General features: G+C 39.7%; 2 protein-coding genes across 3 annotated transcripts; both read left to right on the plus strand.

Moving 5' to 3' along the window:
- Positions 1-10,297: 10,297 nt before the first annotated feature.
- On the plus strand, positions 10,298-15,520 carry RPL34 (ribosomal protein L34). 2 transcript variants are annotated; one of them, XM_006184639.3, is made up of 5 exons: positions 10,298-10,376; positions 12,221-12,294; positions 12,377-12,476; positions 12,800-12,903; positions 15,134-15,520. In XM_006184639.3, exons 2-5 carry the CDS (start codon positions 12,230-12,232, stop codon positions 15,216-15,218), a joined length of 354 nt encoding a protein of 117 aa, XP_006184701.1. In that variant the 5' UTR covers positions 10,298-10,376; positions 12,221-12,229; the 3' UTR covers positions 15,219-15,520. The 2 variants fall into 2 exon arrangements, with proteins under 2 accessions (XP_006184701.1, XP_014414693.1); XM_014559207.2 differs by having other exon boundaries at positions 10,366-10,506.
- A 15,886-nt stretch (positions 15,521-31,406) lies between these two features.
- On the plus strand, positions 31,407-42,289 carry OSTC (oligosaccharyltransferase complex non-catalytic subunit). The gene is made up of 4 exons (XM_006184641.2): positions 31,407-31,616; positions 35,653-35,746; positions 37,262-37,459; positions 41,693-42,289. Exons 1-4 carry the CDS (start codon positions 31,478-31,480, stop codon positions 41,709-41,711), a joined length of 450 nt encoding a protein of 149 aa, XP_006184703.1. The 5' UTR covers positions 31,407-31,477; the 3' UTR covers positions 41,712-42,289.
- The last annotated feature ends 29,800 nt before the right edge of the window (positions 42,290-72,089 follow it).

The raw sequence follows: 72,089 nt of genomic DNA on the forward strand, positions 1-72,089 counted from the left end.
TTGTCTATCTGCAGCCCCAGGCTCTGCACCTAGCACAAAGAAAACATTCAAATGCTTGTGAGTAAGCAGATATGTGGATAAATGAATAAGCGAAGTAGCAAAAATCAGAATTCGTGGGCTATTTTAAAGAATTCCAGAGATGCTACAAATTTGCAAGGGTAGGATGACCATGGAGGGAATAGTTCAGTTTCACTAGATATATTTGTTAGCTATGTACTCTATGCTCTGCACCTGCACTTGGGAAGGATAAGGCACAGTCCCTACCCTTACACAACTCACAATCCTGTATGTGCATAGGGAAAAATAGGTACATTAACGACAACAATGTAAGATTGAAGATAATCACATGGCAAGGAAGAGGTAAAACTAAAGTATGAGAGAAAGCATTTGAAGGAGAACACGTCTTATTGAATGGGAAAAGGTTAGAATAGCCAACATTGGGGATGTGACATTTGACATACATCTTGAGGCACTGGTAGACTTTCCACAGACAGGGGCATTTCAGGAAGAAGAAATAGCATAAACAAAAGCATGGAGCTGGGAAATGAAGGATAGGCCCAGGAGGGCAGACTGATCATGAGGAAGATCTTGAATGCCAGGCTAAGGAATCTGTGTTTAATTGTAGGTATTGGAAATCACTTACGGTTTCTGAATAAGAGAGTTATGTGCTTAAAAGCAATTTTTTAAAGAAAATGAGACTGTTAGAGTTTTGAAGGACTTTGCTGTTCAAAGACTGGTCAAGGACCAGCAGCATGAACTTCACCTGGGAGCCTATCAAAAAAGGAGACTCTCAGCCTCCGTCCCAGACTCACCGAATCTAAACCTGCAAAGCAGCCAGAACCCCCAAGTGATCTGGGTGCACATTAAACTTTGAGAAGCACTGATGTCAAATACAGTGGAAGAGGAAGATTTGACTTCAGACAGTCAGAGGACTAGGCCAAAGAGAGATGAACAAAGGTGAGAGTAGCAGACGCACCAAGGCTAATGTGGTTGCCCAGAAAGGGAGAAGCCACGAATGACGCAGAGCTTTTAGGCTGGGTAGTGATGGTCGATTTCTGCCTCACTCATTTTCCTAATATATTAATCCTCTGACCTTATTCACTAAAGTCATTGTTTCCCTTTAGTATGTTTTCCTTCTATTTGTTCTTTCTATTCATTAGCAGGCATTGCTTCTTTCTACTTGTGTTCATAGGCCATAAAACAAATGAGAAACTTCCCGAGCCTAGTTTTTAAGGAATGCAGGTTCCAACTACTGCTATACCACATGCTGAAGTGAAAAAAAAAAAAAATCACAAAGAGATCAGAAGGGAGAAAGAAGAAAAGTAAAAATATCTCCTTTTGTATTTCAGGGTTTTCTTCCCTTCTGTGTTTAATACGAATCAAACAGGTGTACGTTCAAAGCGCGCAAGTGTGTCTTCATCAGCTTTTAATCATCAGTTTCAAGAAAATTCAGATCTCTCAGAAAGAGGGAAAAATAAACAGCTGAGCAGTGTGACTCATTTACACTTCAAATATACTTTGAATTGGTTATTCCTCAATTAATCAAATAGCTGGTGTATCCCTAAAGTAGTATAAAGTGACACGCTGTGTGAAATCAATTTTTCCTTCCAAAATCGTTAAATCCAGTAGCCTGTGACTACATCCCTGCTAATTCTGGTACCAGTGCTTTCATCCTCCATTAACTCTGGCACGCCTAACAGGCTGTCAAGAATAATTTCCCAGGACGTAAATAATTCAGAAATTAAAAATTAATAAATAATAACAGGGAACTACTGGGAAATAGGCTGGGTCAATTAGTGCGCTCTGCATTCTGTTTCTTCGCAGCAGGGGGGGCAGCCGCATTCGTTACTTGAATCTTTCCTTCGATTCTGAGGTCTGATTTACAGCTCTTCATTACTGGATCCAGTCAGACACAATGACCTCCATCACTATCTCAGTTCCTAACTTCAAAGAAACGAGCGTTTTCTTGTCTGCTTTTTTTTCTCCTTGCAGCAGGCTCAGCTTGACATCCCTGGAATTTCTTCCACGCAGACTAATTAATAAGTCTTCGACTTATCATATTCACTTCTCTTCTTTGATGTGCTACCTTAGTCAATCATCCCATTTAATTAGAATTTCAATGATAACTTTACTTATCTTGTGGCAAGATGTAAATTAAAATAATGGGATTTTAATTCTCTTTCGTATGGGGTTATGACATTTTGGAAGAGAAAGTTTCAACACAAACATGATATTATGTACTTCCTATGTGGGGGTAGAGGAGCATTCCGCAATTATTTTCCTCTTGCTACAAAATAGTATTGCTGTTGAGCAAGCAATAATGGAAATGCACTGGATTTTTCTATAGCATCATCTCATCAAATCCTTCACAGAAAAAAAATTACCTTGATTAGCATAAATAATTGGAACAAGGTACAGGTCACATTGCCAGCAAAGGCAGAGGCTATGTTTTGAAGAAAAAAGTAACTCCAGAAAGTCAAGGCTTTGATATACTAACCCTTTTAACTCTTTTTGCCCTTGCCTGTCAACCCAGGCTAATTTCCATTTTAGTAAATTCTATACCAGTTTCTTTAGACTTCTTCCCCAAGATGCCACAGGAAATAAAAAGGTTCTCTCAAGAACATAACAAACATTAGCAGAGCATAGGATATGACACTGATGTGCAAAATTAGTTAATAAGGAGAGCAGAAGCAGTGTTTCATTTCTAGAAAACAGTACTAAGACCAAGATTTATTAAGCTTCCACTGTGTGCCAGCCTCAGTCATATGCTTTACATCTGTTAATTCTCCAGGCATACCTATAATATAGGATTATTATCCCCATCTTACACATAGGAAGACAGTCTCAGTGAGGTTAACCTGGCCTTTCTAAGGTCTCAAGGTAGCACGTGAGGACTGAAGAAATAGAGAATGCGTGAGAGAAATAGCATTTAAGTCTTTGAGAGTAACATTTAAACCCTCCCATGACCTGACTTCAAACTGTCTGCCTGCCAAACTCCTGTTCTCTCTCTTCTATTATATAAACTCATCCAAAATGCATCTCCAGGCATTGACCCAGTACCAGAGTATAGCATAATATATACCTTAATACATTGTTGATGGCTGCTTTAATGCTTACAGACATTGGCTGAAGTTCAGTCTTTGTAGTCATAGTGATCTCAATCATCATAAATACATTATTTTAAAATAGCAAATACAAACAGAAAGTCATATATATACACACAAGGTTTAGAATAAGAAAATAAGCTTTTCCCACATTTTCTTATACTGTTTTTTCCCAGGAATAAAATGATTAGCTTTTTGTTTGTGGCTTTTAAAAAAAGGTTACTAACAATAGGAATATCAATGGGAATTATTCCTTCCTTGATCTCTCAATCTCTCCCCTCCTCTACACTCAATACAATGTCCAGTAAGACAACAAACAGAGGTTACAGTGACCAACAGAAACTTATTTCATTAGTTAGACACGAAACCATTGCATTAATGCCATTTTGAAGCTAACCTTTCAGGGATTTAATACAGTTGTTCTTTAACAATAGAATTTGGTTCATTTGCTACTTAAGACATGATTATTTAAATTAAAGTTAATTGGTTTCCTTACTCTCCTTTAGGGCTTTAGGCTCAGAACATTTCTATTAGAAAAACCTAATTTGTCTCAAATTCCTATTTCTAAATTTTAGACTGGTTAAAATGCTCTGATATTTTAACTCTTTGTAGCAAAAATTTTATTTAAATTACAGCTCAAACTGGCAAAGCAATTAAAGATTCAGGTGACACAATTAGCAAAAGGGCTCAGGAGTAGTTCAGGAGACTCGAAGCGACTGTGTAAGATGAACAGTCGTCTTCTGCCAGGGCCTCTCAGAGGCTGAGAAAGGCTTGGGCCACTCCTGCTACTTTTCTTGAGGTTCTCAAGTGTCAATTTAAAAAGGAAGACACGCCAAAGCAAGATTACTATGACATATTTTAAGTGTTTACATTGGACCACTTAATGATTTTAATACACAAAATACAGTGTAATATAATTGAGCTACTCACAAATAATCACAGTACTAATAAAATTCATTAATTCATGGAGCCCTGCAGGCTGTGACACCAAGTTACAGAACAAAGCATACAAGTTCTATAGTGAAAGTCTTTCAATCTTCCTGTATATCAATGACTATAAAAATAATCTAATTTAAATAATATAATATAACCTAATATAAATAATCTAGAAATAATGTTAAATTCTTAACTTTAAGTTCTTCTGGAGTATGTGGTGCAAGTCCAAATGCTCTCACCATTCTTGATAAGCTCCAATCTCATCCATTCACTTAAAAATTTTCTTACTGTTTGGCAGGCATTGCTCTAGGAACTAAAAATATATCAGTCAACAAAAATTTTTTTAAAGGACAAAACTCCCTACCTTGTGGAGCATAGTTCTAATGGAGACAGACAACACATAATAAACACAATAAGCAAATATATAATATATAGAAAATGATAAGTGCGGGGGAAAAAAACAGGGTGGGAGGATCTATAAGGGCCAATAAAGAATAGAAATGTGCCATTTAAATAGGATAGTTAGGATAGTGAACTGAAAAGTTATCTTGAGCAAACAAGTAAAGGAAGTAAGAGTAAGCCGTGCTGATACCAGGGGAAGAGAATTCCAGGAAGAGGAATGGCCAGGGAAACAGGAACACCATGATGTCCTTGTGTGAATCAGAAAGGGTGCTGCTTCCCTCCTCCCCATATTATTGACTAAGTGAACTGATCTGAGGAGAAAACTTAAATTGTCATCTTAATAGATACTGAGAAGAAAAGGAGCAAATTCAACACCTATTCCTGATAGTAAAAAAAATTTTAAGAAATAATAATCAATGGCTATTTCTTTAACACACGACTTAGTGAAGAAACACTGGATGCTTTCCTGCTAAATTCAGGAAAAAGGCCATTACCTACACTACTATTTAATATTATGTTTGAAGCATCAGCCAATGGAATTGGACAAGAGGCTTAAGAATTAGAAAGAAAGAGGTAAAATACCTAGATAACTATCTGGAACCCCCCCCCCAAAATTAATAAAATTAAATACCAATAATAAGAAAATGAAGTAAGGCAGTAGAATATAAATTAATAAAAATCACAGCCTACAATAAAAAAAAAGTTAAATGGAGCAATGGAAAAGAGAATGCCATTTATATTAGCAAGAAAACAGATTAAATACCTAGAAATAATCTCAATAAAAATGCACAGGCCTATATGAATAAAAGTTTAAAAATAAAGATGAATAAATAGAAAGACATTCCATGTTCTTGGATAGGATGACTCAACATAATAAAGAGGTCAATTCTCCCCAAGTTAACACATAAATATAACATAATAAAAATGTCAACAAGTTTTTGTCTGGAGCTAAACAAGTTGAATCTAAAATCTGTATATGAGTAGTTATGTAAGACCTAAAATTACTCTTAATTTTTCACATAAAATATCCTGAAATCAATAAAAAGCAATCAACCACATGAGGCGAGAAGACAACAAAAACCAAGGGAAATATCAGACAATAAAAAGACATCCTTGGGGCATTCAGATAATGAAGTGATCAGTTACAAAACATTAAAATAATTCTCCTAAATATACTCAAGAACTCGAGGAATAAAAATCAAGATTGAAAATTTCTGCAGAGAATGAGAAGTATAAACAGAGAAATAAATGAAAAAATTAGACCTAAAAAATACAATAACTGAAATGAAAAACTCATTGGAGTGATACTGACAAGAGAATTAATGAACTGGAAGACAGTTCAAAAGAAAACAGAACAAAGCATGGAAAAACAAAATGATAGTAAATATTAAGAGTACAGGAAACTGTGGAAGCTTTAAAATATAATCCTAAAATCACTGACACTCTATTCATCAAGGGGTGAGGACATATGTCTTCGAATGTTGGGGGCTTGTGGCAGCTTTGACCAATGGTGGAAATGATGCTATGTAGCTTCCAAGGCTAGATCATAAATGGCCGTGCAGCTGCTACTAGTTCTCCTAGAATACTTGCTTTTTAGATGCTCCCTCTTGAGAGGCTCCCTCTCAGAACCCAGCTGCCATGTGTGAGAAGCCCAAGCCCCATGGAGAGGCTATGTATAAGTGCTCTTATTGACAGTCTCAGGCTAAGCCTAGCTTCAAGGTATCTCAACCTAGGAATTAACTAAAAAATTGTTTAGATGATTCCAGCCTCCAGCCATTCAAGTCCACCTCCACTCACCATGAAAGAAGGACAAACCATTCTCACTATGCCATGTAGAAATTCCTGACCCATGGAATCCATATGCATAATAAAATGGCGGTTATTTTATGCCACTAAGTTTGAGATGGCTTGTTACACAGCAACTGATAACCAGAAAAGAGATCTACAGATACAGTGATAAGAATACAGTGTGTAACTAGAGTCCCAAAAGGAGAGAAGAGAATGGGGCAGAAGCAATATTTGAATAGATAATGGCTGAGAATTTTCTAAAACTCATGAGAGATATCAATATATAGATATAAAAGATCCTACAAGCTCCACAAAAGAAATAAAGAGAAAAGCATGCCTAAGCACATCATAGTAAAACTACTGGAAACCAAAACTAATGGAAGCCCAACCTAAAGAGAAAATGTTACAAAAGGCAGCCAGAAAAAAAAAAAAAAAAAAAAAACAAAAACTTTCCTTTAAAGGAGTAAAAATAAGAATAATTTGACTTCTCAACAGATCATGGTAGCCAAAAAACAATAAAATGATATTTTCAAAGTACTGAAAAAAAAAAACCTGCCAATCTTGAATTCTATATTTAGCATAGCAGAAGTTAATTCTAATTTTGGCTTGGTTTGTGGTCACCTGATTAATAACCTTAGTTACATCTGCAAAATCCCTTTTGACATGTAATATAACATAATTACAAGAGAACCAACATGGGGCAGAAGTCATTGAAGGCCATCTTAGAACTCTTAGCCTTTGCATACCACATGTACTCCATGACCCATCAATTCCAGATCTAGGTGTATACCCAACTGAAATGTGTACATTATCTTCACCAAAACACAAGTACTACAATATTTACAGCAGCACCATTCATAACAGCCCAAACTTGGAAACTACTTGATGTCCCTCAACAGGAAAACAGTGGTATGTTTACTCAATGGAATTCCACATAGCAATAGGAAGAAAAAATAATATGCATGTATCTTACAAACATAATTTTGAGCAAAAGAAGTCAGATATAAATAATACTTCTCATTTATATAAAGAACTAAAATTGGCAAAACTTTATGGGGCAGAAGTCAGAATAGTGGTTACCTTTGGAAACAGGGAGAGAGAATGTAAGGGGCACAGAGAGGACATTTGGAGTGCTGATAATATTGTGTCTTCATCTAGGTGCATCCAGTTTGTGAAAAATTTATCAAACTGTAAGGGTATTATTTGTGTGAAGATTTTTAATTACTGCTTCAAACAAATCTTAGAAAGTCCAAAAGAATCTTTACACAAATTACTAGAAATAATAGAATTTATCAAGATGGCAGAAGGTAAAATTAATATACAACCAACAGGATTTCTATATACCAGCAACAAAAAACTGGACTATCTAGTTTAAAAGACACCATTCACAATAGAATTAGAAAATGTCAAGTACCTAAAAATTAATCTAACAAAAGGCAAATCTTTATAGACAAAGTATTAAATTTATTAAGGGCCATTAAAGAGGACTTAAATATACAGAGAGATATGCTATATTTATACTTACAAAAACTTCATTTTATAAAAATGTCAATTCTCTCATTGATCCATAGATTCAATACAAATCCAAACAAATTCAGATTAGCTGACTCTAAAATGTATCTGGAAAAGAAAAAGTCAAGAATTTTCCTTCTGAAAAAGAAGAAAAGGTAGTACATATTTGCCCTTCCAACAGTTAGGATTTACTAAATTTAGAGAGTAAAGAACTCACAGAGACAAGACCAGGGGAACAGAGAGTCAGAAACAGATCCACACATGTATGGAACACTGGTATATGACAGAGATAACATATTAGATTGGTGGGGGAAAGGGACTATTCAGTAAATAAAGTTGGGAAAAAATGAGGTTAACGTATGGAAAGGAAGAAAATTGTATCCCTAACTCAGTATACACAAAAGTCAACTCTAAATAAGTTGTAACAAGACTTTAAATCATTAGTAGAAAATCTAGGTGAATATCTTACAGATTTCTGAGTAGGAAAGGGTTTTAGAAACAAGACACAAAAAGCACAAACTCAAAAAAGATAAATTTGATATTAAAATTAATAACTTTTACAAAAAAATCCCTTAAATAAATAGGTGTTAAACCTCAAAGTTTCACAGCCCAAGACAGAAAAAAGTGAGATAGGTTAGTCTTATTTCAATTTTACAAAAGTTTATGAAATATCTAGTAAGTGTACACAGAAATTAATCAACAAAGAACTAAAAGAAAGATTAATAGAAACAAATGAGGTTTTTGGAAATGTTTAATAAGATTGCCACATCTCTGGCAAAACTGATCAAGAAAAAATGCAAATACAGATTGAAAGAGAAGTCACGTTATAGAACTGGGTTAAGTATAATAAGGGAAACTGATCGTGAGACCATTATTTTTATCTACTGGCGTGGAGGTGGGCACGGAAAGCTAGGTAGCACACACTAGGTACACTACAGTGTGCTAAGGGTTCCCATCTTCTGTTATACTCAACTGCCCAGCATTCTCCAGAAATAGAAAGAATATATATCCCAAGTAAATGCATTCATTTGTTCATTCATTAAGAAGCCACATTTAACTCTCTATCCAGCCTCCATCTTAATGCCTGGTACAGAGACAAAAGGGATTACAGAGGACAAAAAGTGAAGGACTGGGAAGGAGAGAAGTAACTATGACAAGGTCAGGGAGAAGTAGCTATGTGAGAGTAGGCAAAGGAGGGGATATAACCAGAGCCTCCCATCCCGTGTGACAACACAGATGGCAGTGCTGTGAGGCACGATGGGCAGGGTACCTGCCCTCAGTCACTTGCCTGCTTTCTCACCTCGGTAACTGAACTGGAAAACCTAGAAGGGAACCTGAGTTGGACACTGGGATACTTTATTCAAGTTGTCTCTTCTGGGTCAAGGATACTGGCTGGGTCACTGCATCACTGGACATTGCTCTCAGATTCAGGAAACAGCTTCACCCACGGTCAGGGAGCAGCGAGACCAAAGACTGGCTGATGTGGGTCTGCAAAAGTCCAGCTTCCCTGCCAATTTGGGACAACTAAGAGCCCGCCTAATTCCAGGGCTCCCTGTTGGAACAGCTGAGGTCTCAGTTGCAACCACATTGAGGGTCCCCAGGTCCTACGTTCCTCACGGGAGCATTTTTAAAGAGTACTCTCCCGTACCCCAGCATATAACTCTCTCTCAGTATGTTTCCAGGGAGCCTAATTTGAGATTAAAAATGTAACGACCCTTTTAAGCATTCTTCCTTAGAGCCTAGGTGAAGTGTTCTTTACTTTTTTGGAGGTCATGAACCCCCTTGACAATATAATGAAAGCTAAGAACTCTCTCCTCAGAAAAATACAAATAGGCATTAAGAAATGTAAACTTTTACATGCTATTTTAGTGGGTTTTATTCCTTCCTCCACATCTTTGAGATGCAGCTCAAACTCTACCACTCATGTGAAGTCTCGAGAAACTCTATATATAATCTTAAGATTAGCCACCATTTACTGAGCACTCACTCTCTACAAGGCACTGTGCTAAGTGCCTTAACTTTATGATACCTTTGATCACGACAAAACTCTGTAGAGTAGTTACTAATACCTTCTTACAGATTTAAGGGCTCGCCCAACGGAACACAGATAATAATTAGCAGATATAGGATTAAAATCCTGATCTTGTAAAGCTTGTACTTTGAATGAATGACAAGAAAAAGAAAGGGCGGTTAAAGGCAGCAACTCCTCGAAGGTCACCTAATGATAACTGTCAGAATTGGGATTTAAACCCAGGTCTAACCCCAGATCTGACGCTCTTTAGGTAAAATGTGTCATAGCGCCCATGGGAACGGAAAAAACCTTATTTTGTCGCACCTCTGCCCTATGCAGCTCCTTTGTCATTAGCGCTTGTTCCAAAAGATCTTTGTGTGGCGCTGTCCCCGACGGATGAGGCGCATCCCGGCCTGCGGAACCGCGGCACGTCGCTTTACGTACAACGTAGCGGTGCTATGAAATCCCGCCCACTAAGGGGAACTGCTTACCTTCCGTACAACATGGCGGCATTCTCTCCGCCTCGCCTCTTCCTATGACGTGACTTCCTATCATGCGCAGTCATATTTGGCCTTTGAACTCGCTGGCCCTTCCTTTTTCCTCTTCCGGGGACCGATCTAGAGGTATGGATGCTTTTTCTTTCTCCTGTCGCTACTGCCTTTAGAATCGGCCGCCATCCGAGGAGTTGCCGGAGCCGGGATCTCTCAGGGACAGTCGTTTGAGCTGGCGTGGGAGTAAGGGCTCAGGAGGAAGGTTGGTGGTGTGCAGTTCCCCGGCTTTTAGCTTCAGATACCCCTCGATCCCAGTCTCCACTCCGAGCAGTTAAGTGGCCTCAGTTCACCACCACTGACTTTGCCGCCTTCGCCTCCGGCGTTCGGAGACAAACGAGTTGTGTTCCGGCTGGTTGAGACAGCGAAATCACGGAACGTGCTCGTATCTTAGGCCCACGTTTTAACCCCGCCTCTGTAGCTGTTCTCTAGGATTTGGGAGGGCCAGTGAGTGGCATATTCGGATCATTTCAGAGTGTTTTCTTTTCCAAGACCAATAGCATGGAAGATAAAAAATGTTTTAATAGGGCAACATGGACCTCCTGTACAGTACAAGAAACTATGTTCAGTATCTTGTAATAACCTCTAATGGAAAGAACCTGAAAAAGTGTGTATGTGTATAGCTGAATCTCTTTGCTGTACACTTGAAACATTGTAAGTAAACTATACTTAAATTTTTAAAAAAAGTTTTAACAGGAAGTTTCCTGTCTTGGTTTTGGAGAGGCATACGGACTAGCAGCTGATTGGGTCACTCGCCCTGGCCTTCCGTGTTGGTTTTGGTTTCTGACAGTTACAGTATAATGATAGTAAGGAACTTGTAACAACAAATGCATTTTTTTTTTTAAATAACACGTTGTGATGAAATAGTTAAGAAGATTTGGGATAACAAATTAGGTTGGCTCAAGTCTTGCTTATGTTTTGAAGAGCGAAGTCGTTCATTTGCGTAGCTGTATAACCGATTTGCTAAAAAACATCATTCAGTAGTACTTCTAGTTGTTAAGTGTGGGCTGGGGGACCCAGTTAGCTGCCATAATCCAGAGACATTTGGTCCAATACCAAAATTAATAAGAATAGCACTTAACTTGACCAAGATACTATTAGGAGCAAAACATTGAACGCCGAGCAGCTACTATGTGGGCAGGCACTATGTTGGTCAGGATGCCTCTTGTCATTTAATCCTAATGACAGTTGTGTGAACTAGGTAAAAACTATATTTTAGAGATAAGGAAGCCAGCTCCTGGCGCTTTATAGTCCCAGTAAATGGCATGGCTAAGGATTCAACTTAAATTCTCTGGTGTGCTCTTCCTTTAAAACCAGCGTTTCTCAAACTTGCCTTTGGTAGCAATTTTCCGGACACCGCTCCAGATGGAATCAGTTTCAGTAGGAGAGAAACCTGTAATTGTAACCAAGTGCTCTGCATTTGGTTACCATTAGGAAAGCAAACATTGCCTCTTAGCATTCTTACCAGTTACCTTTAGATGTAAGTGTAGCCATCCCTGAGTATCCTGGGGGATTGTTCCAGGGCCCCTGAGGATATCAAAATCTGTAGATATTCAAGTTTCCTTATGTAAATCCTCCCGTGTACTTTAAATCATCTCTAGATTACCTGTAATAGTAATGCAGCATATATGGCTGTGTAGACGGTTGTGGGCACGTGGCAAATTGAAGTTTTGCTTTTTGGAACTTTATGAAATTTCTTTCCCCAAAATATTTTTGATGCACGGTTGGTTGAAACTGGGTGCAGAACCTGTGGATACAGAGGGCCAACTATAGTTTTAAAATACAGACTCCTTTTCATGAAATATCTTAATATAAGGATATTATATTTAAGAATGTACATGGATAATAAACTTTGTGATGCTGTTTTAAAATTTGAATTTTTTCTACAATGCAGTTTTATTTCATTTTTCTCTATTTAGGCATTCAGAATGGTCCAGCGTTTGACATACCGTCGTAGGCTGTCCTACAATACAGCCTCTAACAAAACTAGGCTGTAAGTATTTCCAAAATTTAATATACCTACAGTCATTTATTCTGCAAGGTGCTGAGCTATTGCCTATTCTCTCACTTCCTAGGTCCCGAACCCCTGGTAATAGAATTGTTTACCTTTATACCAAGAAAGTTGGGAAAGCACCAAAATCTGCATGTGGCGTGTGCCCAGGCCGACTTCGAGGAGTAAGTGAACCTTTTGCTGTGAATAACATAACAAGGGTTGAGCTTTTGAGCATTAATTCCTTGGTAAGGGGGAGAGGGATGGAGAGGTCACCACTAGGAGGGTTGAGAATGACTAAGCATCCATGATCCAAATCTGTGAAGGACATAGACTTTCTTTTAAAGCCTATATGACAAATTCAGTGAAATGCCTTTCAGATAAATCAGTTTATCATTTCCCTCTGTAACCTTGTTTAATGTTTACACTTAACACTTAGCAAAAATCTGGGACAATTTCTGTTTCTGTTAAAGCATCTCAAAACAATCTCAACATTTTTTTTATGCAGGTTCGCGCTGTGAGACCTAAAGTTCTCATGAGACTGTCTAAAACAAAAAAACATGTCAGCCGGGCTTATGGTGGTTCCATGTGTGCTAAATGTGTCCGTGACAGGTAAATAATAATGAAGTCAGGCTATCTTAAACAAGTGTATGTGTTGCATTGCATGCTAATTATTATTAGAAGACTGGTGAAGAAATAACAGAATTTGCATATTCTAGAATCCTTAACTAGGGATAATTGGTGCTGTACATGATAATAAATGATATTAGTTCAGATTAATTCGGTTGTGATTTGGAACATCTTTATGCTAGATGTAGAAACTAAAAGGACTTGGAGGGGCAGGTAAGGAACTCCTAGTGATTTGGTCTGTCAGGTTGATGGAAAGTCTAAGAACGGCGTAGCTATATATAGTTCCAGTGTGGCTGGAACAGCATTGTGGGAGATGGTACACAGGAAAGGTGGAAACGTCACAGATAATGAAGGACCTCATAAGCCAGGTTTTTAGCTTGATCTTTACAAATAGGGGAAATGATGGGTTTTGAGCAGGGCAGTGAAACCTTTGGTGTGCCAGAAACTAAAACTGCAGCAGGATGGATAGTGAAGTCGCCTTTCTACTAAAGATGAGTGGTTGGAAGAGTTTCTCTTCTTTGTGAAGGCTAAGGAAATGACATCTACATTAAGACCTGAAGGCTGGACGGGGTTAGAGGTGGGACTATTGGGAGAGGACGCGGTCTTGTGACTGTTAAAGGACTGGTAGTAGCATAGGTAGGAGTGGAAGCAGGGGGTTAATAATGGTGACCTTTGCTCAGCATTTTTATGATAACTGTCAGAAGTCCATCAGGGAGGTGTTTTCTATTCTCATTTTCTGTGGAGAAACCAAGGCTTGTTGCTTAAATTCATAAAGCTGTTAAGGGGCAGCATCAGGATTATTTCCAGATTTTGTTGAGACTCTTACTCTTAATTAACCGTACTGTCTACATTAAATTGACTCCAAAGACCTAAGTGGAAAGGTTTGAGAGGTGATTGGCCATTACAAGTGAAGAAATTGGTTTAGAGGAATAGTTTGCCTCCAGTTTAGTCAGCTTATTCTATCAAGTGGTCTGGCCAAGTCTACCAAATCTGACACCAAATGTTGCAAGTTCATTCTGCCTTTCAGGAGTTAATTTGTAAGGGGATGATTAGGCATGTTAACGTTAATACAAATACAAGCTAAATAAAACTTGCATAAGATAGGAAAACTGGTTGAAGTTAGAGGAGAAATAGCTTTCAAGTAGCTGAGAATCTGGAAATAGTATTTGAGGTGGAATCTGAATGATGGGTGAGTTTCGGACATGAGGTACAGAGGGCATTGCAGGCAGAGAAAGAACATAGTTTGATCTGGCACATTGAGAGTGTAAAATGAAGATTGAGAAGTGAAGTCTGAAAGGTATGTTGGAGATGAATGGATTGTGAGTTTTAAGCTACAGGAATTTGGCTTTTTACCAGTGTCTGGCTCCCAGACTTTGCTAAACATAACCACATGACCACATTTATTAAAAATACAATTCAGGCCCCAGCTTCTGGATATTTGGGTTTAGATCTATAGAATAGCATTGGCTGTTACATTGAGGGGAGTCTGCAGTCTTTGCTCTGAGTAAGAGTGAGCTGTATTTATGTAATGTGATTACATCCCAGACATTCGAAGGAGTCAGAAATCCCAGGGTTCTGAGGGTAGATTATTATAACCAGGGATACCAGTAGGGAGCATAGATGGGGTAGGTTTCTGTGGGAATTAAATGAGAGCTTTATCTCTAGAGGTAGCTTTGAGTTAGCAAGTGGTAATATGGACCTTCTGTTTCCAGGTCCTATGCGCAATAATAATAGTGATCAATAAAATGCATTTTGTCTCTAAATGGAGGTTCAAAGCACAGAAATTGCAAATCCTTCCAAATTTAATATTTTTAAAAACCTTGAGAAATAGGAAATTTCTAAGACACACTGCGAATCAAGTAATACCATTAGTCCTGGATCCTAATAATGAAGTGAGGTTAAATGAAAGCTATCATAAGGAGCAGTCTGCTGTGGGGGTGATTTTATAGCTTATCATGGCTCAGAAGAGGAGGGCAGGTACTACTGGCATAGAATTGAAGAATTACCCTGTTCTAAATTCCAGTGTAGGAAGGAGACCTTAGGCTGAAAGGGTCCATATTATTCCTGCTCTTAAGTTTTAAATCTGTATTTGTATGGGTTTCATTTACTTTTCTGGGTATCTTCACTGATTGCTTTACTCAGTTATGGTACTTTTCCTGCCTGTGTTAGTCAATTTTTAAAAGCTATATTCATTCAATATTTTCTTTTCTAGGATCAAGCGTGCTTTCCTTATTGAAGAGCAGAAAATCGTTGTGAAAGTATTGAAAGCACAAGCACAGAGTCAAAAAGCTAAATAAAAAAAGGAAGCTTTTTTGAGTAATAAAGTGAAAAGGCCTTGTTCTGTTAATTTCTGTTGGTGATTTGTTAGTGTGCAGGTTTGGTTTCTGTGGTAACTAGAGAGCCCCATGATTTTAGTTGATTACTTTTTCTGAAAGTAATTGGAGGTCAATGATGGCTAGAATTTTTTGATGGCAGCTCTAGACAGCAATAAAATAGGGACCTTAATATATTTTCTCTTAGAAACTATGTTGTATTGATCCTGGTGCCTCTTAATAAAAAGTATGTAAAGGGTTTTAATAAAAGCTCATTCTTAAAGTGCTTAGACTGTATCAAGCATCCCTCCAAGTATTCTACATAAGCTCTTCTGAACTGTCTTCTAAGACCATTTCATGAACTGCTGAGGACTTACCAGGTTTCTGCAAAATAAGTGGGTTAACTTAGCAATTTGAGAAAGCTAAAGCATTATAGTTACATACTTTTAAAAATTCATATGTTAGATGGTTTAACCTTTTATAAATTTGAAACGTTTTCACTTTTCAAATGAAAACTTTTCAACAACTATAGACAGTTTAGTAAGTATGGGAAAGAATAGAATCCCCTTTGACTTCAGTATACAAATAATCAGTTTTAACAGTTCGGTGTCTTTCCCCCGTTTCGTTTTCTAGATACAAGACATCATAAAATTGTTCATATACTATATGTGTAAATTTTCAACCCTTTCGCCCCCACTTAACAAATATGCTGTCCATAAGACTACGGATGTGAAATACACCTGAGTGGTGACCATTCCTTCACCTGTGTTTAGCCACTGTTTTTGATCACAGACCACACTTAAAGGTCCCTTTGCTAACGTCTCCTCTTCACCTTACACTGTCACACAGTTTGGTCCAGTTCCCTCCTCTCACCCCACCTCTTGCAGCACTGCGGATTTCATCTTGTGTGTACATAAGAGCATAGGTTGGTGTGAACATAGCAGCACCGTCCAAGTGACCAAAATGGATTCCTTACTGTTCTAGGTTTTGATTTTGTAAAAAAAAAAAAAAAAAGGCGATTTATTGAATCCAGTTCTCTGTGTGTGACTTAAAGTGTTCTTGACAGGTTCCTAAAAAGACATGTGAATATAGTCAGTGGTTTCTTTTTAAAGTCTCGTGTTTCTCCTTCCATTGAATTGCTTATAAATTCTATTAGAAGGATGGGGGAGGGGGGATTCTTTCACCCTTAAATGTAGAAAATCTCCATATGTTTTAAGTAAATCGAGTTTATTTTCAGCAGTGTAATAGCATACCTGCATTTTTTTTACCCTGATTTGGAGCTTGAGATCCCAGAATTTAGATGGGGCTATGTCTAGCTTATAACACCAACTAAGATCATACACAATTCTTGTGGAGTAAGATTGTGAAGCAGGGCTGAATATTATGCTTGTTCTCTTGAGTTAGATTACTGATTGCTAGTAAGAATTCTACAATTATTAGTACCAATAGAGCAAGTTGTGTGGAGTCAGCTCATCCCAGCTGTGAGAGTTAGTCATGTGCTTCTCTGTCCAGCTCTGTGTTTAGTGATGTCAGTTTGGTACCTTGATGTTGGCATGGTGGGAGTATTTACACCTGGGAAACCAAATGCTACAAAATCCTTTTTGCCCCCAGGAAACTTGATACTAAGTACTATTGGCAAGTCACTGGATATTATTTAAGTTACAATCTGTTATCACAACTTAGGTATGATGCTGTTGGCACCGGGAACTCTACATATATCTGGTACATATTTGGTAATGATTTGCACTTAAAGGTTTTTTTGAAATAAACTCTTATACTTTGTAAGTATTCTGGAATTTGATTTTATAAAATACAAAATGGAGCTTTTATTGAATCCATTATGTGAAGTTATGTGAATGTAGAGGAAAATAATTTAAAATCTTGCAAAGGTATAAGTTTCATCTCTAAACAATGAAAATTATATATGACAAACACTGTATTCTAAACCAAGAGTATTAAAGTTGACTATCTTCATGAATTTCTAAAGGATAAAATCCATAATAATTCTGAATCAAAAGATACTTTCTGCCTTGTTTCCTGTTCCCCTACCAAAAAAAAAAAAAAAAAAAAGATACTTCTGGTTTCCAAAATATTAGCATGTCAGTAATTTAGGGTAAGTCTTAAATGTTTTTGGTCAATTTGAAGGATTATGTAGATATTTTTGCCATACATTTTACATTACTATGTAACTTGCTTTAGATTTCATTCACCCAACAAGTATTTATTAGAAACTACTATGTTTCAGGAACTGCTGCTTGGTGAATAATACAATAATCAGAGCAGACTTCCCCAGCTATGGTACATTGGGGGACCCGTAAATTGAAGATGCAAGTTTTTAATTGCACCCATTAGGATAAGAATCGAAAAGGAAAAGTACACAGTGCTGTGAAACCATGTAAGAAAGGAACATCATGGGGAGTGAAGGGAGGCTTTTCTGAGGAAGTCACGTTGAAGCTTAGAACAAGGAGATGTTAGCTGGGTGACAAGTAAGGAGAACATTCCCGACATAAGAACCAACATGTATAAATGCCCTGAGTTGAGAAATAGCTTGTATACATGCTACTATATATAAAGTAGATAAACAAGGACCTACTATATAGCCCAGGGAACTATATTTAATATCTTGTAATAACCTATTATGGGACAAAATGTGAAAAAGAACTATGTAAGCTGTCACTTTGCTGTACACATGAATCGTAAATCAGCTATAAAGAAACAGCTTGTGTAGAAAAATAAAAAGCAATACATGCAACCCAATTCACTCTCAACCCTCAGAGCCCTGTAAATCTGATACGTGTGAGCAAGTTGAAATCACTGAGAAGAAGCATCCTTGCCAGCACACGGCTTCTAGTCCACCTGTATGGCCCCAGAGCCAAAAGATCTGTGCCACCTGTCCCTTCCTACGGGAGACCAGTGATACGGGAGACCAGTGAAAGAAAAGCTTTCCTAAATGATTTCAGTTAGGAGCAAAGACACTCCTCTGAATTAGAGGGTATTTAAATTATGCAATCCCCTAGATAATTTAGGCATCAACCTACTATTAAGGAGGAAATGGATCAAAATTACTGACTCAATTCCCCTGATACTCATTCAACCTCTATATTCCTTGGCCTATCCAAATAGCCTCAGGGATATGCCCTCTCTCTCTCAGGTTGGAAATAAGCTTACAGTTTGACATGCCTGTAGAACAAATGGTCTTGAAAGAAAATTCAAATGTTTATTGCATCTTAGTGTAACTTCTATAAAAGCTTTAAGCCATGTGGTCTCTGTTGAAACAACTCAGCTCTGCTGATAGAGTGTGGAAGCAGCCATAGACAATACAATACCTAAGTGAATTGTCATTGGCCGTGTTTCAATAGAGCTTTATATATAAAACTAATGTGGGGTCACATTTGGCCTGTAGGTAGTACGTTGTGGACCCTCCCTGCTCTAGAGGACTCTTGCTTCCAGCTATAGCTGCCAGCTGACAACTGCATAAGAAACCTCAAGTGAGACCAGCAGAAAATTGCCTTGTTGAGTCTAATCAACCCAAAGAACAGTGAGGGAAAAAAAAAAAAAAGTTTGTTTTATACACTAAATTTTGAGGTGGTTAGTTACATAGCAGTATACCACTAAAACAGTGGTACAGTGCAATGGTCTTTAATTTTTTTTTTTTTTTGCTTGCATATTCCTTAAAGAATTTTGAAAACCTCTGTAGACTCATGCACATTTTTAGATTACCACCCCAAACTTTTCATTATAAATTTAAGTCATTGCAAAGGATATAATTTCCAGCATAGTAAAGATATGAATAATTTTTTAAAAAGCTGTTCTATCGCTTTTTAAAAATATCAAGGAAACTCCAGTGCCCCTTGGGATGTCTTCAGGCAACCTTGGAGATTAAAGTATGAAGTACCATGATTTGAAGATCCCTGATACTGTAGGAACAGTATTACACTGGAAGCAAAGAGATTTGGACTACAGCACTTGTTCTGCCACTAACGACTTCTGTTATCTTAAGTCACTTACCTGCTCTGGAAGTTTGGTTTAGTGACTTTGAAAGTCTCCCATTCATGGATTCATTACTTCATTTCACTGTCCTGGTGATGAACTGGGCATCTACTAAGCTTCAGGCACTGGATGGGGCTCTGAGGGTGAGTATGATACCACCAGTGCCTTCCAGGAGCTCACAGTTTAGTTCAGCTACTCATGACTCTTGGTAGATTAGTTTAAACCAGTCTTTCAAGCTGAAATGGCACCTAGGGCATTTTGGAAATTTTGGGAGGCATTGATGCTACACTCTGTAATATATAGGGCATCCTGCTCAGCAAATCATCCTGAGTCCTAAATGACTTTCCAATACCCAACCAGATTTTCATATAGGTGGCAAATCTGTTTATTGTTATCTCAGCCTTGGTAACTCCATTTAAAAAGAATATTTTTTGCATGGTTTTAATAAATACTAAAATTTCCAGGAATGCACTATGTAAAACCAGGAAGATTATATTTTTCTTCTGAACATTATCTGGAGAAATTTAGCATTTTGGAAAAAAGAAAGAGCAAACCATAAAATTTTGAATTTCTGCAGGGTAATCTAGGATTCCCAATTTTTAGAAAAAACTACAAATGTATGGGTGAATGTGTTGATTTCTATTTTTTTAAAAAATCTTTGGTGCTAATGTTGTTTTCACAAAATCTGATTAACAGTAAATTAATTTGTCATTTAATACATAAATCTATCACATTCTGAAAAAAAGCACCATGATTTCTAAGCGCTTTGCTTTCTGAACAAGTTAGAGAACCACTATTCTGGGCAATCAGGAGACACCAAAGGCTTTAAGTACAGTGGCATTTATAAAGTTCTCTTTGATAGCATGAAGAATTGATATCAATTCATTCAACAAATAACTGCCCTGAGTGTATACCAGGCTCCATGCTGTCACAGCCTGGGGAGAATTTCTGGAGTCTCCCATCTCCCTTCCTTTGCTCCTCTTCCCACAAATGCAGGCATGTGTCTTGATGTGGGCAAAGCATAAACTCCATTACTGTCGTTATGTGGCCTTGAGAAGTTGCTTAAATTCTCTGAGTTTCTGTTTTATGAACCCCAGAAATGGGTGTACAAATACCTATCTTCCAAGGTTTATAAAGATTAAGTGTGCCTGGCACCTAGCAGGTACTTAACAAATGTTAATTCTGGGCCCCTCTCCATGTCTCTTTAAAACCTAATCTCAGAATACACCTGCCCTCAGTCGTTGTGTGAACCATGAGTCAGTGTCTTCCCTCTAGAACTATTTACATTTTAGTTTTAGAATTTCTAACGGTGGGTTGAAAGACTGAATTCCACTTAAAGAATTTTGAGCAAGGGAAGCTGGTAGTTCAACCTGCTGGGAGTCAGGATCGTGCACACTATTCATATAAACACAGAGCTAACAGGTCATGCCAAGGACATGGTCAGTGGTGAAGTGTGCACTGGGATTGCCACCTCTTTACAAATGGTCATCAGGGGCTCAAAGGAGGTTTGTCGTGTGAAACTTCCCTTTCTGTTTTAAAAATCTGAGCATTACCATATAGACAGAGATTCTCACACTCCAGATTCACTTAAGAATCTTCTGGGGAGATGTTTTAAATGCAGATTCTTGAGCCCCACCTAAGACTTTCTCAATCAGAATCTCTGAAAGTTGGGCCAAGAACAATGCATTTTAACAAGATCTCCTATCTGGTTCTCACAGAGATGGATCTTGGACGGTCCTTTCATAAGACCTGGAAGAAAGTACAGTTGACCCTGAACAACACAGGTTTGAACTGTGCAGGTCCACTTATTTGGAGATTTTTTTCAATAGTAAAAACTACAATACTACAGGAGCTGCAGTTGATTAAGTCTGTAGGTGCACAACCAAGGATACTGAGGGCTGACTGTAAGTTATGCTCAGATTTTCTTACTCCCATTTTTTCACTGTTGGCACCCCTACCCTCCTGCATTGTTCAAGGGTCAACTGTATGTACAACTGGGTATTAGACAGATAAGGGTTTAAATCTTAAGTCCACCACTAACCAATTAGGCGACTTTGAGCAAGTTTCTTACCCTCTCTAAGTCTTAATCATCTCACCTATAAATCGGAGACAATATAACTTAAGAGGTTCTTAGGATTCAATTAAATATCCCGAGTTATCCACACCACAGACTGCATGGCCTTTTCCCGCTTCAGGTACAAAAACTGCCTTCTCATATACTTATGGAGAAACAAGCCCAGTGCATCCATCCAGATGGTCATGATGGAGTCTTCTCACTTTAAATGATTAAAGACAATTGATAATGCTGGAAATAAACCAAAAAGCCAAATGATATCTTAACCTCTTCTATCATGTTTTACTCCCGTTTTTGTCTTTGTTTTTTTTTTCTCTTTGTGAGGAATTACATACATACACACTCCCTGCCTGAAAGTGCCGAGCTGTATTTGATTAGTTCTGGGCAGAAGCATGTTAGGGCATCTGAAAACCACAACTAGAGACATCTATTCTGATGGCCAAATGCTCTGGGTATTTCCTTTCAACCGAACTTGGTGGGGGGAAGTACTTTGATATAATGTACATATGGAAATATTTTACAACATTCTTAAAAAGTTAGGTATTTTATTCAGTATATATATAAAACATACTTTTCAATGTGTGCAAATATGGGTAAATCAATGTCTTAAAGAGTCCCTTGTCATTTCCAAGCTAGAATTGTTTTGTTTTGTTTTGTGAAAAGGCCAAATTGACAGCCCTGGAGACAGTGGTCTTTTCTCTGGGCTTCTGGCAGACAGCAGGAGCAGCTGCTGGTCAAACGTACCCCAGATACCTTACCTCTGGAAGGATCATTTCTGGAGGTGAGAAGGCACTTTGATTTCTTATTCACTCCAAAAAGTGTCGGCGTCGGGGATGGTGGTGTTTTGGTGAGCCAGTTACTCAAGCCTTTGGTTCTGGGGCCATTGCCACATTTCACATGTGCAACCAAATTACAATCTGCGTTCTGGTTCAGATTCTTTTGAAAAGATTAAAGCCTGTTGTTTTAAATGCCATTCCTAATCATGGGGTAACATATTCCTTGGAAAATGTTCTTCATCACAAGAATTTACTAATCATGGTTACTTTCAGAGAAAAGGAATAGAGAAGGGAAGGAGATGATAAGGGGGCGATGGCATTTGATTTTCATGTTTTTAGCCTTTGTACTGTTTGAATTTTATAACTGAACAGGTGACCTTATCTTTTAATCAATAAAATAAATGAAGTAATTAAAAAATAGGAATCCTCTGTATGATGATGCTGTAGGCCACTTTTGTTATTTGTTCTTAAAAAATTTCTGTATTAAGAAACAAAATCTAATAAGTTTACTTTAGAAAGTTTAACTAGAAATTCTTCTCTTTTTTAAGATTTAATAATGAAAACTTGCCAGACAAGTACACATCTCTCTCTCTCTCTCTCTTTTTTTTTTTTTTTGCTTTTATAAGTCTATATTACTTGCAAAGCAACTAGATATAAAAGAAAATATCCTGGGTTTGATATTTTATTCATCTGAAAATATTGCTTTCCCAAGATTCTTCTTTCATCATTAAAAGAGTAAACCATTTGCATTTTAAAGATAGGCTTGCCAGCATGAGAAGCAGCCTTTTCCGTTTGTGTAATGTTTCATTGCACTTATTTGATCATAGCATTGAGGCAAGTTTCTTTTAAATAAGTTTGCCTTTTTATTATAGGCAATATATATGGTGCGAATACAGCTTATAAATCTCAAGGTATCAAAAATACATTTTGCTGCAGCTAAAATTATACAGGGCTGTAATTTTTATAAAAGAGAACTCCTGCCCTGCTGTGGCCACAGAAAGGAATTACATAAAAACACAGTTACTGAGTTGAATTGCAACAGCTTTGCAGGGAAGCTAAAACTGTGCAGATTTACAGTTATTTTCCTTAAAAAAATTTAATGTAAAAAGGTGTGTATATATATTACATATATTTCAGAAAATTACATAGGTAATTAACTATGTATTAATTAATTAAGTTTTTAAAAATCTGGATCCCTATACTACATAGTAACCGGCTGTTCGCAGCGGCTGTCTCAAAGTCTTTACCTCCTCTCCAAACCAGCACTCACTCCAAGTGATCTAATAGTATCTGAAAGCATAGAAACCACTGGACAAGAACTTCTGCAGCTCCCTTCCCCTCTTTGGCACCTCAGAATGTTAACGCTCATAAAAGCGTGGGCTTTGGACTCAGCAGGCCAGGGCTCTGCCGCTTTCTGACTTTGTCAAGCAAGTTGACCATGTTTGTCAATCTCTATAAACCTCAGTTTCCTCATCTGAAAAATGAAATCACTAACACCTATGAGATGGTTTAAATAAGACAATCTAATATAATTCCTCTGGGTAGACTCTCAGTGTTTTTTGCCTTATGCTTCTAATCTTCTTTCTGCTCTCTTTCTTTAGAAGATGGCTCAAATCTCTTCCAAGGTAAACTTCACCCCTGGTGAGCTCCATCCACACACTCTCAGCTACTTAACCTTCTTTCCTTCTGCCATCTTCAGTCCCCTCCCTCTCCGCAATTTTCTTCCCCATCTTACCCAAACGTACCCAGGTCCCACCATCTGTATGAACCCCTCTCTTACCACCTCAGCCCTCCTCTTCCTTTCATACCCAGCTGTGTTGGGAGGGATAAATCCTATATTAATTCACTACTATTATTTTTTAAATCTGCATTCACTTTTCTCTGCACTCTGGCTTCTCCTGACATCATGGTACTGAAATTAATGAATTAATTCACCAAACATTTACGAGTATTCATCATGATACCATGTTCCAGGACTGTGCCTAGTACTAGAGTCATATCTGTCCTCAAGTCACCATAATAATATACTTACTGGCTAAAGGTGACCAATGACCAATTGTCAAACCCAGTGGCTTCTGTTCAGTTTCACTCCATGTGGCTGTGACTTGCTGGAAACTCTGCCTCCTGAGCTTTCTTAGCTCCTGCTCTCCCAAGGCTCTTCTGCTCCTTTGATCTTGCTGTATCAACTTTGCAGTATCCTCTGGATCATGTGGGTGATTCCCTGGGCATCATCTTCAGCAATCTTCCCTCTCACTCTTTTAACTTTGCTCTGTGAACCTCCTATAATTACAGCCACAGTGGTGGGTATGTATGGGCATTTTTCTGAGAAGGGAGCTCATAGCTTTTATCAGCTCCCCAAGGACATCCATGACCTTCCCAAGCAAACCCCCTACCTGCTCCAGCTCATGTTTCAGCAGTTCATCCACTGACATGACTCTATCACCCAGATGCTGCTGACTCCTGGATCTCTAACCCTGGCCTTTTTCCCAATCCCACCAAGGTCCGCTCCTGGAGGGTCCTTCTAGAATAGTAGCTCTCACCAGGCAGAGGGCAGATCCTCAGCCTCCCGCTCTTTGCATCTCCCTCGGAGAAGACTTGTGTGGGATGGAGGTGATGGGCAGGGTGTGCACCGAATCACAGTCTCTGGGGGAAAGAAGCTCTTCTCCGACTTGGCTCTTGTATCCACTGAAGCATTGCTTGAGGCTCCAGGAAAAGCCTTCTTCTTTGGTCCAGCTCCTGGACATAGCTGCCCAGTTGCCTAGGGCCATTATTAAACAGTTCACTTTCATCAGAGTCCACTCTTCCCGAATAACCCAGCCTCATATCTGTTGATCAAATTCAACTGCTTCTACCTGTGAAAGGTCTTTGTAATCTATTACCACCAACCTCCCTGCTCTCCTCATTTCCTCAGGCTATCACAGACCCTCGTCGTCTCTGATCTGGACTCCCACATCAAGGTCCTAAACAGTCTATCTGCCTCACATCTTTCTGCTATCCCTCCATGTTCCAACACACAACTGCTTATTTCAATTTTAAAATAATCCTTCAATTTTTTTTATTGCCCACATAATAAAATCTAAATGCATCATGAAAGACCCACTTAAATCAGGCTCTCTCTTTCCTTTTTGAGTCGTGTTTCTAGCCATTCTTCCTTTCCTCTCTGTCACACACAACTGTTCATCTTCCCTTGGGCTCTCTCACCTCTCTGCCATTGCTCAGACTGGTCCTCATGCCCGAAAAGCTTTTTCCTGACCCTGAAGGAATCCAGCTCCTCCTTTGATGCTCAGCTCAAACGTGACCTCCTCTGTAAGCCTGCCTTTTCCCACCTGAGAGAATGAATCACTCCAGGACTCTCAAAGCAATTGTCCAAACCTCCAGTAAGCATGCATTGCTCACTCAGCTCTGCCATTCACAGTGTGTGTGTTTCTCTCCTGATTAGAATGACAGCTTCTTGGGGGCAGGAATCAGGCACAGTTATCCTGGCAACACCGTTGCATAGAACAGTGCCTGTCTCTGCTACATGTGCCTCAAATGCTTGATGGATGAAGAAAGAAATGAATGGCGAACATTATCATCACCAGCACTACCTCCTGCCCTCATGGGTTCCCACCTCTCCTGAAGAGAAAGCAGATGCTTTCAGAAAATACCCACAACTTTCACAAAACAGGTATTAAAATATGGAAAGGATCTATGAGATAGAAAAGAAAGAAGACAGGAATGAATGAAAACAAACCAAATTTTTCTTCTGGTGCAACTGCTTAGTTCTCTCTAGTTAGCATCTTGATTGGCGTATTGAGATGTGTTCAGTTTCTTAGAAGGAGCACCCTGGATGCAAGCTGAAGGGAACTGGGGCAGGAGATGATGTCTGGACTACAAATGGTAGTGATGGAGAGGAGGGAACAAACCAAAGAAACATTAAAGAAATGCCATTGTTAAGATGACACATTGAAGGGTGAGATGGAAGAGCAAGGATTTGTTCATTGATTCATTCAACTAATAACTCCTACTATGTGCCAGCACTGTGAGAGGTGCAGGGAATTCAGTGGTGAAAAACATATTGTCCCTGACTTCCAGATGCCAAGTTTCTGATACTGCAGTGGACTGTCTGATGGTGCATAGTAGTAAACATGCAACAACTCTTACTTAGGATGGAAGCCAATTTGGGAAGCATTACTATTTATCTCTTACAGAGTACAGCAGTGAACAATACCTGGGTACAGAGACAGATATGCCGATGATGAAACACCAGAGAGAAGATATCTGTTGTGTTCCAACAAAATGTTATTTAAATTTTTGATCTTAATTACAAAAGCAATATATGTTTATTGTAGAAAAATTGGAAAATACACACAGTTCCAAGGAAGGGAAAAAGATCTGTAAACTCATCACATAGCTATTATTTGTGTCCCTTCACACTTTTTTCAATGTACAACGCTCAGAAAATGCATACAATAACCACTGTGCCAATACCCTACATAGATCTTGTGGTCTGACTTTCATCACTTTAAACCTATTGTGAACATCTGTCCATTTCAGAAAATAAAATTCTACCATATCATTTTTAATGGTTGTATAGTATTCTACCCTATGGATGCTTCATAATTCATTTCATTAATCTACTATTTTCAATTGAGTATTTTAAATGTTTTACAAGTAACTGATAATAACGCTGGAAATTTATTTGGCTAGCTTAAATAAATGTCTCGAAAATGATAGTGTCTTTGGGGCCCACAGTAATTCAGAACTATGCAGTGAAGGGATTCTGGGAAATAGTTTCAGCTTAGCTAAATTGATATGATACAAATCCACCAGTCTATCCTTTGTTAACTTTGTATCCAAGTTGATCTTTTTAAAACCATATTTAATTTAATTTTCAAATAAGGTCAATAGCAACACTATACTTCTTCCTAACATAATACAATGACCTCTCATACAACTATAACATGCTCTCTCCAAAGAGAAAGCAAAGACCTTTTATCCATTTTGGGACGGTAATCATCTGTCTTTTGGATAAATCATATTCCTTCTTTGATATCCAGTATCTTAAATACTGAGAAGTTAAATGCTATCATCCAATATATTATATATGATAGGAGAATGGGAGACAAAAATAGAAAAAAATGGTTAATATATACAAAAATATTCATATCAAAATAAGAAAAAATACTCATAACTATTACAGTGCTTGTTTCTACAACTGCTCACATGGACATAGCTGGGATTTATCACTACAGTCTTCCACTACCCATTCCATCTTCCTTTTACCCTCAGAAAAAACCTCAGCTGGCAGTGGTTCCTTGCCTGCCAGACTGACCTAAACCTTATTGCATTGTTAAGTTTCCCATAGACTTGAATCACAGAATATGGAGGTACTAAGGCACCTCAGGAAACCTCCTTCATTCTGGACACACTCTTCTTTATTGTCATTTTGGGGTGATAATATAATTTCCCCTTGATTGTCAGGATCAACCCCCCTATTCAATACAGTACTCCTTACTTACTTTTTGATTCAATGGCATGAGGACACTGAAGGGGCAAGGTTACAGTCTCATCTCTAAGTAATGGAACCACTGATGTGTCCCTTGGTGGAAGGATTCCTCCTTTTAGGACTAAAACTTCTAGACCAGAAGAGCCTAAAGTTGTAGGAAATGGAAGGCAAAAATTCCACTAGTGGATCACTAGAAGTAGCAGTAAGAAGATTCACTGCCACCTTTTATACCTGATTCCTGGTTCTAAGAGAAACATCATATATTGACTAATTTACAGCACATGCTGCATCTTGGGAGACATTGTCCCAGCCCCAAAAGGTGTTGAAATTAATCTGGCATCATAACTGAATTTTCCAAAGGCCATTCCACCATTCCACACAGTTGCTTCAAAGTGATGGCACACATGCTACGACCAGTGAATTCCATGAACATGAATCCACTGCCACAGTTCATTTATTGTCAAACAAGTTCCTTGGCCAGGAACAATGCTGGTGGTACACTACAATGCTGAGTAAGGCATTCTTCAAGTCCACACAATAGTGATTTTGGTAGCAGCATTGTGGGCAAGGAAGGAAAATTTGTATCCAGTGTGAATATCTATTTAAGTAAGAACCAAGTGCCTACTGGAAGTGCTGCTATGTGATTAACCTGCTACCAAGTGGGTGGCTCACCCTCCTGGAGAATGGTGCCAGATTGTGGGCTCATTGATTTCTACTGTTGGTGGGTTGGACACTCAGCAGTGGCTCTAGCCAGATCAGCTATGACAAGTGAAAGTCCATGTGTAACCTCCATCTCTGCTGCCTTTGTTTGTGGACCCTTTGGCCCAGGACACAAGTGACTGGGAGGAGAGAATGACTCATGTCCACTGGATGGGTCATCTTATTCACCTGAGTATGTATATTCTTCCCTACATAGATTGCTCTTTGGTGGCTATTTATGTGGGGTACAAATAGCTTCACTTTTGTACCAGTACAGAGAGGTTTATCCACATGCCTTTCTATTGGACCTCCTCAACAACTTTCCAATCGTGTTCCTCCTGACTCCCTGGCCATCCATTCAGCCAAATGATTAGCACTGCCCATGAATCACTATAGATCTGCAACTCTGGCCATTACTCCTTCCAGGCAAAATGAAAAACCTGGTACAGTGTTAACATTCTGCCAGTTGGGAAGATAACCCCTCATCACTTGCTTCAGGTGAGGCTTCCCCCAAGTGAGGCTGTAATGCAAAGCCATTTGCTTTCAGGTAGTGTCAACACATTATGCAGAACTATCTGTAAAAGAGGCGCCCATTTTTTCATCTTCAGTTAACCTATCATAGGGCACTCTCCATAATGCCATATGTATAGGCTGAGAGAGAAGAGGCCGTGTGGCAGGAATGTGGGCCATGTGTATCTGGATTGTTTCTCATGCAATTTACATGTACCTTCAGGACTGACTCGAGCCTGATCTCCTGCATAACACTTTCATTTGATGATGGAATACTGCTGTGGACACCCATGTTTATGGGTTGATAGGTCAGATGATGCCAAATTGGTGATGACCGGTCCATGTTTCATGGTAACTTGTCACCCTTGGTCAATAGCTTAGTCTGTACTAAGCAAGCCAGAGGCTAATTTCTCAAAGGAAATTATTTATCTGCAGAGGATGGCATAGGTCTGCGCTAAAACCCTATGGCTCCATGCTGTAATTCACCTAAATGGACTCATCAAAAGCTTCATAGAGCATCCTTATCTGCCACAGACAATTCAAATGATATTGGATCTGCTGAGTCATATGGTCCAAGTGACAGAGCAGTTTGCTTGGAAGGCTGGACCTATTGCATAGCCTTTGCTTGTACAGGGTCCTACTCAAAATCAGCAGGTTATTGGATTACTCACTAAATGGATTGGAATAACATGACCAAGTGAGGTATATGTTGTCTCCAAAGTCCTAAGTGTCTCCCTAAGCATTGTGCATCTTTCTAAGTGGAAGGAGGAGTTAGATGCAGCAACTATCCTTTACCTTGGAAGGAATAGCTCACATGTTACAAACTACTAGACCCCTAGAAAATTCACTGAGAAGCCCTTGATCTTTTACTGTGCTTATTTTCCATTCTTTGTCAAGTGTGTGTCTTACCAATGTATCTAGTGTTGTTGCTACTTAGATCACTAGGTCTAATCTTCATAATATTAATGCAGTGGTATAGTGTGATATCCCGTGAATGAAAAGGCAATAGAGTTTCCCACAAATCAAATTATAACATAGGGTTGGAAATTTGATATAGTCCTGAGATAGGGCTGTGAAGTTGTACTGCTGACCCTACCATTTGAAAACAAACTTCTTCTGTTGGTCTTTACCAGTGTGTAGATCAAAAAACATCTGGCAGATCAATAGCTACCTAATGACTATTGGGGATGTGATGTGCTCCAGCAATGAACCCATGTGTGGAACAGCAGCTGCAGTTGGAAGCATTACATGACTAGGTTTACATTAATGCACTGCTATTCTCCAAGATCCATCTTTCTTTCACAAGGGCCAAATTGGCTAACTGAATGCAATGTGGTAGGAATGGCCACCCTGCATCTTTCAAGTCCTTGAGGGTGGCATCAACCTGTGTAGTCACTTCTGATTTATCATTTTGGAGGGAAAGGCAGTTTTGTTGGCTCCATTTAGCCTTTCCCACCACTAGAGTCCTCACTCTGTGGGTCAGAAACCAAGGTGGGGAGTCTTCTCATATCTGAGGATGTTTATTCCAATCATGCATTCCAGAGCTAATCCCAGTGTCCTCACTACATCTGGAAGGAGAACTAAAATGAGAGCAGTGATGAAAGGGAACTTGTTCCATGTGTTCTCTGTGGTTACAGTGGGCATGTACCTATGTTTTACTTGCAAATTTTAATTTTAAAAGTTTAAAATGACAATAATAACGACAAAATCCACAACTTAATATTGCATCTGAAAGAGTTTGTATAGATCATGAGACATAATAGTACCTCACACAGTGCCTGGTATAGAACTACCCCTCAAAAAATACTGGTTGAGCTGGGGAAAATAACATAGTCCTGCTTATAGGAAACCGAGAGGAAAACAGCATAGTTCAAGAGACTGTCATCTAAACTGGAAAATGTCTTTGGAAACAAGTCTAGGTTAAAACTGTATCTTATTATCTGACCAAAAAAAAAAAAAAAAAAAAAAAATTCCTCTCTACTACATACTTAAATGTAGATATAGCATTTACGAAAATAGGGGAAGACACGGGTTATTTAAAATAGTATTTTGGTCACATCAAGGTATCTGCTTTAGGCATCTTGTGGAGATGATCTGACATTTGTGATAGATCTAAACTGGGTACATATTTTTAAATTTTATAATATATTAATTTACCAATTATAAGTGACGATTGTTATCATTACTATCACCACTATTTCTTCAGGAAGGAAAAGCTCAGCAACATAGGACTTTCTCAAGCTCTTGAAAAATCCGGTAACAAAAAAGGCAGAGCTTTCCAAACGTCCCCATTCATCCTCCCGCTCTGGGAACCTAGAGCATCCCACGTCCAATCAGCTTCCAAATCCCCACCGTCGCAAGTGGGAGGGGCTCAGAAGGATTCGGTTCCTCCTGCTTCTCTAGCTTGGCCACGTCTGAAGCCCTGTAGGTCCTTGAAGGTACATAAATCACCTGCTTATACATTGGCAATAACTGAGCTTCTCATTCAAATTAATATTTCGCAAGATTCAGTAGTACATAGTTTGAAGTCTCATCACTTATCTGTTTTTATAGTTTCTCCCTTTTCTTCTATCGGCATATAAGCTGCTTCCGAGCGTTGCGGACCTGCAGGTCCCTTCCCCGCGCACGCGCCGGCGAAAGGGAGGGGCGGGCCTGTTTCCGGGTGGCGCTTGGGGCTCCAGGCCGAGCTGCCCCTGCCGCCACCGACATGGAGAGTTTGTACCGAATCCCGTTCTTAGTGCTCGAATGCCCCAACCTGAAGCTGAAGAAGCCGCCCTGGGTGCACATGCCGTCGGCCATGACGGTGTACGCTCTGGTGGTGGTGTCTTACTTCCTCATCACCGGAGGTAACGGCCTGACTGGGTCCCGAGAGGCGCTGAGGCGCGGAGAGCCGGCCCGCGCCGTGGGCGCGTCTGCTCGGCTGGCTCTCAGCCCGGGAAAGCTTCGCTCTGCTCTCGATCTTTTCGGAGGATGGAGGGAAGTTCTGGGGTCCCAAGTGTTAACGGCCCAAGGGTTTACTTGCCCTGCCGCCCTGTCCTGTATCTTGAGAGGACTCGTGTTCTCACTCCCTTTGCTCTCCCTCTCCTAATCTTTTAGCCAAGCGATCCGAGTCGAATAATGTCTTTTTCAAGCCCAGATTGTTGCTCTCTTTTATTTATTTATTTTTTGCATGCCATAAGTTGTTTGACGGAGGTCCTGGGAAAGTCTTTTCTGGCCCATTCTACTTCCACAGTTGGTCGAGAGAGTGTGGGACTCTCTTACCTTCTCTTTGTCTACGGACCCTGAATCCTTGAAAGAGAGTTGACAGTCCTTAGGTTTGAGCTAACAAACCTAAGGGTTTGGTGTTGCTTTTGCCCCAGTCAACAATAAGTATGAATGGGAACTTCTGAAACCACGGTTTGGATAAATATTTGAGACTGAGGATAGATTTGCGGAAGGTTATCTTACTTCAAAGAGCGGAAGTCGAGAATTTAAAGAATAAGGAAAATAGCATTATTGTTGAACACTGCTGCACTATCATCTTATCCTGTCCCTTGCAGAAGGGGCGTCTCTTTGTATAGTGGTGAGCTGGCAATCAGGCTACAGTCTTTTCATAGCCACCACCCTTTCAGGCCGCGGTTCTGTGATTTACTCAGCTGTGTGCTACTGCACTTTTAGATTTTGGGAAGTGGGGTATTTAATTTGTCAATTATAAAAATAGATTAGGGAAAGGAAGAGCAGATGGTTTTACTTTTAAGGCAATAGTCATAGACATCTTCATTTTCATAGATGTTTTGTGAGAATAGTTGGCACTGAAGAGACAAGCGTCAGAAATTATGTGGGCTTAGTTCTAGGGTGTACCTTTGGATTTACCCTCCTCCCAAATCTAGAATAGTAACAGTTAACTTATTTAAATGAATTACATTTTAGATATTTTTTTACGTTGGTAAGATATTATCCTAGCAGTGCATTAGCATTAACATCTGCTTGGCACATTAATAGGTGTTGTATTGAATAAACAAAATTTTAAGTGCATTTAAAAAAAATAAGTCTTCATCTGCTAGAAATCTTTTCTGTAACTCTACCTCTCTTGGAGCCAGGGCCTTTGCTAGAAGCTTCACAGTTTTCATTCTGGCCACTTTCCCCCTGGATTATTGTAATGGGGAGATTCTTTGCCCCAATTTCCAGGGAAAGTAAAAGGAAATCTTTTAGTGGCCAAGCTGTCTCATTCAGGGAATTGGTTTGCCACTGGAAAGGAGTCTCTTGTAAAAACTGTGGGTGTACCTTTATAAATAAACAATATTTATTACTGAGAAATATTCAGCAAATAGTATACTGAGTCCTTACTAAGTTCCAGGCACTAGGTACTGGGGACAACAGTGAATGAAACAGGTAAGGGCCCTGCCCTTCTGAAGCTTATAATGTCATGGTTGAGACATGTTAAATATCACATACATTTTTTTCCATTGCGAACTTCCACAAATGCATTAAAGGAAAGGAACAAGAGGTTATGAGACAATAATGGGAGTTGGGAACATCATTTACATTGGAGTGCGGTTCTGAGGAAGTGACATGTTAGCCAAGATCAGAAAGACTGGGGGAAATGGTATGCTAGGCAGAGGGAAAAGTATGGACCTATATAGGACTGAGAGACCAGTTAGGTGAGTTTTGTGGTTCATTTATACTAGACGACGTTGGTGGCAGCAGAGATGGAGGAAAATTTAATGAAAGATATTTTGGAAGTAGTTTCAGTAGATCTTTTTATTTGTTTGTTTTTTTAATGGAGGTACTGGGGATTGAACCCAGGATCTTGTGCATGCTGAGCATGCAGTCTACCACCGAGCTACACCCTCCCCCCAAGATTCAGTAGATCTTGATGATGGATTGATTGGATGTAGGAGGAGAATGAAGTGTGAAGGAATCTTATTGGTGTCTGATTTAAGCACAAGTAGGTGGAAGTGTAATTTTCTGAGACTGAAGAAATGAAGTTTTTTTGGTGGGGAATGGTGAATCCAGATCTTTTTGGAATATATCATAGTTGGACATAGCCAAATGTAAATAGTTGGATATATCAAGTTTGCAGATAGGAGTCTAGAACTGAGAAAAGAGGTTTATGTTAGTCAATAACACATGTTTTCTGAACTCCTCACACAAGCCAGATATTGAAGAACATAGACAAATTTTCTCTTCTTAGGTAGCTTACAGCTAATTTTTAAAAATTAAGGTATAGTTGATTTACACCATTATATAAGTTTCAGGTCTACAACATAGTGAGTCACAATTTTTAAATGTCATACTCCATTTATAGTTATTATAAAATATATTATAAAATATAATTTTAATGGTGCTAACATTATTTGATAGGTGTTGGCACACTGAGAGTTATTAGAGTTGAAAGCCTGAAGGAATAAGTTCAACTGGGGAGAGAATGTAGGAAAAGAGGACAGTGGATCAAGCCCTAAGGAATGCCGTACACTTAGTGCTTCCCTAGAAGAGAAGGCTCAGTTAGAGAGGTAGCAAGAAAACATGGACAGGAGTGTCACAAAGGCCATGAGAAGCCATTTTTTTTCCTCCAAGAAAATGGCCTTAGTAAACTGGATCAAGTCCTGCTGGGAAGCTTCCTAAGATGAGAGCTGAAAAGTGTCCTTTGAATCTGACAATATGGAGGTCATTGGCCACTTCGGCAAGAGTAATATCAGTGGTGACAGAAGCCAGATTGGAGGGTGTTGAATGAAGGGTGAGAATGTGGAGACAGCAAATTTATGTTTTTGTTTTTTTCCCCTGGAAGGAAACCTGCCTATTTTTCAGAAAGGAAGCATAGAAATGGGATGTTAACCAGGAGGATCTAGAGTCAAGGGAATGTTGATGTAGGGAACAAGAGGTTGAAAATACAGGACTGAGGTATCCAAAGGAACAAAGTCTCTGAAGAGGCAAGAGGGGACCGAGTCCTGATTATTACAAAAAGGATCCCACATTGATAAGGGGAGGGACTCTTCCTGTGTTGTAGCTGGAGGGAAGGAGGTGAGGCTGGGTGCAGATACCACTTTGTAGGTTTGGCGAGGGGGGGGGGGGGATTAGGGAATCCCTATGTGATTGTTAGTCAGGGCCAAAGGAGACAGTCTTGCTATGCTTAGTGAAAGCTAGAAGTGAGGATGGTGGAAACTAGTGGAAAAGATAAAGAATAGATGTTGACAGTGGAAGACTGGGAAAACTGTTAATGTTGATGGACATGAATATTAATAATCATGATGATTACGACACAATGATGGATATCAACATTAATGATCATGAATCTCTAGTATTGCCAGTCTGCCTAATGGTGTGATTTTAAAATGTCTCATTTTACTTTTAAGCAAGATTTCTCTAGTTACCTCTCAATTTATTGAAACAAATCCAAGCATATGTGGAATATTTTCTTGAACTAAAATGAACTTAATGTTAAATCTCCTTTATTGTGGAGTCATTCTTGAGTTTAGAAACAGTTACTCTGGGGGAGGGAAATAGCTCGGTGGTAGAGCATGTCCTTAGCATGCATGAGGTCGTGGGTTCAATTCCCAGTACCTCCATTAAAAAAAAAAGAAACAGTTACTGAATAAATTTCTTTTATGAAATACCTCTTTTAGAGATAGTATTGTTTAAAAGTCATTCTCAAATACTTAGTTGAATATCATATTGTATATCAACTTTACGTCAATAAAATAATAAATAAAATACTGAGTTGAATTTCTGAGTGGTTTATCTGAATAAATGGTTTATCAGGGATAAGCTGGGCCTCATTTGATGACAATAATACATCATAGCAGTCCTATTTAAATATAAATGAACCTTTAGAGACAGATGAAAACTGTAATTCTGTGTTATAATTGGAATCCAATCTAATATATGCTGTTGTCTTTCACACAGGAATAATTTATGATGTTATTGTCGAACCTCCAAGTGTTGGCTCTATGACGGACGAACATGGGCATCAGAGACCAGTAGCTTTCTTGGCCTACAGGTAAAAGATACCATTCTGAATGATTTGGTGCTGGGAAAGAAGATTGCCGGGGGATGCCTACCTATTTAAAAATACAGTGAGACCGCTTGGGTCCATCTGTATTTAGACAATAGCTAAATTTAAAATGCTAAATTCAGAGATTGCAGGAAGTGGACAAGAACAAGAGTAGAAGTATATTATTCATTTACTCATTCATTAGGGAATAAAATATTTCACAGTGATTGGCATGACCACGTATATAAGGGAGGGTATCAGTTTAAAATACATTTATAGATTATTCTGGGGCTCATCAAACCACTGGTACCTGTTTATTTGTAAGTCAGCCTTTATTGGAATTAGGCACGTACATTTGTTTCTATATTGTTTATGGCTGTTTACAAGCTACAGTGGTTAAGTGTGACACAAACCATATGGCCTGCAAGCCTGAGATATATACAGTCTGATTATTTAAGAAAAAATTTGTAGACCCCTGAATAAACTGTTAAATGAGAAAACTGATGTTTGAACCTTGTGTGTTCTATGTCAGCAATGAACACCATTGCAGTGTGGTTTGTTTCATCTGAGAAATGCTTGTTGTATTGCCTTCTAAAAACTTCTTGGTAATTGTCTCCCTAAATGTAGCTGTATATTTGTATTTACACTTACATTAATGGTATTCCTTGCGTAGAATATTCCTGGAAGGATTACTGTGATTCTCTGTGGAGGGGATCTCGATGCCAGGAGATCTTGTTGGTAGGGAGACCTTTGACAGTGTCATCATTTGTTTGGATTCTGGAACTGCTATATGTGTTGGATTTTCAGTTAATACAATTAGTTCTTCTTTACATATGCTGATGTGTAAATCACATCTTTAATAGAGTGATTTGCTTTTTGGGGTCCATGAGCTCCAAGAATTTTGAAAGCTTTTCATCCCTAGAAAAATCAGATACATATATATGCAAAAATTTGCATATAGTTATAAGGCTTTATAGATTGCTGGAAATCTTTGTGGGGTTCATAAAGCCTCAGTTAAGAACACTTGCTTGTAAAAAACTTCCCTTTGAAACAAGAGGCTTATTTATTATCATAAAATTCAGGAAACATTTCTAACCAATTCAAAATTAATTTGAAATTGATAGTAGAAATTTAAATAGGAGAACTTTTAAAACCTAAAGTTCTGGTTAAAGGGTCATACAATAGTTGGCTTTTAATAAGTTTTAATTTTACAGAGACAGTTGCATTAGTTGAAGTTTTAAAATTAAAAACTTTTTTTGAACATAAGCTCCATGAAAACAAAGATTTTTGTCTCCTGATCATTGTTGTACCCTCTGAACCTAGAACAGTGCTTGATACGTAATAGACTCTGCATAGATGCTTGCTGAAATGATATCCAGAAATAGAAAATAGTTGTAAAGGTAAGAATAAAAAATAAGCACAAACATTTTTAGCAGGAATAGGAATTTCAATCTAGGGAAAATTTTTAAAATTTTTCTGGGAATTTGCATTTATTGTTTTGCTGTGGTCTTTCTTTTTCAGAGTGAATGGACAGTATATTATGGAAGGACTCGCATCCAGCTTCCTGTTTACAATGGGAGGTTTAGGTTTCATAATCCTGGACCGATCCAATGCACCAAACATTCCAAAACTCAATAGATTTCTTCTTCTATTCATTGGATTCGTCTGTGTCCTATTGAGTTTTTTCATGGCTAGAGTATTCATGAGAATGAAACTGCCGTAAGTTGTTAAGTACTTTGTGTAATCAGCAACTTAACCTGAAAACTGGTAAAAATAATTACCTGGATCATATAAAATCATAGGAGACTTAATTTACCCCTCATTTAAACAGATGAGGAGTTTGTGACTTGCTCAGGGTTATAGGTAGAAGTAAAATTGAGACCAATAGGTCTTCCTGACTGTTATTTCCATACATGTTCATGAGAAAATTCAGTCATTTTATTGTAGCATCAGTGACCACTGGCTGGAGATGTTTCTCCAAAGTGCTTTTTGGTTAATCTGTGACATAAGGAATTCCCATATTAATAGTATTAGCGGGGAATATTTTCAAGCTATTAGTTGCTGCTGCTGTTTTTTTTTTTAAATGTTTCAATTTTTTAATTTTTTTACTTTTTAGTGAAGTACAGTCAATTACAGTGTGTCAGTTTCTGGTGTACAGCACAATGTCCCAGTCATGCATGTACATAGATATATTTATGCTCTTTGAATATTGATGTGAGGAAAACCCATTAAGCCTTGGACAAGATGGAGAGTTACTGACTCTTCAAAAACTGAGGAAAGGATTTCATATATATAATGATTATTTTGATTCAGAAAACTTGCACCATCTTTAGAACAAAAGTAAATCGATTATATGGCAACTTTTATCATTCTATTTAAGATCATTCATTTGAAATATGGACAGATCTGATCATATTTCCCTATACTCTGATTTCACCTATGGATACATTAGTAACTACAGGAACTTTGGGCAAACATAAAAAGGTTAACTCTTAGAAAGTTTATTTTTTAGGGAATATGTTAAATATCAAGTGGGAACTATACTTTATTTATTAAAACTGATACTTTCTGATTTTATTGTAAGAGATAAGAGGGAATACAAGAATTTGTTTGAATTTCACAAGTTGACTTGTTCTGTGGCTTAAGCTGTCTGTGTCCATAACACATCTGGGATAGAGGGAACAGGCTTCCCCTGGAAAGTCAGGAGTATTTATCCTGCACTCGTGTTCCCGTCTTAGCCCTCCAGGATGGGAAAAGAGAGCAGTGTTCCTTGTCAGCTGATGATCTGTGTGGCCATGTGGCTCTTTCAGACTCTTCTGCCAATAGCTCTTATTTTTGTCCCTGGAAAAGCTTTGGCCATTTGCTAAATTGTTTGAAGACTGATTTATTCCAGCCTCCTCTTTTTGTTCCTCTTTGTTCTGCCCTTGTTGGAAAAGGTAGACTGATAGGAAGAGACTGAAGTTTTTCATAGTGAAACAAGAAAAGATATCCTCCCAGAGAGCATAAAGAGGCTATTAAAAGTTAACAACCAAAACAGAAGGAACCTTTGGAGGCATATAGCAGAGCAGAAGAAGTGGGCAGATTTGCTCACAGAACCAGATTTGTTCCCATTCTACTTAAGCTTCCTATTCTTCCTTAAGGGTTTAAGTCTTAGGATGTGTGTTTTTCTTTTAGCGCAAGCATTTGGCTTTCAGGATAACAGCTATCTGCTGCTCACAAAAAAGCTCTGAGAAGTGTTTAAATCTCTGGATTGCTTTCATCTTACTTTTGCAATTATTTACGTAAACATTTATCTTGTCCCCATCCTATAGGCCAGTGTCTGAGATTGTTAACTAAGATAACAATAAGAAAAAGAGTATACTCTCTGGGTTTTAGGTGTAGATTATGTGTAGATGTAATCAAAGCAGAACAGTAGTCTAAACAGAGAATTGCTGCTTTCTGTAACTTGTTGTGCAGCTAAATCTTAAGATTTAACTTTCTAAGAAGAAGGGATTTATGGTCCCCCCCTTTTTTTTTTTTTGGAGGGGGGCTAGCGGGAGGTAATTAGGTTTATTTATTTTTTCAGTGAAGGTACTGGGGATCGAACTCAGGCCTCATGCGTCCTAAGTGTGCACTCTGTATGCATTCTATCGCTGAGCTATACCCTCCCCCACTATGGTCCCTTCTTTGGTATGATTTCTCATCTATAGCTCCTAATGCCTGGTATCTTGGGTATGGAGTGGGGAGAAGCAATGGATAGTTTTGGAAAATAAAGGGAAGCAATAGTGTTGTATTTTCTGGAATATTTGCAGGCCTCAAAAGAGCCTAGTGTGTGGGCCTCCATATTGCACATGATAGGGGTGTGGTTAGTACCACCAGCAAGGAGGGGAAGTGTCTTTCTTTTTGTGCACACATTCTCTTTGATGTCCCAATGTATATAAGCAGTTTAATATATACGTGGAACAGCAACGACAACAAGAAGACAGTAACCAGTAACCATGAGTTTTTTCCCATCAAATAAGCGGCTAGCATCCGAGATAAAGGATGGCCATGCTAATCGATGCATCATGGTAACCTCCAGGGATGTATTCTCACAAAGAATCTGATACCATCTTTAGCAAGAGGTGCCTTTAAAAAGGAGAAAGCAGTAGCAATGGAGTGGTACTACTAGCTGTATGTTTTCTGTTGTATGCTTTTTTAAAGACCTGACATCTTCCCTGAAGATACAATTGTACAAATTAAAACATGGCTTTGTTTGATGCATAAGTAGAGGTCATACACTAATTACAAGGAAGAATACCACAAACATGTAGCTGTATCAAGAGACTGATGTCCAAAAAAAAAAAAAAAGAGAAAGAGACAGATGTCCAAAAGTCAGTGTTCACATATCAGCAAAAGCCGATGACAACTGTCCCTAAAGAGTCCTCAGGACTTTTGTTTCACTGTGGAAGCCAGCTGTTGAGTAATTTCCTACTGGTGCAGGTATTAGTAGACACTGACTTAAAATCTTCTCGACCCTTTTTTCTTCTTGTTAAACCTTTTTTTTTTTTTTTTTGTCTTGTGAAGCTTAAGTCTTAAAGTATGCTTTTTGTGAAGTAACAGGCATTATAGTAGCATATTTATGTGGAGGTCTTCAAAGCCATTAGGTACCCTAAGAGCCTTTTTATTGTTTATTCAATTTTGAGGGGGTGAGTAGAGGTGAGAAGTACTGGATTATATCAGAGTCATCATGAAGGCGGTTGTGTGAGATGAAAGTTCTCTCTGTACTCAGAGTGTGGGTTGGCCAGGCTGATAAAGCAGAAGGAAAGGGGCTGATGAGTTCTAGGGAGATCACGTTGACTGCAGGTGGATCCGAGCCCTCCAGGGAGTCGGGGGAGTCCAGGAGCTGGAAAGGAGGAAAATCACATTGTGTCTGCTGATACGTCAGGCACTATAGTAGATCTCAACCCTCTGGAGCAGTTTGTAATCCCCACCTTAGAGATGAAGAAACTTGAGACTCTGAACTAATAATAGCTAACATTTGTCCAGTGCTTCTTACCATGAATGGCAGTTACTGTGTTAGTAGACTCTCTTATATAATCCTTCAAACCCTTTGATGTAACTCCGTTTTACAGATGAGGAAACTGAGTGAAGTCTGCCTAGGCTTACCCACAAGTTTTAGAAGCAGGGTCAAAAGCAGAGAAGTTCTAAAGGCATCAGCGGAGACAGGGTGTATTGAATCCTTTCTTAATGTGAATAGCTTTACACAATTTTTCTGTTTTTTTTCCTTGATCCTGCAGATCTTTAATTAATAATAGGTTGCAAGGATTTATTGCAAAAGAAAGGATTTGGAACTTTATAAAAGCAAACTTAATGCTTTAATTTGAAGAGGATTTCAGGGCCTAAGTTGTACATTTCGAACAAGGATCTCCTGTGTGATTAGTGTGAAGTTTGACTTTCTCAACAGCTACAGTTAACACCCCTGCCTGCTGTCAGGATATTTCCTACAGAAACAGAGGTGCAGGGCAGATGCTTCTGCACACTGTTTCTGGAGGGGTCAAGGGCTCACCTCCCAGGCATGAACAGCTTCTGATCCCCCTACCTTCTTTTTTGGTAATATTAGGGTTTGTAGGAAATCCACACCAACTTCTTCCCATAAAAATGTTTATGCAGTTGTGAGAGTCCAAAGGAAATTGATTCCAACTCTTAACTTTAACTTTCACATAACAGACATTTCCTTTACTTTTTCCCCTGCATCCTGTGTTTAGCATATTGGTTTGTAGCTTTGTCCTTTGAGGGGAAAGGGTAATGGACCCAAGGCCTAGCAATGTATATATTTATTGAGGAGGGTGGTGGGGATATGAAATACGAACCATGATGAGGTATCACAACTATATTTTCAGATTGTCATTTGATTCATCATAAAATTTGTTTGGGACAAGTTTGAAATGTTGCTTCCTTTTCGTTTTTTGTGTTTATAATTGTTTTTTACAGGGGCTATCTGATGGGTTAGAGTGCCTTTTGAGAAGAGAACCATGGATATTGAATTTGCTCCTGTTAATGATGTTTTAAAGGCTGTACCAATCCTCTGATACGAAATATGGAAAAGGATGAAAAGCAGCAGAAAAGAAACATCTAGTGAAAACATAGGAAGCATGGTAAAGCTTGGACTAGAAGGTCTTCTTAGTATCAAAGAGACAAGCTTATCAGTATTTCTTCCTGCTGGCCTGTACTGACATACCAACGATGTTACGCGGCATTTTCTTCTTCGTTTTTTTTTTTTTCCCCTTAAAGAAAATATACTTCATTTCTACAGCAACAATATTGAATAAAGTGATTATTTTTACAACCCCCTTAACATTTTTTGGAGATGACATTTCTGACCTTCAGAAATTAATGTAAAATCAAGAAGCGAGAGCCCATAAGCTGAGAACTCTGGACAGCTGATCAGCTTTCCCTGTGGTGCTTTGCCTTTAAACAGAGCGTGTGGATAGCACGTCATTTCAGATATGTATGTAAGACTGTTTCCTGAACAATAAGCTGTATGAAAGGAGCAGAAATAAATAATTTTTCTAATTAACACCTTTTAAATTTGTTTTTTAATTGACTGATGGTATTATTCTTTGGTCTATAATTACTCAGTCCCATCTTGTGACTTTCTTAGCTACAGTTGGTAGCCGAAGCCTCCAAGTGTAGTGGGGAGGATGCCTTACGTGGGGAAGTTCTAATGTCCAAGCACAGGCTGCACGTCTGTGTTGTAAATGTGATAGTGTTAGATGAAAGTTCCTTTCAGGTATTCATTTTCCGTAATTACCACAACTTTGAGCACATCTAAAACCACCTCGAGCCAGTTCTTCTAGCCAGGCCTTTGAGTTCTCCCCAATCTGGCCATGAACTTCACTTCTCTAGTGCCTTGATTAATTCTTTTCCTAAGATCTTTGTAGTAAAATTTTCTCTTGAGGATTGCTTTTTTTTTTTTCTTTCTAATTACAAGACTGGTTTTGCTGTAGCTGTTCATTAAATTTAAAAAGATTCATTTATTTGGAGTACCTATTATATGCCGGGCAGCCCTGAGGGTTATGGAGATAAATAAGACAGATAAAATCTCTGCCCTCATAGAGCTTGTGTTCTTATAGGGAAGCCAGATAATTGAAAGATAAGAAATGTTTATAAAATTTCAGGTACTGATAAATACACAAGAACAAAGCAAGACTTGTTAATAGTCTGTCCTAGAGTGACTGGTGTGGGGAGAGGAGGTTGCTATGCTCCAAAGCTCTGAGCAAGGAAAACAAGGCCTATATGTATGCACCAACTTTAAGGGCTGATTTAGCTTTAATTGCATTTTTTTGTTATTTGGTCATAGTTTAAAACCTTGATTAAATCAGACGGACAGACAGTAACACAAAGGTGTTAAGGTTTCAAAAGATCTTTTCCTGAATGACTGAGCAGTAAACAGTTCCTCTTAAGCACCACCAGATGGTGGTGTTAAGGTTTGGTGTGTTTTTCTATGTCAGCAGCTCTTAAAATTTTGGTTCGGTTTTGGTTTTTGTTTTTATAGTAAAATAAACATATCCTCACTAAATACAATGGGATATATTTAAATAATTTCGCTGGTAAAGTTGTGGTATTTTATGTGAAGAAAAAAAACCCGTACTTTGTGCTGGACTTAAAATGTTTTGGGGACACTAAGCCAAAATGTCACAGCTTGATAAAAAGCCTGCTAAGCATTTTAACAGCAGAGGTTAAATAAATGAAAGAGAGTAAATTAATGGACTAGACTGGAAACAAACTAGTCTTTGGTCTTATCACAGTGTTCTCCAGGAAATGGATATTAAAATGGACTTAGAATTGCAAAATGGCTTAGTGGAGAGGAACTCCAGGGAGAGGTAAAGGAAGGATGCAGAATTAGCCAGGAGAAGCTGTCATTCTGTGGTGCACAGCTAACAGGTGCTGTCAGCCCGATGAGGAGCTCCAGCAGAAAGAACGCCTGTCAGAAGAATAGGTTGGGTGGAAATGGCTACACCCTTGGACCACTTGCTACCTTGTCAGGTCTCTGGCCTGGTGCCATCTTGAGATTAGCATGATCTTGGCTAGAAAGCTGAGGTGAACCCTGACAAAGCTAACAACTGGAGTCTGTCAGCCAGCCCCGCTCCGTGCAGCTAGGCAGCAAGTCCACCAGGGGATCTGAGCAGCCCATCTCTGTCTGCCACAGATTTTATAAAGAAAATATCCTCTTTATAGGATTAAAATGAGAGGCAATCCTATATATCTTGCTTATGAAAGGAAGATTGTACTATGATTGTTGTTAACATTCATTTGAATTGGGAAGTGTGAGGTAACTTAGGTTCTTAGTAAATGGTACATTCCTGAAGTGTAAAGCTGGAATAAAGGTTATTTCCCCATTTTACTAGTAAGTGAATTTCTTTGTTAGAGAGCTTGAACTAGAATCCAGGTCTTCTGCAAAGCAGGCCAATTATTCACATTATATACTGCTATTTTCTGATACAGATCAGTCTTTGAATGTAGTAATAAGTATATGCTTAGTCATAAAAGATGGAATGCCAGATACTAGGTTACATCAGGAAGAAAACTGCAACCCCTGAAATTACACATGTGGAATGTATAATCTAGTGAATAGCCACTAATGCATGGATTCTGTTTGCTATAGGAGTGCATGGGAGGGGCACCTAAACCCAGACTTGGGGTGAGGGAAGCCTTTAATTTGTTGTTGAAGCAATGACTACTTATCTGCCTAAATGTTTCAAATACAAATGCACTTTTTCCCAAGTCTCTTTTACTTGTTTTCCTTATGTACTAAGACTTTTTTGTGCTAAGATGTTTTTTAAAAAATAATTTTTGTTTCCTATTTTTCCCATTGTCTTTAATTAAACTTTGTTTTAAAAGTGTATTTCTTTTTTGGCGGGGTGGTAGTGGGGAGGTAATTAGGTTTATTTTTATTTTAATGGAGGTACTGGGGATTGTACCCAGCACTTTGTGAACGCCAGGCATGTGCTCTACCACTAAGCTCTACCTTCCCCACCCCAACTCCTAACACTAAGACTCCTGAGTGAGAGAAACTGGCTCATTGTCTTAAGCAAAGAGGGTAAATTATCTGGATACTGGCATGTCACAATACACAAGACAGGGATGCTGGGCAGCAGGAGTGCCAGAATTGAGGGTATGATACTGGAAGGACTCCATTGTTTATTTCTGATACAGTCTATGGGTCTGCTTCATGCTTTTTTCCCTATAAAACCAATAACTTTTATTACTCTAGTTCAGAGTAGAGGGAATCATGGCTGCCAACCTATCTTGATCATTACTTGACAGCTTCAACTTGGCTGAAGTAATGTAACTTTCTAGGAAATTTCCTTGATTCAATAATAGTTAAGGGCACCTCCTCGAATGGAAACTCCTACCTCTTCCCTTGTCTTTGGACATTCCTCCCTAACTCACCCCTCTAGCTCTGTGGTCTGGCTCTCTTTACAAGGTTACCCAAAGCCCAATCAAGTTGCCAAGTTTACGGAATTTAGTTCATATAATTTGTTACAAAGTTTGTGAGACAACTCAAGTCCCAATTTCACTATCCACGATGAGGTGTCCTCTAACTTCCGCTGAACCTGCTAATGACGGGAATCTTTTCACCTGTCAGGGCAGCCCATGCCATCTTCAGATCTCTTTCTCTTTCAGAAAGCCATTTCCTATTTTGCTTTAGTTCCTCGGTTTCAGGTCCACCCCTTGTGTTTACATCTAGACATATCTACCTGCACTATCTAATGGCAGCCAGCATTTCAAAGAGTAAAATGCTCTCCTGAGCTTCCATTTTTTTCAGGCTTACCACTTCTAGCGTTCAGGCTCCGAAATGTTGGGTCTGATTCCTTGATGGTCACTCCTCTCCCACTGCACTGCCGGTTGTCTATAGTCCTTTAGAAATACGTTCCCCGAGAATTTGGGAGCATTCTCACTGGTGACTTCAATAACTACATTTCACCCTAATAACTGCAAAATCTCTGCCTTATACCTTTTAGTCTTCAGTCTGTGTCTCCAACTACATAGTAGGAATTTCTACCTGTATATAATAAAGTCATCGCAAACTTTAGATTACCAAAATAAAATCCACTTTATTCCTTCCCTCAAAAATAAGTTCTTCAAAAGATTACACATTGCACTTGAGGTGCTTATACTTAGACTGATAGAGCCATTTTGGTGACTACATCCTTCTAATAAGCTGTGTTAATATCAGGGTTTCAGCAATGGTGACCATGGACCTAGATGGACCATATTATGTGTTACTGGTTGCCGTATCACCATGGACAAGTTGCTTAGATTCTCTGAGTCTCGTTTTCCTCTAAGTAAAATGCAGTTAACAATATCTACCTCATAGGGAGGTTCTGAGAATTAAATGAGATAATGCTCGGCCTCTGGAACATAATAGGTGCTCCAGGAATGTTAGCTCTGAACTTCCCTTTGGTTCTACTTCCCTTCACATTCTGTAGTTTCATTTAATGCACGATTGTACATTCTCCCCCGGAGATGGGAGTGATGGAAATGTGCACACAGGCCTGTGTGATAAATATAGTTGAAGCACGGAATGTCTGCTTTTATTATGTCCACTTAACGAAGTGTTTTTATGATTGATGTTTGCCGTTGCCTCTGGGAATGCTTTCTATGCGGCGCCCAGCAGAACGCCACCCCTGGACTGATGGCCAAGGAGCTGCCTTCCGTTAATGGACGGCATCTTCTCGTCATAAAGTCCATTTCTTCAGACGCTTCCTGTCGAGGATGAATCTTCACACATGCCATTAAGTGCTTATGTTGGCAGTTGCTCCACTTCAGAAAAAGAATTTTCTCTTGACAGCAGAGTGTGGGCGCCAGTCTAAACACAGAGCTCTCAAGGTCCCACCAGGTTAATAGGCTGAACAGTTGTAATTCAGAGTCTTCAGAACTGTTGTACTATTTTCACTGAGATGATGGGACATTCTCTGACAATTTTAATATCTAACTGTATCTTTTTACATCACATTTTATATTTGTATAACAGCATATTTCAACTTTTAAAAGTGCCCTCACACCTCTTACTTCATTTAATCGTAACAAGGACCCCAAGCATCTTCTGGGTCTCTTAGTGTCATAAAAAGTAGCAGGCTGAGTCAACAAGGAAGGTACCATTCTGGCTGCTTGATCTGCATTATTCCCAGTCCTCACAACAATTCAGTCTAGTCGCTAGGATCGTCTCCATTCCGCAGGGACCCGCTGGGTTGGACTAAAGCGTCGAGCTCTAAAGCCTTTGTACTTTCTCCTAGAACATTTACTTTTTGTCCTATATTTAATTTATTCTTTAAAACGCGACCTTGGTATGCATTTCCCTCCTGATTAGCCATGTGGAGCACCTTTTCATGTACCTGCTGGCAGTCTGTATGTCTTCTTTAGGAAAATATCTATTCAGTTCCTCAGCCCATTTTTAAAATCAGGTTGTTTGCTTTATTGTTGTCGAGTTGTATGAGTTCTTTGTTTATTTTGGATATTATTCCTTTATCAGATATATCATTTGCAAATATCTTTTCTCATTCAGTAGATGGCCTTGCTGTTTTGTTGATAGTTTTCCTTGCTATGAAATTTCTTTTTAGTTTGATGTAGTCCCATTTGTTCATTTTTGCTTCTGTTTTCCTTGCCTTAGGAGACATATCCAAAAAAGTATTGCTAAGACCGATGCATACTGCCTATGTTTTCTTCTAGGAATTTTACAGCTTTAGGTCTAACGTTTAAGTCTTTAATCCATTTTGATTTATTTTTGTATATGGTGTGGAAAATGATCCAGTTTGATTCTTTTGCATTCTTCTACGATTCTTTCGTAGCCATCCAGTTTTCCTAACACCCAGCAATTCCACTTCTGGGTATTTTTCCAAAGAAAATAACACTAACTCAAAAATATACATGTACCCCAATGTTCATTGCAGCATTACACAATAGGCAAGGTATGGAAGAAACTAAATGTCCATCAATAGATGAATGGATAAAGAAGATGTGGAGTGTGTGTGTGTGTGTGTGTGTGTGTATGTGTGTGTGTCTATATATATCAGCCATAAATAGAGAATGAAATTTTGTGATTTGCAACAAATAAGGGGGATTAGTAAAATAGGTGAGGGAGATTAAGAAGTACAAAATTCCAGTTACAAAATAAATGGGTCACAAGGGTGAAATGTACAGAAAGGGGAATATAGTCAGTGATATTGTAATACCTTTGTATGGTGACAGAGGTATAGACTAATGGTGGTGATCATTGTGTAATGTATAGAAATATTGAATCACTATGTTGTGCATCTGGAACTAACATAGTGTTGTAAGTCAATTATATTTCAATTAAAAAATAGTCTTTCCCATGATTTAAGAGGTTGAGATAGTGGTTACTTTGAGAGGTGGGGATACTAACCAGAAGGGAACATGCGGAGAGCTGCTTGGGTTTGCTGGTAATGTTGTTTCTTCATCTGGGCACTACTTTGGTGGGTTTGTACATTTTGGGGCAATGCATTGAGCTGTACACTTACAATCTGTGTACTTATGAATGTTACTTTCAATAAAATGTTTTTTTTAAAGCCAGCTTTTCTTTTGAAAGTATGAACTCTATCCTCCAAATCTACCACTGTTTGTTTGTTGCAATGGGCAACGTGAGCTCATGTGTGTTTTGCTCACTTACAATAAATAAATGAGAGCCAAACACACAGAATCAAGGGAAAAAATGGCTTCTTCTAAGAGTGTTGCTTAACCTTTTGGGTCATGGGCCAATTGAGGATTTGATGAAAATTATAATAAAAGAGTAATAATCAGAGCATACACATTCTGTATCCAGAGCTGTGCCAAACTCTTTGTATATATATTATTTCTTTTTATCTGTACCATAGCACTGTGAGGTATGCATTATTATTCTCATTTTACAGATGTGGGAACCAACTCTCAGAGAGATAAGCAACTAGACCAAGATCACACACGAAGGGATGCTTGACCCAAAATTCAAACCCAAGTTTCTCTGCCTCCCAAACCCATCCCCTTAACTAGTGCACACTGCATATCTCTAGACATTCTTGTCAGAAGAATGGACTCTTCCCTCCCCTCCCTGCTCCAGTACACACACGTGCACACACACACACGGACAGAGTTTGCCTGCTGTTTCAGGGAGTTCATGAACCTTTTGAAGTACTTCATCCATAGACACAGTTTAGGAACATTTTCAGGTTGAAAAAAATGACAGAGGAAATTTTTTTAAAAAGGACTGAACCGTGGGAAAATACTCAAATCATTAACTTAATGAAGTTGTAGTTTTGATCTGTTACATTCTTTTGTTTCCCCTATAAAGCTTGATTCATGTCATTTTTCATATTAACAGTTTATTATATAATATGTAATATATTCAAAGGAATACATGACACAAACATGTGAATTGGGAAGCATAAGAAAATGAATCAAGTCACTGGGATTCATACCCAGCATAAGAATGAAAATATTACCAATGCCTTTGAGTCTACATTTGTCCTCTGTCCTTGTCCACATCTCTGCCTTCCCTGAAGAGGAACCTCCTGCTTTGAATTTTGTGTTTATCACTTCTTTGCTTTTTGAAAAACAGTATTACCACATTTGTATGACTATTTCAATGATATATCATCTAGTCTTGCTTGCTTTTGAGTTGCTGCTTAGCACATTGATAATTAAAATTATCTTTTACTATGTTTGTAACTTTAAAAAATATTCTTTCAGATATGTTATCTTTCAGTATGATCATAGCTTTAAAAACTATTTTCAACTTTATAAAATTTGATTGTCATATCTTTCAGGTGGATTGAAGCTTTCATCATTATGTGGTGACCATCTTCATATTTCATAGTGATTTTTTTGTCTCAAAGTCTACGAAGTCTCATGTTAATGTAAGTAACTCAGTTCTCTGCAGCTTAGACTTGGCCATGTATATTTATCTACCGTTTTCTTTCAGCCTTTTCTTTGCACTTACGTTTTAGGGGTGTCTGTGTAGCATGAAGCTTTATTTATTTGTGTCACTCTGATAATCTTTGTCTTTTAATGAGCAAGTTCAGCCTATTTTCAGGAATTGTGATTATTACATACTTGGACTTTTCTCTATGTCTTTACTTTGCACTATTTATCTCACTTTTTCAATGCTTCTTTTTCCTCCTCTTTCACCTTTTTTGGGTTGATAGAGTTCGTTTGTTTTTTAAATCCTTACATGGCGTATTGTAGTTTCCAAATTTGGCAGCGACAACGGCTCTTACTCCATTCATTTTGTACAAGGTGACCTTGCGAGGCCCCATGACGAGGTGGCAATGACTTCCGTAGCCCTTGCTGCTTGGCCAGCCCTGTGACTGCTTTAACCAGCAGAAGAAGGTGGAAGTGAGCCTGTGCCAGCACCGGGCGGTTTTAAGCAGCCTGGCACCTCTGGTTCCTGCCTCTGAGAATGCCAGCTCTTGGGACGCACCCTCTTGGGATGCAGTTGGGAACCCAGCTACAAGATCATGAGAAGCCCAAGTCACACGAAGAAGCGGCCACTCCTGTCCACACCAGCTGAGCTCTGAGCTGGCCACCATCATCAATGCTAGTTCTGTGAGTCAGCCCTTGTGGACATCCAGCCCCAGCTGCCAGCTGACAGAAACTGCTAGAAACACCCCAGGGGAGAGCTGCCCACTAGCCCATTCAGCCTAGAAAACCTTGGGAAATATTAATAAGCTATTGTTTTTAGGCAATAAATTTTAAGGTGGCTTTTTCTGCAGTGTAGATGACTGGGATGGAAATGTGGCACTGGCTTTGGGACTGAGTAATGGATGGAAACAGACAGGGTCTTGAGGAGGTGGAGAATTCAGGCTAGAAAGGCTTCGAGGAGACCACAAGTGACAGGTGACAGTTCCTCAGGGAAGTGTTGACGAGGGCTTGAAGCCATTGAGAGAAATGATGTTGGAGGCTGAAAAAAGGCAGCAGGTAATGTAGAGAATAGAAAGGGCACCTAATGAACCCATGGATCTAACTGGGGCCTTTTCCAGGCAGAAACTAGAACGTGTCAACTGGCTTCTCCTAGCTCAGGTAGCATATAATGCAATGTGAGAAGAGAGAGATGAACCAAAGGAGGAATTGTTCAGTTTTTGAGCTGAGTCTAGAGAAGTAGAGAGCCCAGAATAGTCTTTCCAGATAGTAAATGAAAGCTTGTGTTTTTAAAACATAGTTTATCAAAGAAATGTTCCTCATTCTTTTTTAAAAGATTTTATTGTTAAATTAATGATTAAAAATGTAATCTTTTAAACATCATCTCTGTGTCAGAATTGACAACTGTAACTTTTAGTTGCACTGTACGTTTTCACTTTACAAAGAACTTTTATATAAATTACCCCAATCCTGCTACTCAATAAGTAGGAAAGCTATTGTTAGTCTACAATGTAGCAATACCCACGGCCATCCTTCCTCCTCCTACAATTTTGAGGTTCCAACTGCGTGCCCACTGTTATGCTGTAGATAGGTGATCGCACATCCTTAGAGTGGGGTATTAATGCACAACTTAAGGATGAAGGATATTAAGCCAGAGAGGCAAATATCTCAAACCACAAAACCTCAAATTCAAACCTTAATTTGACTCCAAATCCAAACTCCTATTTCACCGTTTTCCTTGAGAAGAATAGGTTGAAATTTTAAACCAGAAAGTATCTTCAATATGTGGGCTACTTTCATCTTATAAAATCTCATACTTCTTCTCTGTCTCACAGTGAGTATTTTTCAGACTAACTCTGATTTATAACTTTGGTAAATTATTTGACTTCGTGCATTTCTTTTAGTTAGGAATACACCAATATTGTAACAAGCTTCTTTATTTGTAAAATAAATGGGTTGGATCAGATGATCTCTAACATCCCTCACCTTTGATACTCTTGTCTCTTCCATTTTTCTGACACATGGGTTTTCTGATTGGTGTCTGGAGGACTGCAAATGAATTCTATTTGACCAGCAGATGGGGCTCTTGATACATGAATAAGAAGAAGCATTGATTGAGTGCCTACCATGTGCCAAGCCTAGGGGCCAGGCTTCAGAGTTGTATGATGGTGTTCTTAGGCCTGTCTCAAATTCTTGTTTTCACATGTGGTAAAGCTTTCAAAGGAACACTTACCATTTTACCAAGAAGGAACTTTTCTCTGTAGAAAATTGATTAAGTGATCACTGAAAAGTCTCCCAGTGCTAAGTGCCCAGATTTGAGGCCCAAAATTAAATGACCTTAGGAGTCCACGGCTCCCTTGTGAAGGAGCTGATATGTCTGATCTTTGGTAGCTTTGAAAGATCTCCCAGGGACTCAGGAGCTAGAAATTTGGATCTTATTAAGGCTTTCATGAGCACAGATAGGATACAAACACCACAGAGAGTTCAAGAATATTTTCAATTTATACATATATTTTAATACTTAATATCCTTTATCTGTAAAGGATTAATAATACTAATACCATCTTTTTTCGCCCCTAGGTACTAACTATATGATGCTTCAAAATAGGAAGTAGAATAACCCAAATGTTTCTGAAACTTTGTTTTCTCTTTGTTTTTCTTGAAGCTCTCTTCTGGTTTCCCAATATCAATCATTATTATTTTATAAAGAGCCACAGTCAATTCTAGGCAGTGTTGACACTGCACTTTCCCATTTCTGAGTAAGAGAAGTCTCAAGATAGGAGCTGCAGTGCAGCCGGCAATGCCACTTAAAACTGCATCAACGATCAAAGAAAAGTCAAATATTTAAATAACCTCTCAAAGGCAGGCCAGGACAAACCACTCACTAAGCTTGGACACGCGTCCCTGCGTGAAAGGTCACGTGCGCGCTGGGGGTAAGCACCTCTTCTCTGCGGCATCCCGGCCTTGAGCGACCCGTGAGGGTCTCCCAACAAGCTGGTGCCATGTCGGGACCTTGTGGCTGGGCGTCCTCTGCCCTGTGCCACGCCTGGTCAGTCCTTTGAGAAGAGCAGACAGAGGTACCAGAAAAAAAAGAATACTAACTGTACCTCTGGGTCTTTGGGGTCTCACGTGTGAAGATCTGCTGTTTCTTTGCCCCCTCTTCCTCCCAACACCTAAAATATCACATGACCCCATTGTTACTAAAGTAAGTCTTAGTGAAGGAAATTGCCGATGTTTCAAGAAGGCTTGTTGTTTTCCTTGTCGTTTGAATTCGTCTTGGATCTTTTCCTCTGAGCATGTTAATCAGTGTTTCTGAGCCAACAGGGAGTAAACAAGGAAAGTGCTGATTCACTAGCCTTAGTACACACTCCATTCTTTTGGAGTTTTAACCTTTTAAATCCCTAACTCTTGTCCTGGAGAGGACTTTCTTTTACTATGAAAAGCTTTGTTATTCCAGGAAGGGGAGGTGTGGAAAATAGCTAATATTTATTGACAGCTTACGGTGTGCCTGGCGTTGTCCCCAGCATTCTTCACATGTCACCTCAAAGCAACCTCGTGACAGTGCTGTAACGTAGGACTACTTGGCCCATTTCGTAGATGAGGAAACTCAGAGAGGTCAAGTCACTCCTGAAAGGTTGCACAGACAGTAGGTGATGAACCCAGAGCCTGTGCCCGTTACCACGATGGAGATTCCAGGAACGTGTCCTTATCTGACCTCAGAGAAATGGGAAACTCTTAATACTTCCTGAAAAATGAATCAACTAGATTGGAAACTGCTTGAGTTCCAGGTCTGATTTTATTTCTTATTTACTTCTTTATAAAAATTTCCACACCATATCCTATTTATATGTTCATATTCACCTGCTGCAGCACTTAAATACATTTTGTCCATTTAGCCTCATTCATCTGTATCTGAAAAATGTACCCAGTTCTCAGCATATAAGAGGAGCTTGGTTTATGTTTAGGGGCTTAAGCAGAAATAACTTTTGGAGACTGTTTTAAAGCTTACAAAACACACGTCCATTGCTCCGCTTATTACTAATTACAGATATTTCACACGGTCTTCATCTAGCTGGAATTTAGAAAAGACTGTTCTTGTACAATTTTTATTTGACAGCATGTTAGTTAATTCTACATGAATTCTATGTACCAAGTTATACGTGTATACCTTACTTCCTTTTCATAACATAGCTTCTGCATTTCGTTTTATTAAATTCATGCCTGAGAGTGGAGTGAAACAAGACATTTGCTCACGTAGGGGGTTCATGTCTTCAGCAATGAGGAGACCTCTTAGGAACTTAGAAGAATGGGGAATGAGAGCACTCATTTAATGAGTAGGAAATTCCATAATAGAGGTAATTTGTCACCTTGGATTATGAGTCAAGAAACTGCAGATGTACAACTAAAAGTTTGGGGACACCAACTCCAGTCAAGGTGGTCTAGGTGTCATCCCTGGATACTCATCCACTTGTACCGTGGCTGATCTGCAGGTGGACAAGGGAAGAAAGGGGCAGGATTGACTGAGCCCATGAAAAAAAAATCCCCAAACCAGTTGGCAAGATTTCTCCTCTGCTGTCAAGAATATTAGAAGACTATGGCCAGCAGACTTGAATATATCTACCTATTTGGCAAGATGATTTCAATAAAGGAGAAACGTGCTTCAGACTCTTATTAGAGGGCCATTTTTAGGGTGACCCAATCACTGTAAAACTATCTCCATCTGACACACTCCTGACCACACCTACTATGTCCAGCTTCTCTCCTAGCCAAATTTTTACATTTTAAAGTAGTACACTTGAGCACAGCTGTGTCTTTTCCAGGAAGAAAATGAGTTTCTTTACTTTTCCTCCACATCCCAGGGCACACAAGATAATAAATATTTGTTCTCTGTGACTAGTGTCCTGGACACTGTAAAGTTAGGTTAGAATAGCATTTCAAATCTTAATAACAAGACTATTTCAGTTAACACAGGACTGTTTCAATTAACACAGTACCAACCAGGCACCTAGAACTTGAACCCCCTTGGATTTTCCCTCTGCCTCTCTTGAGGTGTTAAAGCCCACTTGGGATTTGCTTGCTTTATTTCCCCCACTGGGACTTCAAGCTCCTTGAGGCAGAACCTGGTCTCATACACTTCGCTGCAGGCAGTATAGTACTGTGTCCAGGGGTTTGAAAATCTGTGTAGAGACTGTTTTATTATTTGCTTATCTTTTCACTTTTGTTATGGAAATAAATATAGACAAAGCACAAGCAGAAGAGGAATAAATAGGGAAATAAGCCTCTCCTCACCCATTGTTCAGTCTCACCTATTATAAACTCAGGGCTAATTTTGTTTCATCGCTAGCCACCCCACTCCCCTTCTCCCATCCCAGATTGATTTGAAGTGAATCCCATATAATGAGATATGTATTTGTCTGTAAACAAATAAATCTTTTTGAATAAATAAATGTATTAGAATATAGTTAATAGGCCAGGACTACAGCATTCATTTGGGATTCCATAGACATCAGCAACCACAAATGAGAAGGAAGTCGTCTTTTTCTTTTTAATTTTCCATTTTTTATTTTTGCAAGTTTAGGAAGAATAAATAATAGCAAAGCAGATTTTTCGGGGAACTCGTCTTCTATGAGTCTAGCTCAGAAACCATAAATCTGATCCTATTTAAATTCTATCACTCTTCTTCTCTTGACATGTTTACTTGCAAAAGTATTACTGCCCAACTGTAACACTTTTGTATCCAGCAACTTGTGTTCTTTGAAGGTTTTGTGTTGACGGAGACATCCCTGCAGATTTGTCCTCTGAGACAGTCTTGGCGTGACGGTTCCAACAGACTGCAAGTGAAGGGAGCCTGACACTCAGGACCTCCACGTGGGGCAAGTTTTTCCTTGTTGTTTATGAAGAGCTGATGGCTTATCTTTTGGAAAAGCATGAATCAGCTTGAGTCAGGAGGTCCTCTTAGTTCACATTACAGCCCACTGGGCCACCACTGTGCAGGATCATCCGTCTTAACTTCCTGAGGTGCTGGTGTTTCATCAGTTCAGCAGAGGTTCCCGGGCTGCACTGGCAATATGGGTCTCTTGAACCTGGCCATGGCCCCTGATCAGATATGGTTTTGGATGCAGTGATTGCCATGCTGTTCCTCTTTCAAGGATTGGGGCGGGGGGCAAAAGTTGTGCATAGCATCAGTTCCAAAGGGAACAATGACTTTATTAAAAAAAAGAAAAAGAAAGAAAAACAAAAAAAAACAGGTCTGAGTCTAATTCACAGACGCAGGGGCTGAAAGGAAGTCTTTCTTCCCGGAGCCCCCCGGCCGTGGGCCGAGAGACAGTAAAGCACAGTGGCAGAGCGTGGGGATGCTCAGGTCAGACCTCCACCACCTACTGTGTGACTTTGGCAATTGACTTGACTCAGTGCCCAGTGTTCTTATCTGAGATCAGAGGTAATCAGAGTACGTATAGCATAGCTTGTTAGGGGATTCAATTTATTTATTCAACCAATATGTAAAGAACACCACTAATTGTCAAGTATTCTTCCAGATGCTGGTGACATAACAGTGAACAGCATAAAGAGCTCATCCTCACGGAGATTATATTCTGGAGGGGGAATCGGATCCAAACTAACAAATACATAATGTCAGGTAGAGAAGTGTTAGGAAGGAAAACAAATCAGAGGAAGGATGGAGATTAAAGGAGTTAGTACAGGTGAAGCTCTCGACAAACACTAGTTATGATTGCTTCCCCTAGTCTGGGTCCAAAGGAGCTTAGCTAAGGAGGAGCTGATCGTATCTAAAGACTCTACCTGTGTGATTGTATACTTCAGAGGAAGGGAATGGTCATTCATGTCTAAGTATGACTCTGTACTTGGCCTTGTGCTCAGCACTTTTAAATCCTTCAAACAGTACTGTCAGTTGGGTATTTTAAACCCAGTTGTTAAGAAAACTGAAGAAGATAAGGAACTTTTTTGCCCACTTCATGCACGTTCAAAGCTCTTGTAGTTTCTTCCACACCATCTTTCTCAAGGATGCTGTTTTTCATGCAACGGTTCAAAGAAACCAAAGAGCTGGAAACTCTGGGTACTGGTCAGTCCATTTGGTCTGCCATTCCCACCGCCCCTCTTCTGAGGTAAGTGATTACAGGCAGTTCTTTATGCCCGGTTCTCCGTGCTCTGGGGCCTGTAGCTCAGCTGTCCTGAGCTCAACTGATCTGCAGACACTCCTTGAGCCCAAGGCAGCTATCTAGAGACTGACCAGTGGCCTATATCAAGACTAACAGAAATGAAATATATTAGGTGGTGGAAAATGATGTAATTGGATATTTTTAACTGGTGGCTGGCAGCAGCAAGGAAGGAAGGCAGCTAAAGTCTTAATGTAAGCAGGCAGAGGGGAGGGAAACAGCAGTGGTAACCGAGCAGAGATGGCTTGATGACCCAGACTCGGGAAGTGTTGGCCTGCCCGTCTACCATGGCATCCTGAGTGGCTGCACCAGGCCCACTATTGCACTGCTAGAAGGGCTTCCTGTCCTACTTTCCCTTGTACTTTAAGATAACTCTCTATGAACTGAAGCTGAAAGAACCAAGTGTCACTAGAGGAAGCTGGTCTACACGCAGCTGTCAATATTTTCTCTATAAATTTAGAAGCAAGTGGCGGGGGGTGCAGGAAAGACAAAGTCCTGAGCAGAGAACATGTCATTCTTTCCAACTGCCTTGTTCTAGATCAGGACAAACTCGGGGGAACCTGGTTCAATGAGGAACTCCTGGGGAATCTGAAAAAATCTTCAATGCCGAGATGTGATAGCTTTTTTCTTTGGTTGGTTTTTGGTTTTTTTTAGCTGAAGTATAGCTGATTTACAAAGTTGTGTTCATTTCTGGTGTACAACATAGTGATTCAGTTATGCATATATATGCATATTCTTTTTCAGATTCTTTTCTATTACAGGTTACTGCAAGATACTGAATATAGTTCTCTGTGCTATACAGCAGGCCCTTGTTGCTTATCTGTTTTTTTTTTACATTGAAGTATAGTTGATTTACAAAGTTGTGTCAATTTCAGGTGTACAGCAAAATGACTCAGTTTTATATATGTGTATAAATCTATTCTTTTTCAGATTCTTTTCTATTTCAGGTTATTACAAGATATTGAATATAGTTCCCTGTGCTATACAGCAGGCCCTTGTTGGTTATCTATTTTATATATGTTAATCCCAAACTTTTTTTTTTTTGACAAAAGGGAATTTATAACTTTATTTGACTAGGTAATAGTTTTTACAATTGGCGTTAGATACTGGGACCTAACCATCTTTTGGCAATCGGTGTAATCATTGCCATCAAGCAAGCTAGGAAAATGTTTATATTCTTCCTTATGTAGTTGCCCTCTTCCTCCTCTTTTTCTTCTTTTTTTTTCTGATACTGACAAGTGAAGGTTGTGCTAGACTTAATTTTTTTCTCTAGCTGTTCTTTGGTAGCTCCCTTAGACCTGATCACAGCTTTTCAAGGCCTTTATGAAAGTTTAAATGGTTTGCCCTTTTACACTTTCTCAGGGAAATGTCATATATTGTAATATTTTGAGAGTGATTGTCTGTATGTAGGTAACACTGTGTTGATCTTAAACAAATAGATTACCAGTTATTTCTCCAGCAAAGGTAGGTTTATTTAGGGTCATCAGAGAATTACAGTTGGAATCTGTAACCTTAATTTATCCCTCCCCCGCCTTTCCCCTTTGATAACCATAAGTTTGTTTTCTGTGTCTGAGTCTGTTTCTGCTTTGTAAATAAGTTCATTTGTATCATGGCTTTTTTTTTCTTATTTTAGAATCTGAGATGTGATAGGTTTTAACACCCCAACAAAGACCTGGGTTTGGAGTTTGAGTCGCAGCCCTGGAAAGCCAAGCTGAAGCCTCTTAAAAGGCAGCACTATGGTGACTCAAGGACTGCTGTGGATGTGGGAGGTGGTCAGTTGGACCTCTTGGCGCTGGTTCTCCTGGCTATACAGGCTCTTTGCAGCTAGAATGTCGAGTGGGAGGGGAATAGATCAGAACAATGTTGCCTATTTTGGGTCTGGAGAGCCCTAAGATTGGCTTGGAAAATGCAGAAAGTAGGTTGCAAGAACTGATTCATTCACTTGATATGTGTTCAAATTAGATCGTGTTGAGAGACGGGTTGACCTATGTCACCAGGCACACTTGGGGAGGGCGGTGCCCTCTCCAGATCCTGGCTTCCTCAGCAATGGGGAGGATCAAGTTTGGGCAAAGCTAGTCTTTAAAGTCACAGCTCTAACAGTTTGAGTCCAAGGTGGACAACCTACCAAGTAGGCCCCTCAGATTACTTGATCCTGTGGTACTTGATTCAGTCTGAGGATCGCCACAGAGGGGGAATTCCTGGGGATGGATCAAATGACATGAATATGAAACATACACAATTTTGTAAAAAAAAAAAATCATTTTTAAATGGAGCACTGTTCAGGCTCAAGACATGCAGAGGTGACTCTCGTTTTGTGTCATATTAGTGGAGGGATGACCGTGTTTGGGGAGGTCTCCTGCAGTGATTCTGACGATAACGCACCTTCCCTTTTCAGCAAGCACCTTCTCACCCTTCAAAGCTCATTTTTCCCTGCAGACTCCCTTGCTCTCTGCTCAGTGTTCCCATAACCCTTTGTCCATTACTGGGCTTGTAACGTTGAGCTGAATTCATCTATAAGTCACTATCTCCTTCTCGACTTTGATCTCCTCAAAGGCAAGGACTGGGCCTTATTTATTTATTTTTGCATCCATTACACTGTGCTTGGGACTTCGTAGCTCTATAAACGTTTGTTGAATGATGAATGATATCTTACTTAAATGTTTATGCTCGGGCTGACACTGAGAGTCAAACTCTAAAAGTAGAACAATCATAATACAGCCAGTTTCTTAAGAGTTTAATTAAATTGGAAGAGAAATTATTCACCAGTTGGATTTGGAAACAAAACTAAGAGACAAAAGCCAAGATTAAGACCTGATAACCTAGTAGGATATTGAAAAAGGACAAAATCTTATTTGCCTCCGATGATTAGTTGACAGCGATAAGCTTGACAAACTCCTTCTGGTGGAGAGCCAGTCCTCTCTGAGCATCCCGAGCTTCTGCAAGGAAGACGGCTGTCAGCCCGGGCTGCTGTGGGGCTGGGATGAGGGTCAGCCTGCCGGGGGCTTCCTCAGCCCCACCAGCGTACCGGCACATAGGTGGTCTAATCCTCATCAAAGAGGTGCTTTGATGCCAATATTGCAATTTTATTTTCCAAACAACTTATCAATGATGGCAAGCTGATTTATCTATTTGTTTCATTCATAATTTATTCAGCAAATATTTATATAGAATGCTTATTATTTTCCAGACATTGTTCAAGGCACAGAATAAAGCAGTAAACAAATAGAGGAAAAAAAAGCAGACAAGAAAAATATAAGCTCATGGAGCTTTCATTCTAGTGTGTAGGACAGATAATAAACATATGGGTAGATATAAGAAATGCTAAGGAAGAATGAAACAGAAAAGGGGACTATTAATTGGGGAGGGGGTGCTTATGATTTCTGATAGGACGGTCACTGATGGCCTTACTGAGAAGGCAACTCCTGAGGGAGGAAGAAGGAAGCGAGGGAGCCAGCCTTGAGGCAATTTGGGGGGAGAGTAGGAAGACTAAGTACAAAGGTCCTGAGGTCACAGTGGGCCCAGAGAGTTCCAGGGCTCAGTAAGGAGGCCCAAGTGGCTGGAGTTGAGTGATCAAGGGGGAAAGTAGCAGGAGAGACGAGATGATGAAGACAACATAAAATTACATTACATTGGGCAGCAAGCACTTTGCTTTTACTTCAAGTAGAATAGGAGGCCCTTGGAGTGTTTTGAGCAGAAGAATGACTCAACGACAAGTTTTAACAGGATCAGTTCGGCTGCTGTGATAAGAAAATCTGGCAAAGAGTAGTTGAAGGGAGCGCAGTTGGGAGGGGAGTTGCAATAATACAGGTGAGGGATGATAGTAGCTTAGACAAAGCTGGGGCGGTGAGGGTGGGGCTAGAAGTGATATTATGTCGAAGGCAGAAACAAAGGGGGTCTGAGAATGAGCAGCTAGAACAGAGGGAAGAAAACTAGGCCAAGGGGAATTCCTGGAAGCTGAGAGAAGAAAGTATTTCAAGGAGGAGAGAGTGATGCACTGGGTCGAGTGCCTTCACTAGGTTAAGTGAGATGAGGACTGAGAAAGACCAGTAGTTTTAGCAACGAGAAGGTCCCTGTGACCTGGAGAAGAGCAGCGTCAGCAGCGTGCTGGGGCACTGGCGATGGAATAGGAGCAGGGAGACCGGACTCGCAGGCATGTGCAATATCTTTAAAGACTTTTACCAAAACAGGGTGGAGAGAAATGAGCATTAGCTAAAAGGACAAGTCGGGTTTAAAGTGTTATTTTAAGATGGGCAAATTGGCAATATACTTAGGTGCTGATGAGAATAATTCAAAAGGAAGAGAAAGATGGATGATACAAATGTTGGAGAGGAGTTGATGGTGCAGAGTCCTAGAGTAGGTGAGAGAGGATGCCCTTAGCCAGGAGCGCAGGTGGTTCATCCATCTTAGGAAGCCGGGAGAAGGCAGAAAGTGTAGTGAAGGGGGGCACTGGAAGTTCTCTTCTGATTTCTCCAATTTCCTCAGCAAATCAGGAAGCAAGATTGTCCACAGGACGAGGATGGAGGCAGAGTTGGGGATTTCTGGGGAGAGGAGACAACATGAAACAGCCCTTCACTGGCAAAAGGAGGAACTCTCTACATGTTCGGAAGTTTGTGAAATGGAACAATCAATGGAGAGATTTAAGCATAGGTAGGATTAACAGTTATCAGTGTCATCCTGAGGGAATTCAAGCATCCGATTGAGATGGTAGTGATGGTTAAATGTTCCTTTCTCAACTCTTTAATATTTATTCTTTCAGAAACTTTGTCTGGAAGAATTGTTTTTTTAGTATTATACATAAAACCACTGGTGTGGTATTGAAACATAAGTATTTATACACTTATATAGACACATATACGCACTTATACATATACACTCTAATTTACACAAGACCTTCAGAATTCCATCTCATCAAAACAATAAAATGTTTAACAAAACTCAAAAAAAAAAAAAAAAGAAAAAGTGAATTTACTACAATCTGAAAAGTTAAAATTAAGAATTCTCATCTAATAGCCTGAGGGAAATGTCTGCTATTTTACAAGCATTGGAAGTCTTCAATAACCTTGCAATAATAATTTTCATACACTCTCAGCACTCAAAGAACTGCTGGGAAATTGCCTCATTAACCTTTATAATACCCTTGTGGGGTCGGCAGGAATTTGATGAGATTTCCATTCTTTATGGTGGGCAAATGGAGACAGGGAGATTTGAAGAAAATTGTAGACATAGCTCAAATATAAGTAAATCTTACGTTGAGTCCTGTGAGAGTCATCGGTTTAGGGGCATAAGAATGAATTAAAGTCTATTAATCACCTTAAGATGAACCCGTCGTTTTTAACTTGGATCATAGATTTCAAGAATGGAGGGTCACGTTAGAAGAAATGATGAGAGTGAAGGGAAAAGCAAAGAAAATGGATCGAGCACTTCCTATTTGGGTCTTTTATACTGTCTCCAGTCATAGGTGTTGCAGAAGCAAAGACTCATTAGAGACAGCAAGAAGTAAGAGAATAAAATGAATGCTCTGAACAAAACCAGGAATTCTGGAGTTGCTAAAATGAGAGGGAGGCATGAGAATGAGGTGAAACAGAAGAATGTTGCATGAGATATATAACAGAAGGAAAAGGAAAAAGCTCTGAAAATCTCAAGTCTGGGAAAGCTCAGCTGACTCTAGCTCACATGATCTTGAACTGAAGTGTCGAGGGTTGGGGAGGATGGGGGGAGGTGAAAAGAATTGATAATCTCCTAAAATAGCATTCCTAGTTTGACACCCCAATGAACTTCTGTTAGTAATAAGCAGCTGCTAACATTCATTGAGAATTTACCACTTTCTAGGCCCTCTCCTTAGCACTTTACATGTATGAATTTAATTCTCATCACATATCTAGGAGGTGAGTACTACCATTATACTCATTTTGCTGATTAGCAAATTAAGGCTCAGAGATAAGTAACCTGCCCAAAGTCGGTCATTACATGGACCAGCCTAATAATCCCTTTCAGGAGTTTGTTATCTACCTGCTATGATGAGCGGCTGCATATTAGGTCCAAAATAAATACCTATTGAATGAATGAATGAATGAACCAGTAAATAAATGATCTGGCAGGGTTCAGTGCCAGGCTGAGACCCAGGCAATACTCAAAGTACCTAAGGTTCTAACTGAGGAATCTGCCCTCTTTTTGATCATTTTTTTCTTTCCTATCTTCCTCTGAGTCTCCCCTTCCAACAGGACTTCAAATCCCCATTGCTTTAATCCTTTCCCCAACTCCCTGGGTGTTTCTTTCACCCACTGTTTAAGTTGTACAATCCATCAATACTCTGAATCCCCTTTCTAGTCTCTCCTTAGCTAAAAATCAAGATTGTTGATATTTTAATCCTTAATTCCTGTAGTCAAAATATGTTTACTAGAAGCGATTTTCACTTGGTAGGAATAAATGTGGAGATCCTGGAAACATGTCTTCAACTAGGTCTTTCCTGGGGATCCTCCTTTAATGGTATTAAAACCACGGGCTCCTATCCTTATACTCTCGGGATGAGGAAAGCTTTTAATGCATGTCTTCTGTATAGAAAACCTGGAAGATAAGTGTGGAAACTTGGACCTTCCATAGGTAGGGAACTTGTCAAAATGACAGCCAGTATCCATAACACACAGCTCTTTGTTATCTTTTCTTTGCACATCTTGAAAATAATAATTGCAGTGATTTGTTGATTGCCTACTATGGCCCAGTCATTCTGCCAAGCACTTCATATTTTTTTGATCATATAATGTTCGTGACGACCCTGAGGGATAAGAAAACAGGCTCAAGGAATTACCCTGACTCACACAATAAATAAGTGGGGAAGCCAGGATCCCAGCTTATTCCGCCTAACTCCAAAACTGGGGCTTTTTGGTACTTCCGGCCTGGACCCCATTTACTGTCTACTGGTGATAAAGATGGAAGCAGGCCTGGCCCCAGGCTCCCCACCGCCTCCCTGAGGGGACCTTCATAGTGAATGCTCTTCAGAAAGCAGTGAAAGCTTCACTCATCTGTTGCAGTAATTACAACATTTATTTTCTGGAAACTCTTCTAAGTCAAGTCCCAGAGGCCCCAGGGAGGGACACACTCCTGCTGCGGATGTCAGGCAGGGAGCGTTCGCTCTGGCCCCATGGCTACTCCTGTTCTCTGAAGTGACCCTGAGGAAACCACAGGAATGCTTCCCTTCTCAGGTCGCACCACCCTGGGTGCTGGCGAGGAGAAGAAAATAGACATTCCAGGGGTCGGGGTAGCTTAGCACGCATGAGATCCTGGGTTCAATTCCCAGTACCTCCATTAACAAAAAATAAGAATTAAAAAAAAAAAAATTAAAAAATAAAAGTAAAATTAAAAACAAAGAAAGTAGGCATTCCCACACATTCCAGAGTCTTCTAAACTAGAATTTTAATCCTTTTTTTGAGAGATTTCTTCTGTTTGTCCTTTCCCTTTTCTCCTCCACCAGACAGGAACTTAATAAAGGTGTGTTGGTCTCAAAATGCTCTTGAGTTGTGACCTCATTTCATAGGATGAGTTTCAAATCTCCCTCAGGGTAAGCCCTGTAAGGACAGGGACCTTGTGTTTCTTGGTCTTGCTGTATTCCTGTGCCTACCTCTGTGTCTGGTATACAGTAGAAACTCAATAAATGTTGGCTGAATGAATGAATAGGTCAAACTCCACTAAACTGAGGAAAAATAGCCAACTACCTTAACATGCTGGCCCTAGGGTATTTAGGAATTTTGCAAATACAGATTTCCAGAGTTTGCAGAAACAGAATCTGTGTAGCAGGAGCGTGGGGAATTTGTATTTTTAATAAAAACACCAGACGCTTCTTAAACTAGGTACATTTTGGAAACATGGCCCTGGGGTTTTGAATAATGTGCTTCAATATGAGTCTCAAAGAGTACTTTTAACGCTGATTTACTGAGCAACTACTACAGAATTTCTGAGTCAGTGCTAAGCATTTGTCTTTTCCTTGCTATGTAACCTGGTTTACATTCCCAGGCTGTCTTTAGGTTAATTAAGTCTTTCACTTATTTATTCATTCAACAAACACATATTGAAAGTCCATCACAGGTGAGTTGTGTCCAAATATGTTTGGTTGAAAGAAGAAATGTTCACTGAAGTTATGTCTCTGGGTCACTGTTCAGCTATTTTCACTGGCTTTGACAGGAAATTTATGGTGATGGTAGAGAATTGGGGAGGCCGGGGAGGCAGGAAGAGATGTGGCTTGGCCCTTTGTCAGTATTATGACATAGTTCTGCCCTTGGCAGTGAACAGACTCTGAGGGACTGTTCGGATTCCTTTATTGGCCACAAATGTGGTTAGATAAAATATTATGTACTGCTGGGGCTTGGTAATTACTACTTTTTCAATACAGAGATTTGGGGGGCAATGGTATATAACTTACAGTGATTTTCTCCTGCTTGTACAGAAAGAGTCACTTAATCTACAAATCTCCTTTGTTCTTGCCACGTTGCCTATGGTCTTTTCTTTAGAGATGGAATCCTTCTTGCTGGACGGTACTATTTATTAAGCCGAGGTGAAATGCCAGCTGGAGTTGCAGGCTTGACCCTCTGCAATTTTATGTGTGTTAACGGATGTTTTTATTCATGGGTGTCAAAACCAAGTTAAATAGAGTAAGTGTGTGAGCAAGAAAGCACCTTTGTGCTCTGGAGACCTGTCTTTGGGACTGGAAGCCCCTGTTGTGCTATCTGGGCCACCATGGTGGCTCTGCGGAAGGATACAGTCTTGCCGTCTACTTCCCACCGTGGACTTTGCCCTCTGCCTCTAAACCCCCATCTTCAGGGTTTCTCTTCGTAGCTCTGTGACATCAAATAGGAAGAAAGGCTAACAAACAAGCCCCAAAGACATAGGAAGGGTATCCCTCAATATTTTTGACCCTTCTCTCACAGTCATCTTAATTATTACTCACTCAATTAATAATTATTTCTCAACTATTATTACTCAGTTATTACTATAGTTCCAAGTCTGTCCTTCCTTCTTCCCTCCCAACCTCTCTCTCCCCGTCTCTCTAGTAAATTTTTCTTCAGCATCTATGTTGGGAGCGCTGTGCTAGGGGAAACAGTATAGTTGGGACACTTCTCAAAAGTGGTCTGTGAACCACGTTCATCAGACTAACCTGGGGAGCTTGGGAGAAAGACTTGAGCCATCTAAACCTGTTTAATTCCATCGCTGTGTGATAGGGCCAGGGAAGGCGTTGTTAGCAGCGCCCCTGTTGGCCCTGATGCACACGAAAGTCAGGACGACTGGTGTTCAGGAAAGACACAAACGCTGCAGCTTAGGGGTTGTTTGTCCTTAGTGGAGTTACTTCACCTGACTTGTTAGCTTCCTCACCTAGAAAAACTCCAGGGTCACGGTGAGGAACAGAGATAACAAATGTAAAGTACAGTTCCTGGCACACAGCGGGTGCTGAATAGATGGTCGTTCCTTACAAGGTGCTTTGGAGAATAAAAAGATCGGTCTACATAATTCTCATCACCTTGGTCTTTTCCTAAAGCCTGCCCAGTTTCCTACCGACAATGTTTCTCCTCTACGTCCGTGGTTCTCAGCCTTGGCCGCTCATTAGAACCATCTGGGATGCTGGGACATTTTAAAAACCATGATGCCAGGGCCGTAAACCAATTCCATCAGCATCTCTTGGGGGTAGGACCAGGGCGTCATGATTTTTAAAATTCCCCAGGTGATTCCATTGTGCACCTGGCCTACATCCCCTTCATCCCCTACCCTTTCCTTGCGTCCAGTAGCCCTCTTGAGCCCTCTAGTTCTTTTTTGGACAATAGCTCATGGCTATGTCATGCCACCTCTAGCAATTGAGAGGAATTGCGCTTTTCTGGTTGTTTTTAAAAGGGTCAGGTTCTGGTGCCTATTATGTTTATTGTAAAAATGGGCACCATATGCTAAGACTGGGATTAGGGTCACACGATAGTGCTGGTGAGACCTGTTATTGAGCAGCCTTCAAAGAGCACGGGTGCAGGAGCTTGAAGGGAAGCAATGGGAAGAGCGGCTGTAACAGGGACAGGCACTGAGGGAAGCTGGGAGGCTCTGCTGGAAGGATTGGCAATGAAAATTCACTAAGTTTCACTGTAGAAAAAGGGAGGACTTTTCCTTTTAAATCCCCTTTCCACATTCAAACTACTTTAAGACAAAAACCAGCCAATCAACCAACTAATCAACCAGTATGGCTAAGAATGAAAAGGATTAACAGGACATCTCAGCGACTCCAGGACAGGTGTGCAGGGAGCTCCAGGGGGGGCTGGATGGGGGACTCAGCAAGCCTCACAGCTCTTTCTCTTAACCTTGTTTTTCTACTTCTTTCTCTGCCACGTCGCACTGCTCTTTCTCTGGTGGACAGATTTCTCTGCTCCTCTGGGCACAGGGCATACGACTCCCTCACAGCTCCCAAGTTGATGTGTTAAATTTCTGGCTAAACAAAGAGACTCAACCCACTCTTTGTTCCAATTCCAAATCTTGCAGCAGAGGATCTAATGGCTCTCAAGTCAGACACTTTTTTTGACCACAGGCAATTACTTTCTCTAAGGCACCAAAGCAGCTAGTTTTGTGTGCAGTTGGAAATTTTCTTTCCTTCAGATGTAGGACAATTTGGCTGCCAAATGCACTTGTGACAAGTGGGGTAACAAGGTGTGTGCTCATCCTCCTCCATCACCTTATTTTTACTATGATAAATTCATACTCAGTGAGCCAGTCGGAGCAGGACACTTACCATGGTTCTTCATTTACTGCTCTGATATGTGGCCACCAGTCAGAGAAATGACACAGGTTGGAGAACATACCATATTGTGACGGTCATTCATTGCAGACATAGAAGACGTGGTGTATGAGCCAGTTTGTATGCACGAGGGTGTGTGTTTAGCCACTACTTCAGTCTGTAACTTGCCGTTATACAAATTTAGATGCACAGCCCAGGTCTCCACAATTTGCTAGCTGTGAGACATCGGGTGAGTCCCAACTTCTCTAAGACCCTGTTTACTAATCTGTAAAATGAGGGCTAAAAATGGTACTTATTATCATGAGAGGATTAAATAAAAGAATTCACCTGAAGTGTGAGCAAAACGATTGGCAGGTATAGCAATCACTCAAAGTACCTTAACCATGATTGTTTTAACTTTTGTTACTAAGGGACTAACCTTGGTGCCTCACTCATAGGAGGTGCAAGGGAAATATATATAATATAAATAACACAGGTGCTCTATGGCATTATTTTAAAAGGATCTCAATTTAGAATGAATTATCCCCAAATAAAAAATTTTTCAGATAATAATAAGTTTTCTGAAAAACTCCTCCACCGCTCACCACCATTTGCAGTCTGGTGGTGCAAAGGCATAGGGGTTAAAGTCTACAAGCTCCTGCTCTAGAGCCAAGGACAGAGTGAAAGGGGTGGGGAGAAAGCCCACTGCTAATTGGTGATTCCGCGGAAGGCTGGTTTAGAGATAAGAATTATTGAACCAGCTTTATTTTGCCCTACACCTAAGGTGATGAAACTGACAGATGTCATGATTTCCAGAAAGAGCAAGTGATAACCTCACTGTCCAGTCAACATTCCTTTTGTACAGGACAGAGAGCAAGTCCAAGGCTGCATGCAGGGGACTCCTGAATACATACAGGTTGTTCTCTCATCTCTGGCTGATTTGACTAGAGATTGCCCAGGAACTGGAAGGAAATTAGCATTTTTTGATGATCTACTATGTGCTTAGCACTGTACTGTGTGCTGTTTTCAATGCTGTAAGAAGAAATAAATCTATGATGTAGGTATGAGCTCCATTTTACAGATTAACAAAGATTAATGTAATAAGTAGCAAGAAGCAGAGTTAGAATTTTAAAAATATTTTTATTATGACCTATACTACAAACAGTAAGTAATCATAAATACACATTTTAATAAATAATTATAAGGCAGACACCCATATAAGTACCATCAGGTCAGGAAATAAAACAAAGGCTCCTTATGTATCCCTTCACAATCACGGCCCTTACTTCCCTCTTAGAGGTAACCACTCCACTGACTTTCGTGGTAATCAATTCCTTGCTGCATTTTAAATTCATCAATCTCTAAACACTATAGGTTAGTTTTTTCTCAGCTTTTAACTTTATATAAATGGAAGCATATTATATGTATGCCAATTCTCCCCAAATTGATTTATCAATTCAGCAATCCCAAACAAAATTCCAAAAATTACTTTAAGAAGCTGATTCTAGAGTGTATACTGAAATACAAAGGGCCAAGAACTGGTGAGGCAGTCTAGAAGAAAAATAATAAAGTAGGAGAACCTGTCCTACCAGATACGAAAACTTATGACCCATACTGGTTAAGACGGTGCAGTATTGCTCCAGGGATGGACAGACAGAACAATGGGACAGAATGGAGCCTGAAACAGACTCACACTCATGTGAATACTTGATAGATGACAAGATGACACTGTAGACCACTAGAGAAATTAACATTTTCAATAAATGTTTCTTGGACAATCGGGTAATCTATTTGGGGAAAAAAAACCCATATACAGAAATCAATTCTAATTGGATTAAGTATTTAAATATGAAAGGCTATAAAGCCTCTAGAAAATATATTGAAGTATTTCTTCATGACTTCAAGGTTGGGGAGGATTTTTTAAGACACAAAAGCAGAAATAAAACTAGATTGGTTGGCCCCAAAGTCCATGCTGTTTTGACTGTAATATGATTTGGCAGAGGAACAAATCTCTCTGTCCTGTGGCATTCCTTGATCCTGCATTTATATTTCTGGAGGAAAAGAGGGAGAGAGAGACTTGATAAAAAACTTGGAACAGCCTTAGGAATAAGGCTATTCCTTAAAAACAAATACCATCAACTTTATGCACATGTAACTAACTCCACAAAATAGTATTTCCCGACTGAATTGTGTGGACTGAATTTACTTATTTATTTTTATTTTTTTTATTTTTAATTTTTTTTGAGGGGGAAGGTAATTAGGGGTTTTTTTCTTAAGAAATTTTTTTTTTTTAATATAGGTACTGGTGATTGAACCCAAGACCTCGTACATGCTAAGCATGTGCTCTACCACTGAGCTATACCCTCCCCACTGGACTGGATTTAATTCTGCTCCCCAGCAGCTGAAGCTGGGTGGGGATGAGCACTGGCATGAGGTTCAAAAGGTTCTAGAGCTTGTCTCTGCTAGATACAGGGCCTAGGGTCCCCATATTTGAATGATTTGTCTTTGACTTGAGTTCACGGTGGACAATGCTATGCTTGTATAATAATGTACCAGCTGGGACAAATAGGCTATAGTGGACACTTCTGTGCCCTGCCCATGTCCCCTGGGACCTCACCATTCAAGCATGTGTGGAAGGCGTCCTCCTGCACGGACTGTGTATCTGCCTGCAGGCTCACTCTTGGTCCAAGTATGGGGCCAGCCAGTGGTATTGGCAAGTGAATCCTCCAGAAACAGGCATCAGCTAATGTTGATTGGGAATTGCAAGAGAAATAGACTTTAGCTTCCTTGTGCATTAGGGTGGGAAAAAAGAACTTTTATATACATTACCCCAATCCTGCTATTCGGTAAGTAGGAAAGTTATTGTTAGTCTACAGTGTTTTCTCACCGTCTCCCCAAGTCCCTGGTAGGATTGAGCACCAGGTGTCCAGAGTGATAACCCGCTTCATAACACATACTTGGTTAGCTGCCTTCTGTTCCCTTTCTTACTTCCCTGTTTCCCGGCTAGGACTCATTGAGATAAACTACTTGCACAAATGCTTTTATCCAGGTCTACTCCTGGGGAAACCAACTTAAGACAGGGGAGGGAGGGGACACCTTGGAGATTAGGATTTAGGCAAAAAGCCAATGACTGTCCTGAGAAATGTGGAACCAGGGATTGGAGGTCTATAACCCCGGCTCTGTGAGGACAGCAGAGGAACTGTGGTTAGAGAATGTCTACTCCCAAGCAGGAGACCCAGAATTAGCTAGGCTTTGCAGAAATTTCCATAAGGACTGATCCAAGGACACACGGAGACTGTGACAGCAAGTAGTCATGATGATCTCAGACAGAGAAAAGGAGAAAGCAGCAGCTGGGCCATCCCAGGGATGATCTGGGGGAGTAATTCAGATTGCCAGGCAGCTCAGCTGTGATCTCATCCCTTTTTATACACATCCCTGTCAGGTGGACATCTTGGTGCTCTCAGCAACATCCCTTCCATGCTACATCCTTCTGGATTCACAAAAGCAGTTCCCAGTCGCCACTCTGCCAGGGTGTCTTCCACACCCAGTGGGAAAAGGAAGGATCAGGCAGGCTCCCTGCTTGATGGCCAGGAGTGCAAGCAGAGAGGGTCATCCTGGCAGCCACATCTACTCACACTTACTGAAGAGGATATTAGTCTTCTTCGACTGCAAGTAATAGAAGCAAGTAACTTGAACTAACACGAAGGGAAAGGGGGTTGGGGGTGGCAGAGACATATCATGGAATCCAAGAGCAGGAATCAGCTAAGCTCAATGAGTGACTGGAAGAAGGAACTAGAAGGCCCCAGGGTTCACTCTCTTTTCGTGTTTTTCTGCCATTATCTGCACAGCTGCTTCAGTCTGCTGACACATGTCTCTGCCCCTTTGTGCACAGGTACATGACAGTGTGCCTCCTTTTCACATTCTGTGACATTTTCTAGACAGGCTCTTTAACATATTTACAAGTTATATTGCCTGAATTTATAAGTTATATTTCTAGCAACATAAAGAGTTTTGAATCACCACCTAATGGTTTCAAATATTGAAAGATGAGTGACTGACATAGCTGGGTATACACCCCTGGTCCACTTACTTACAGCTAGTGGGCTAAGTTCACAGAACACCAACATGGCTACAAGGGAGCAAACTGTGTCAAGGAAATCTCCCAGAGAAGGTGAAGGGAGGTCATTGGCTTATACCCTGGACAGATCCACCTAAACACGTCTACTTCAGAGGGGGCTATATGAGCATGGGCACATCCCTTAACCTTCCTAGGTTTCCATTTTTTCCTAAATAACAAGAGTGGTTGGGACTAAACACTTTTTGCGGTCAGTTCCAGCTTCAGTTTGAGCATCTATAAGGTCAGTGGCCCTCCTTTTCACATTCTATGACATTTTCTAGATCCCAACCACCATTTCTGGTGACTATGAGGGGGACATTTTACAGAAGAGCTGCCACCTTTTAGCCAAGACTCCCCTTCCTCTCCAATTGGTCAGCATTATTTTCCTTCTGGAAACTGGGAGCAGACTAGGGAAACTAGGAAGGTGGCTCCGGGGACAGGGCAGGACGGGGC

Source organism: Camelus ferus, chromosome 2, assembly GCF_009834535.1.
Source record: "Camelus ferus isolate YT-003-E chromosome 2, BCGSAC_Cfer_1.0, whole genome shotgun sequence".
Classification (NCBI taxonomy): domain Eukaryota; kingdom Metazoa; phylum Chordata; class Mammalia; order Artiodactyla; family Camelidae; genus Camelus; species Camelus ferus.

Excerpts from the sequence above, each read along its gene's own strand:
- RPL34 (XM_006184639.3), top strand. The coding sequence starts at position 12,230 with ATGGTCCAGCGTTTGACATACCGTCGTAGGCTGTCCTACAATACAGCC. Across the intron at positions 12,477-12,799 it reads GCCCAGGCCGACTTCGAGGA|GTTCGCGCTGTGAGACCTAA; the intron begins GTAAGTGAACCT and ends TTTTTTATGCAG. Across the intron at positions 12,904-15,133 it reads GCTAAATGTGTCCGTGACAG|GATCAAGCGTGCTTTCCTTA; the intron begins GTAAATAATAAT and ends TTTCTTTTCTAG.
- OSTC (XM_006184641.2), top strand. The coding sequence starts at position 31,478 with ATGGAGAGTTTGTACCGAATCCCGTTCTTAGTGCTCGAATGCCCCAAC. Across the intron at positions 31,617-35,652 it reads TTACTTCCTCATCACCGGAG|GAATAATTTATGATGTTATT; the intron begins GTAACGGCCTGA and ends TCTTTCACACAG. Across the intron at positions 35,747-37,261 it reads GTAGCTTTCTTGGCCTACAG|AGTGAATGGACAGTATATTA; the intron begins GTAAAAGATACC and ends TTTCTTTTTCAG.